Source organism: Dermacentor silvarum, chromosome 6 (genome assembly GCF_013339745.2).
Source record: "Dermacentor silvarum isolate Dsil-2018 chromosome 6, BIME_Dsil_1.4, whole genome shotgun sequence".
NCBI lineage: Eukaryota > Metazoa > Arthropoda > Arachnida > Ixodida > Ixodidae > Dermacentor > Dermacentor silvarum.
In genome coordinates, this window is record NC_051159.1 from 35,078,016 (window position 1) to 35,145,570 (window position 67,555).

The window sequence follows — 67,555 nt, forward strand, 5'->3', positions numbered from 1 at the left end:
GCATGACGTACGGCTTCAGGTCGCATTTGTCGACTCAAGACGATACTACTCCAATTGAAGTAAGAAGTACTGGACCATGTCACCACACATGTAAAATGCATACTCGCACTGGACCTTAAAGGCGCATTTGATAACGTAGCTCATGAGGCCATCCTAAAAAACTTATCGCAACTAAATTGCGGCGAACGAATCTACAACTACATTCGAGCATTCAAAATGGACCGCACGGCAACTTTAGGCGTGGATACCCTAAGAACGAAAGAGAAAAAGGTTCCAAATCGAGGCAGTCCTCAGGGACCAGTCTTATCGCCTTTTCTCTTCAACCTCGCCATGAAAAACTTCCCAGAGCATCTAGAGAAGATTCCGCACCTTCGTTGTCACGCAATATATGCGGATAATATTACCATTTGGACAACTCAAGGCTCGGATGGAGAACAGCAGGACGCCCTGCAAGCGGCAGCAGACGCTCCCCCCAAAAGTCCGAGCTCCTCGTTATTAAAAAAATTCATAAGAAAAAGCACAGAGAGAGAGGCCATAGAAATACACCTAAACCAAACATCTATACCCAGAGTTCAAAGACTCCGCATATTAGGTGTCTCCATGCAAAATAGTGGTCGCAAAAACTACGCTGTAAACGCACTAAAACAAGCTTCTTACGGCGTAGTTCGCATGATCAATAGAGTTGCTAGTCGCAGACATGGCTTGAAGGAAGAAGACCTACTACGCTTGACTCAGGCCCTTATCGTCAGTAGAGTCACGTACGCGACACCTTATTTGAACCTAACATCAACAGAAAAATCCCAAATAAATGTGTTACTGCGGAAAGCGTACACACAAGCCCTCGGCCTTCCTCCAGGCACCAGAACAACGAAAGTTCTATCCCTGGGCATCCACAACACCTTAGAAGAACTAATTGAAGCACACCGACATGCGCAAATCACGCGCCTCAACCTCACTAGAACAGGCAGAGCAACACTTCGAAGGTTGCAATACCCCGTGGCGACAACCAACAATCGAGAAGTACTCCGCAAGTCCCTACACGAGCAAATAATGGTGGCCCCTGTTGCTCGTAAAATGCACCCGGCATATCACTTGGGCAGGAGAAAAGCACGAGCGATAACAATAGAAAGGAGATACGGCACTCTCAGGCTCCACTGCTCGCTGGACAGATGCGGCCATGTACCCGTATGGAGCGGGCATGGTAACCAGCGCGGCTGGACACAGACAGCAGGAACTTCTTCTTCTTTTTTTTCTGGGGTTTTGCGTGGAGGAACTGGTATCCGCCTCCGTTCGTACGCAGAACGTCGCCGCAGCAGAAGAGGCCGCCATTGCCCTTGTCATCGACACAAAACGAAGAACTATATATTCTTACAGACTGTCAGTCAGCATGTCGAGCCTACGTGAACGGCCATCTTCATAAAATAGCCTGCGATATTCTTAATCGCCTCAACGAAATACCCCGCACCACGATAGTTTGGACACCGGGACACGAAGGCGTCAACGGAAACCATCGTGCACACACGAAAGCCCGAGCTCACTGCAACCCTGCACTGCAAGACCCAAGTCCAGAAATACTAAACACCTACTACAATATACTGCAGTACTACCGCCTTTCGAGAAGAACAATGCCGCCACCACACCTATCCCTCACTAGAGCTGAAGCCACGACCTGGAGGCAACTCCAGACCAACACCTATCCTCACCTCACGCTCCTTCACGCGATGTACCCCACCATTTATCAGCCCTTTGTCGTTTCTGTACAGAGCTAGCTACCCTCTACCGCACCACATGGGCATGCCAAAATATCCGCAATAACTCCCCAAATCAAAACGCAACGCACGAGCATTGGGAGATGGTGCTGACCAGCTCGGCACTGGAGGATGAGCGAAAGCTAATCGCCAGAGCCGAAAGTGCTGCCACCGCCGCTGGGGCCCTGGACTGAAGGCTCCCCCAACCACGGAGATCGACGCTTCTCCGTGCCTCATTAAAATAAACTTTTCTCTCTCTCTCTCTCTCTCTCTTTCCAAGTTTTTCAGAAGGAGAGAGAGAATGAATTCAGGATGATTTTTTTTCTCTACGAGGGCAACTTGCGCGAAAAATTTTGTGTCGACTTAGGAAATTAAATTATGGGGTTTTACGTGCCAAAGCCACCATCTGTTTATGAGGCACGCCGTAGTGGGGGACTCCGGATTAATTGTGCACTAACGCGTACCTAAATGTAAGTACACGGGTGTTTTCTGCATTTCGCCCCTATCGAAATGCGCCGCCGAGGCTGGGATTCGATCCCGCGACCTTGTGCTTAGCACCCCAACACCATAACCACTAAGCGACCACGGCGGGTTGTCGACATATGATAGGACATACCTACGGCATCAACACTTAATTGCTGGCCAGTAGTGAACTTCCCATCTGCTCTAAATGTGGAGAGACGTGGACCAACCTCCATTGCCTGGTGGAGGGCCGTTAACCAGTAGGTGAAAGAAAAAAAATTGCCCCCACCTCCCCGAAGGGAATCGTGAGGAAATGCGAATGCATTTCTTGCGCCGAGAGTACACGGCGTAGTAATTTTAATGGCGTCAATTAATGACGAGACGAGGATTTGTACCGTAACCATTTATTTACACATTCATCAGCACCTGTTTGTGTTGTCATTGTACCTGACGGCCATAATCACAGCCTTGTGGTCGCTAAAGTGTACAGTCAAAGGGTCTTTGGGAAAAAGTCTTTGCGTAAACTGCCGAGCGCGCGCCGCCGCTTGCGTGGCGCGATCGAGAGCGCGGGCGGCAGCGGGATCAGCCTGTCGTCGTTGCCGCTTGGACTCGGCCTCGCGCCGCTTCACTCGAGGATCGGCGGCTCGCCGTTGACGTTTCTCCGCCGCGTCTCGAACACGAACTTCAGCGTTCTCGGCTCGCCGTTGACATCTCACAGCGGCGTATCAAGCACACATTTCCGGATCTTCGGCTCGGCGTTGGCGTTTCGCAGCGGCTTCCCGAGCACGGAGTTCGGTATCGGCAGCTCGCTTCGCTCGCTTGCGTTCGGCATCACGCGCTCTTCGCTTCGCAGCCTTGTCTTCCGCTTCTTTTCCTCCGGTTGATGATGACGTTGAAGCTACCGCAGTGACGTCACCTCCAGCGAGAGGTGTAATGCTCGGGTTGGATTGTATTACACTTCTTGCTAGGGGTACCGCTGCCGTCAGACATTCGCCTTCACCGACTTCTGCCATCGCATTGAGAGGCGCCCAGCCAGCGAACGGTCGAGAGTGAGGCGCGCGCTTCACTCCATTTATATATACGTGCGAGCGAGCGAACGGGAGAGTGGGGCGCAGGGAGGAGAGAGAGCGAACGGCGAGAGAAGGAGCGGCGAAGCACTGCACCTACCCTCTCCTACACTCTCTCCACACACGCGGGAGCTCCGCCGAGATGATGATGATGATGATGATGATGATGATGATGATTTATTGGCATCCCCTTTGAAACGGGGCGGCGACAAATAGTCACCTAGCCTGCTTGATTTAATCAGGTATACTATACATGTTCTTTATCTAGCATTTTTGTATACCTCTAATTATTTTTCTTTTTCAAAAATGGTACCTTGTACCGCTGCCTATGATTTTACGAGATCAGGCCATATCCATCTTTTCCCTGCTTTTTTTCCACCAGTACTCTAATCGTCTCTTGCTGATCTCTACGGCTGATCTGTTTATGTTTCCTTCCACTTTAAACCCAAACCCAAGCGCTTCTGGGAGTTGCACGTTACCTACGGTTCTCGCTGGGTGGATCCCGTCGCATTCCATTAGAATGTGCTGAGTGGTTGCCGCGATGCGAGCGCCCTCACACGCCAGAGCGCGCTCCTCCTCTCCACTCACTCTCCGCTACTCCGCCCGGAGCACTAGCTCCGGTTGCTAGGGGCGAGGATAAGCGCGCGCGCGCCCGCCGCTGTTGCTATGGGAGAGGGAGTGAGAGCGGAGAGATAACACCTGCCGGCGCGCGGACACCGACAGACGCCTGACATGCCCCGACTAAGAAATGCATTCGCATTTAAAAAAGTGAGAAGCCTACGCAGCACACGCCAGCACAGTCACAGCGTAAGCTTGAGAATCGGCTCCATAGGAACTTAATTTTCTGCATCACGCACTACAAGGTCTTCGCGGCGAAGTGTCTTCGCGTCGTTTTCACGAGAACGATTTGAACTGTCCGCCCGGCGTCGACGACGGGCTGTGGCTTGCGCCTCAACACGTTGGGCTCTGCACAGCGGCCTGCTAAGCCCGACGTTGCATCGTTGCAGCCGCGCGGTAGCTCTATGATTCCATTCTTCTGCAGAGGTTCGTACCTTGCGAGGAGGCGCCATAACGTGTACCGAAAAGTAAACGTAGGCATCCAGACTACGCTGGCGCACATGTCGCATCCGTTGACCCGTTGCACGATGCGATAGTGTTAATGATGACGATGATGGTTTATTGGCATCCCCTTCGAAATGGGGTGGTGACAAATAGCCTCCTAGCCTACTTGAGTTGACTAGGTCGAGTTACATGCAGCATGCAACTGCTATAAGCAACTGCTACATGTCAGGACACCTGAAGGAATATAGCGCAATTGCAATTCAATGTTCGCACGTATCGTAGCTACGCGACGCGCATGTCACATCGCGTGAGAAATGGCACGATACGATGCTAATGATGGTGATGATGATCTAATGGCATTCCTTTTGAAACGGAAGGTAACAGTCACCAAGTTTGCTTAGTTTATTCAGGTATGCTACACGTATTTTCATTTTCCATTTTTTTCATACATCTCCTTAATCTTCTTTTTCTTCAAACCTTCTCTATCTACCTATGCAACTGATACATGGCGTGTCACCTGGTGTATTAATATGCAACTGCTATATAAAGTGGGCACGTAACAATGCTACGTGGCCTGCATTTCACATCACGTGACGAGTGGTACGCTACGATGCTAATGAAGGTGATAATGCTGATGATGAGGATTTATTGGCATCCCCTTTGAAACAAAGCTGTGATAAACGGTCAACTTGCCAGCTAATGATGATGATGATTGTAACGTCACCAAGCTGGAGTGTAGTAGATTGAGGGAGTGGGTCCAATGCGGGCTTTTTGCTGAGAATTTTTTATTGAAATCCAGGTGGCGCCACCGTCGCTTTCTCCCGAATGAGCAGGCCCCGCTCGCTGGCCGGACGCTTATCGCGTCGGAGACCCAACCGCAGCTTCATGGAGCTTTGACAGGCGGATACTCGGTGGTGGTAACACTGAGATTATTACCCACCGATCTATTGTAAATAAAATGGAAAAAGAGCAGCGGAAAGAACGCAAACGACGCAACAACGACGGTGCGTCGAGCAGACGACAGCTACTGAGCCGGCGAGCTCACCTCAGCCAATGAGCGCTGCCGAGCGCTGCCGTGCCAACGTTTATTGGCCGGAGATTCAGAATAAGGCAATGGCAGCGCCGCCACATTTTCCGCATTTTTTTCTTCACCCTCGGAGCTTGCTAAGGCGTCCGCTGGACCCACCCCCCCGTTCTCTAACCACTCTAACCAAGCATAGGTAGTCACATGGTCGCCATTACTGTTTATTCTCTCTTCTTCCTCCCCGACTTCTCAAAATCGTCATCTGGCGTCATCTTCTTTCTCGTCCCTCTTACACTTCGCCAGTTTTTCTTCACCCTTCCTGAGGTGATAGCAGAGAACACTGCTTACGGCAGCGAATTCTAGCTGTCCGTTATCGAGGTACCCGATAGTCTTAAGCACACCCTGTTGTACCGATCTATTGCAACCAGAAAAGATTGGGTCTTGCGAACTCCAGGACTCTTCTTGAGTTCAGCAAAGTCTTCGTGCACAACTTCACAGTGTTTACGGAATGATATGGCTAGACTAATTCGTCGGGTCGCGGCCGGTACTTGGCCTTGTTAACTTGGCACAAGTGGCACGAGTTGACGTAGCCTTCGATCTCCTTTTTTCACATTTCTCCATGTGAACCTCTGAAGAAACTTATTATACGCCTGCCAGAAGCCGCCATGGCCACCAGGTCTAGGGCTGTCATAATATAAGCGAAGTACATTTGGTATCAGCGTCTCTGGTACAACGAACCTTCCATCCTCGAAGTGCAGGCGTTCATACCTTTCCCATACTTTTGTCAAGTTGATCATGCCGCATGGGACCTCAACTGCCAATCGATACAGGGCACCTGCATTTGTAAGATGACTGGCTGCACGGTGAAATTCCTGAAAGTCGTATTGCTGGAGTTCATTAATCCAACGGGCCAGCTTCCTTCTGGGCTCTGATATAGTTAAAACATGGGTAAGTGCTTGGTGATCAGTGCACAGTTTGAACTTTCTTCCATCGATGTATGAACGCAAGTAACGCAGAGCCACTAATACCCTCTTCACACGGTCACCCTGAACAACCATCGAAATCAACGACAGTTGAACTTTCAAACTGGCATTGAAGCGAATGACTGTTAACTGCGCCTACACGGACTTTCGGGTTAAATTTTGCTATCACGTGAGCGCGCTGAATTGAGAGTAATATGCGATAAATTATTACTTATTTCCTCGCTACTTTTGCATGGTTATCTTTAAAATCTGTTTCATTTAATATTGCGCTATAACATTTCTCTTTCTTTGACTGCAAAACATACCTAGTGGAAAAAATTTTAATGCGAATCTAAGACGATCCAGTCGGAGCCGTTAGATTTTTTAGTTGGCGAGACACGTGTAGCAACGTGTCCGTCATGGACCTTGTCCACACGAAACGCTTTGCAGCATCGGCAGCTGCGGGTGGCACGTTTTCATCCACGGAGGCTGCCATCTTCCCGTCTCCGTTCAGGGACTGTCAACTGAGACCCTCGACCTCAGTTGAGGCCAACGAGTTGCCGTGTAAATTCGGTAAACTGCCATTGACGTCAACTGCCATCAGCTCAATGGCAGTTGAGAGTGCCCGTGTAAAAAGGGTATAAAACGGCTAGTGCCTCTTTCTCAGTTGTCGAATAATTCACCTGAGTAGGGTTGAATGTATAGGAGTAGTATGCTTTAACCGCAGCTGCTGAGTGGGACAAAATTTTATATCTGCTTGGTACAGAACTGGCCCTGTCCCATAATTTGATGCATCCGTGTTCATCTCAAAAGATAAATTATATTCCGGCAGGGTGACAACGCGGTCCGAGGATGTACGTTGTACCAGCACTTAGTAAGTCTCGCATTCCTTGCTCCAGAAAAAAGGTACATCCTTCTTTGTGAGCTCCGTCAAGCACTTCGTTATCTTTGCGAAATCTTTAATGAAGCTCCTGAAGCCACCTGCGAGTCCGAGGAAGACCCTGAGGCTGTGAATGTCGTGCGGCTTTGTAAGCTTCGTGATGGTTTGGACGGACTTCTGTTAAGTGCTCTTGGTAGCTCCGTTGAACACTCGTTTAAGCAAAACCACCGTTGACTTAAAGAACTCGCTTTTCTTCGCAATTATCTTGAGATCGGCGTCACATAGTGCTTCCAAAGTTTTCGCCAGGTGTTCGGAATGTTCCTCTCTTGAGCGTGAGTACACCAAAATGTCGTGAATGTAGAAGGTTGCAGAAGAGTCGTAAGTGTGGCTTCAAAACATCGTTCATCACCTTCTGAAACCAGGCTGGAGAATTTTTCCAGCCAAACGGGAGTCTATTGTATTCATAAACATCAAACGGTGTGATGTATACGCAGAAGTTCTTCGTCTCTTCTTGCAGAGGCACTTGCCAGAAGCCTTTGCAATGGTCGAGACGAGAAAAAGCTTTGCAGCCTCCTGTCTCATTAATTATTTCGTCTATATGTGGCATAGGAAACAACGGGAAGAGGTCGGTCTGTTTGTTTATTTGCCTGTAATCGGTACACATACGAAACGTTCCATCCTCTTTAGGTGATCGGAGAAGCAAAAGAAGATGTAGAGGGGTGTATGACACCAGCGTCCAGCATTTTATGCAGCTCTAGTTTCAGCCAAAGCTTCTTGTCTCTCGAGATGTTGTAGGCCTCCGCTTCACTACTGTCGTATTTCGTAGCTCGAACGGAATTTAAACTTTCACGTGACAAACAGTCACCTAGCCAGCTAATGATTATGACGATGACTTATTTATTGGCATCTCCTTTGAAACGCTACGGGGACATTAGTCACCTAGCCAGCTTGATTTTATCAGGGACACAATACAGAGTGTTTGTAGCATTCTTGTATATATCTCCTTAAACTTCCTTTCTTCCTTCAAACCGTCTACCTTGTAACATCAATGTGCATCAGCTACATGGCGTTCCACCTGGTGTACTAATATTCAAATGCAATGCAAACTATGCACGTAACGATGCTACGCGGTGCTCGTGTCACATCGCATGTTTCCTCGCACGCTAGGGCGCGTTCATAGGGCATTTTTCCGCTGCCAGGTAGCAAGCGTGAATGCTGGGATGCCATATTCCTGTGGGACATCCTGCAACGAACCTTTAAAAAAAGGACCTCCTGTCGTCACATCGAGGCATCCTGGTTTTTAACTTTTGCAAATTTTGGAAGCATACCCCTGAATATGGTCATGGTACTGGGCCTACGTAGTCTATGGCAAGTGCGTATGGCAGTCCGGAATGCCGACATAGATGCTCGCCCTGCGAGGCAGTACTTTACAGAGAGCATCTTATATATTAGAGATGCACTCAAAAGTCAAAGTGATCCCCCGGAAGTGGATCAGTACGATGGATGAACTTGCTAACTTGAGGCGATTTTAAAGAGCGCTCCACCCAATGTCTTCGGGTGCTTTGTTTAAACATTTCATGTGCAGTGTTCTTTCTTGTTTTTCGCCGAGCCGGCACTTAAAAAGAAATTGTAGAATAGCTGACTCCGGCGCATTGGGCCCGGGTTAGATTCCGCCGGAAAATGGGTATTTTTTTCTAATTCCCTGCCAAAGCGTCTAGGGACACCGGGCACCACCGGTGGCGGCGGACACCGTTGCCACCCGAAAAGTTTATTGAAATAAGCCCGCAAAAGCTTACGCTATAAAAAAGCACTTTCCTCTAGCTTACCGACAGAATATACATCTCCCTCCGGCAATGTTCCTTCATGTGGGCTCATTTTTCAGTGGTAAATCACGTCTAACCTGTTTTACACGATGTTGCGTCATTGCAAGTTATAAGCCCGAGGAACTCGTAGCATGACCTGTCAACAGAGTCTACTCCAGCCGCATATGAATGGCACGTGCCTCTAAAGCCTTGTATCCAAGATTTCTGATGAGGCAGCAGTGCTACTGGCTATTGGGGCAGGGCCCTGTCTTGCGCTGTGAGATTTTATATCAAGTACGGATCAGATTGTACAGTGCGCAAGGCCTTTCTTCTTGCAAGCCATTTTGTTGCGATAGTAACTATATGGACACTCCAAGCGCATTTATACCGTTGTAGTGGCCGTAGTCGTTGCTGTGAGGTTCTGTATAATGTTCAAGCACCGTAACATCGTCGCCGCGCGCCGTACGCTGTATGGGCGAGTGAAAGCTTGCGAGGGTCAGCCGACGATTGCGGCTTAATCTCGTGCGCGCGGGGGAGAAAGGCGGGGCAGACGCGCGCTTCTTCTGTTGCTTCATTGTAGTTTTGCCTCTGCCTTGAAAATGATTTGAATGTAGCACGCGGTTTGCAAGCAATATTTAATACCATTATTTGTGTTTGCGTACAAACGGTGTATATTGCGTCAATGTATACTTTAAACTAATTGCTTGGTTCTTGCAGCTTTCTGTAGTCTAATGGGTCTTCTAGAGAGGATGGGAGCGCCTGGTGGCCTACGAAAAACGGCAGGAACTGCAGCCAACATTTTGTGAACAGCGAGAGATCAAATGATCCGAGAAGTCTCGCTTACATTTCCAAGTATATTTCCAAATGTGTACAGAGGTACCAAGCCTGGCACTTCCAAGAGATATTCAGATTCAGGGCGCTACAACAGGCGATACAACATGCGCTTTAATTCTGCATTCGGGTGCGAAAGAATTATTGTAGCTTGCACTGGAGGCGCAATGCTAAAGATACAGCAGAGATGATGGGCACCAAGATAGTTCTGGCTTTTTGGCTAGGCTAAGCACAACCAAGTCATCCCTTGTATTCTCCGGAATTTATTGATAATTGATCGATTATCGATGAGCTATTTATTGGCTATCGATTGGCTATGGATGACTGACTAAGCTTAAGTAGTCCCAACCATGGTTATCTAGACTTAGCTAGGCTCAGCTTCGCGAGTTCATAGGGACATGTGGCATTGCGCTTGGACCTTTTCTGGACTACCGACAGATCGACCCACATTTTTCGATCGACGAGCACGGTTTTACGTATAGCTTAAACAGCTTGGCTGTTAAAATGATGGTGAAACTTAAAAAAACGCTTAACCTTGCGCTCTGCCGCGGAAAGCTTGAAACAGCGAAGCTGGGGCAATCGTAACCCAGCATTTTCCAGAAGTGCGCGCGTACTTTTCATCTTATTACTCATGATAATAATAATGTCTTTTCAGGCGTCTCGGACTTACGGTCGTCACTGCGCGTTGCTTAGCGCAGCTTGCAACTCCGACACCGCGTTTCAATGCCGACACCGCGTTCCACAGCGTTGCAAGGTCGACAACGCGTTCCAGCAGACCCGCTCCGTAAATGCGTCTCTCTATCTCTCTCTCGCTCTCATTTTCTTTATCTCTCTACCGACCATCTACTTTGTTTCTGCCCCGCCTTCTCTAAAGAAAGGGCTTTCTTTCTACGCCTCATTCCTACGCCTAGGACTCCCTACGGTCTCAGCATCCCACTGCTCTTTCCCGGCCGGCACCACGGCTGCGTCTTCAGGCGCCTTCTCACATTCCTGGAGGACACGGGGCCGTCGTGTAATTTGTGAATGCGCCGCCTGGCTACCCCTGACAGTCAAGGGCTGTGTAATCGCCTCGACCTTCTCTCTCTTTTCTTTCTCTTTTCTTTCTTCTTTACATCCCCGCTCCTTCCCCAACGCGCTGAGTCGTGCTCCCTGAAGAGCTGCAGAATAGCACCTCTTCCCTTTTCACAACCACAACCTATCTCTCCAGCATAGCGCGCAAAACCTCTTCTTCACCTCGCAGAGCATTGGTACACCACCTTTTGTTTTGATTGGCACGAGCGCGTGCGAACGCGCCAGCTGTGGACGAAGACGACGACGCTCGAACGCAATCATATGGTTCGCATAAATGTGTGTTCTGCAAGCATGGCGTGTTCTGCAGGCATGGCTGTATAGCCCTAGGCAATAAAGAAAGAAAAAAAAAAGCTGTATAGCCTAGTGGTTACGACGCTCGCCTTGGGACCGTGGGTAGGCGGGTTTGAATGCCGCCTCGGCAAGAAAGTTTATTTCCTTCTATTTCTTCATTGCTGATGATGATAATTTCTTGATACGAACCACAAGTTACGGCTGGCTTAAACAGCTTCGCTGTTAAAATATCATAAAATATAAAGGTAATATGCTCTTGCCTAACCAAGGAGGCCAATTTTCAGCTATGGTCTCTTCTGATATCTCACTCGCGTGCTTCCGTGCAATCATCGGAACGCACTGCTTGTTTAACGAAGGAACACGTGAAATCCATGCTGTGCCGAGGGTGGTAAGGCGCAAGAATAAAATGGATCAAGCCTTAATTATTGTAGGAGCCCTATATGTGCTATATTTCTCAAGCTCATCGTGCTGGTTTGCAAGCTTTGCCATCGCTGGCTCTTCACGTGGTCGCATTTGTAGAAACCATTCGCAGGCGCGACGGCACTCCATCAACCTACTATAAAAATACACGGCATGTAAACGAATCAAGTGTGTGCGTAAATTGGTTGACGCGTCAATAAATGAAGTCAACCCCTCCGCACAGTAAACTAAATAGATCTCAGGCCATTACGCTAAGGCTCTTAGCAAACGAGAACTTATCCGAACCCTTTATTAATCAACACGATCTATCCGGAGATCTCTACTCATACAACATGCGATACATGTAACGACACCATAGATCTAAGCCATGTGCTCTGGCGTTGCTCCGCGTTACGCAGCGACAAGGACAACACTGAAGAGCGGTGGGACGCAGCTGTACGCAGTATCACATTAGATGAACAGCTATGGGCAGTCCAACGGGCCCGCGAAGCGGCCGATAGGCTAGGCCTTTCGGTCCCAACGTGGGAGCGGGCCGCTTCGGGCTAGGAAACTAGCGCGACCCAACGGACCAAAATAAAGTTTTACTATCCATCCATCCATCCATTAGTGGCCGGGGCGCTATAATGAAAGCGGGATAATTAGGATGAGCTCTATACTTCGTAGGCAAGCTTGTTGGTGCTCATCTGCGGCAAACACTCGGCGCGCATGGAGACAATAATGTCGTCCCAGACAGCCGTGACGTCGGACACATGTCTACTATTATACAGTGCGATTCCCTTGTGCACACTGTTGCCACAGAAATAAATCTCCCGGACGCGCTCAAGCGGAAAATCGCACGCACACACTTCAGCCGTGCTTGCAGTGAAAGCAGGCGTCTCCATTACGAGGCCCGCCTGCGGTTGCAACGGCGCTGCACATGGCGTATAAACTGACGAGTCACAATTATGAACTTTGTTCGGCACCGCCTCCAAAACCATACCGATACCATACCATTGCTTCAATGCTAATCGCAACTAAAATAACTATTTTGCTTTACTCAATTATTGGAGTAGCACTGAAAGGCACACTCGAAATTGGAAATTCGCGTAAATGATTCGCGTCCTCTCTCTCACCTGGACTCTCCCATCGCAAAACAATGCTACTGTATCGCATATGGCTGGGCTTCGCACTTACAATTTCGTAGGAATGGCCTAAAGTGCGCCGTGCGATTTTCGGTGGGTGACGAGAGAGTAGAGCCCGTTCTGTGCCACATCCACATTCAACACTCTGCTCCGTGAGCTACTATTAGCCGCTTCGACGGCAGACCGGTCTTGGAGAAAAATATCCTGGGTACTTGACCTAAGCACTATTGAATGCACAAAGCCACAAAAGATTAACTGTGCTTCTTCAAAACGACTGCATTATGTGTACGAATGCTTGTGACTGTTAATGGTCATCCCTCTGCCGAGTGTGTTAACTTTCGCTAACTCTTCATTATATTTCGTTTGTTTAGTTTTCCTTGTGTCTCTGTTTTCTTCCCTTTATTGCGTAGTATTAAGAGTGTCAAAGTAGAAAAAAGTGTATGCGTGTGAAGTTTGGGAAACCGGTCACGTATATATATATATATATATATATATATATATATATATATGTGTGTGTGTGTGTGTGTGTGTGTGTGTGTGTGTGTGTGTGTGTGTGTGTGTGTGTGTGTGTGTGTGTGTGTGTGTGTGTGTGTGTCGAGGTAGCTCCTTTGGAATGGGGCGAACATGGTTCAACTCATGGATCTGGGATCTCAGAGAGGTGCGACGTACTGCCTGTTGCATTTCTCACGCATTTACCGCTAATTTACCATTAAATTTTCCCCTCCCCATGTGCAGGGTAGCCAACCGCGCACGTCTATATTAACATCTCTGCCTTTCCTTCTTCCATTCTCTGTCCTTTTGTCTATGATGTTGCGCTTCCTTTTTTCGGTGGCCTGCTTCATCTCTCCTAGGATGATGTACGAAGTGAAAGAAACCTAGCTGGGCTGGTCGCGGGCAGCTCTTTTCGTATTCGCGATGCGTCGATTTAAAATCCACGTTTGGTACCTAACCCTAAATGCCAGCGGTAAGGACGAGGTGAGTTACGGTAGCTGGTGGGTTTGGACTAACGACGCTCTTCACGCAGCGCTTTCGTCTGTTGCGTGGTTGGGAACCAGAGTAAAAGGCAGGTGGGAAACACGCTTTCCCGAAATGAAACATTCGGAATAACCCTTAGTTCGGTGGTTGGACATTTGTCGAGGGCCCGCGGTACGAACCACCCCCAAGTCGGTATCTGCTTGCAAAGGGGAACCCAGATGAAACTTTTTCAAGCGGATAGGCTTTTCATTATCGTAAGGATATTTTTACTCAATTTTCCTTCCCTGCCATTAAGTGAAAGCAGAATAATAAGCACATAAATCTTCCTTAATCCTAGTAACTACCACGTGCATCGACGCAGCTATCGTCTTTTCCGATTCTCAAGCGGCTGTCAGAAACCGTTAGCTAAGGATCACGCGTCGACAGAAGGACTCAAGATATTGAAGTGCCGAAGGACTCCGATCCCGCACACCTGCGTGACATGAGTTTCTGGGCACGAGGGGCTGGAGGGGAACGAAACGGCACACGCCGCGGCCCGCGATCACTCCTGCTGGGCCAACCCTTCCTGAAAGCCTTGGCGAGCAGCGCAAAAAACATGTACAAAGAATACACAAGGACACAGGACGGGTGCTTCTTTGTCCGTGTTTTTTGCGCCGCTCGTCAAGGTTTTCAGCTATGAACCAACTGTCCCAAACTAAAGTTTCATTGCAACACTCCCTACTGTCGAGACGCCCGGCCTGCGTCAGCGAGGGCAGAGACCGTACCCACCACCTATACTCAGTGATCCTTCAACATCACAGGGTGGAACGCAGGGTGTATCCACCACTCAGCCAAAGCTCAACACAGATCCACACTCAAAAGACTGCAGAGTAACACTTACACCCACGGAATACTCATGCATAGACTCTACCCAACGCTACAAGGATACCTCAGCCCAATGTGCGGCGTACCGGACACCTTAGCGCACCTGATCCTCGAGTGCCCATCGCATCTAGACGCATCGCCCCTCACCGAAAGACTGTAACACCAGACAAGAAAGCGAAGACCTCATCAAAACGTGGGATGCCAAACTCGTATCCGAGGGCCTAGAACAACAACGACCCTTCGTCACCAAGGCCAAGGAGGAAGTGAAGGCCAGAGGGTTCCTTGAATGAAGAGACAACCCACCTAGAGTAGAACCGTGGCTTGCCCGGGGATACTGTTTCAAAAATAAACGTTTATTCCTCCTCCTCCTTATTCTGGAGACCTCCTGTTAATGTCTGGGGTGCTGTCTTTTACAATCACTTAGATGAAAAGGTCAGTTGTGAATAACAAGATATTTTGTAAAAAGCGTAAACGCACACCCAACAAAAGACCTAGTACATTTCCCCGTATTCACTCAATGAAAATGTAGCACGTCTATACTATCACGTTGTAGTGATGTGAAGATCAAGGCAGTTCCAAGAGAGTGAGTCACGAATTTAATACCGGTGTCACACCTGCACTTCTGATCACGATCGGGGCCGATCCGGATGGAGCTTCAACCGGATCGACGTGTTGCTACACCGTCATTTGCGATCGCGATCTTGCGTAATCCGGATGCGGCCGATCGCAATCCGATAATCGCGATCGAGCCCCTTGATCGCGATCTCAGGCTGACATCTGCGCCCTATAGCGTAGTATTCTGATAAGGCTAAAAACAAAAGTGATGGCAGCGCATAAAAACGTTCAACAACCTTTTTATCAGCATTGAAAGCTGTAAAATATAAACATAGGCTACAAATCTGAATTTGTAGACGAGGCATGATGCAGTTCTGAGAGTTGTCGACAATCAGCAGACAATAATAACTCGAACCGGATCGTTGGACCGAGCAGCAGCGACCACTGTTGATCGCGATGAAGAAATATGATCCGTATCGGCCCCGATCGCGATTAGAAGTGTCCGTGTGGCACCGATATAATACCTCTGTCGCACGAGGACGCAAAAACTCTTTTGCGTAAGTGGTCTTTTACCAAGTTGAAAAACATTTTAATGAAGAGGTGTGTTGCGCAGCAGACACACGACACCGAAAGCGTGGCGCTAGCGTTCCAAACAAAATAGGCCAAGATAAACTGATGTATCTCGAAATATAAAGTGAAAACTTATTGGCTTACACGCTTTACAGCGAAGCTGTATACCTATACCATGGCATGGTATGGCGTGGCAAGAACTTTATTTTGGTCCAGAGAAACTAGTGCCCGAGGGCAAAAGCCCCCAGGCTAAGTCGGTGGCTCGAGCTACGTAGGCACCGGTAGGCCGCAGGCTTTCCCGATGTCGTGAGCTCTCCGGACGGCCAGGAGGTGATCTTGGAGGACTTGGCTGGATATGCGCCGACTCTAGTCCTGGAAAGAGACGCTCTTTCCTGACCTGACTTTTTTCCGTCCTTGGTTGCGTCTAAACACTACGGAATAAGATGAACCAACTAGCCCAGCAACAAGTCCTGATACGATACCATGGGTAGATCACGGAAAGTAAAGACGCCAGAAGAACAGCATGAATATAATGTGGTTGTGAAGTAATAAAGGGTGTGGTTAAGTACATTTCACGTGTCCCTGGTTTCACTCTTTCTAGATCCCCGTGTGGTGATTCAAGTGACGTCACAATGGGTCATCGTTGTGGGTGTCGTTTACAGCTTCGCTGTTCAACCACCTTCACAGCGTGGATTTTAGCCACAGTTTTTTTTTTCAGATAAATTTAACAACGCCAGATTAAGAAACGTTAATCTAAGGATCTACTGTAGTAGTTTAAAGAACCTTTGTGAGACATCACCGACCCGTTCGACCTGCTCACGAGAGTACAGAAGGAAATGAGCATTACTTTGTTTATTACACCTTTCTACGAGACATAATTTTTTATGATGAGCTTAGGCGACAGAAACGACATTTTCTTACTTTCTTTAATATATGATGATTACTGGCGTCCACTGGTTTCGAGGTTACTCCTTTCGGCCATAAAAGAGATCGACGAACTGCGCTTCCAGAAAAGACCGCTTCTGAAAAAGAGATCGCTCCCTGTCGTGTGTCTGCATGCGAAGCTCTTTTTCGGCAGAAATCTTCTTGCTCAAAAGACTTTCGAGTGTCCGTGTGACAGGTGCATAGCTGATTATTAGACGAGCATGCGTTGGAAACACCCACGGCCGCTGGATGAAAAAACTCGGCGCTAATGCAATGGTAAACCCGGTGGAAATGCAGTTTCACTAAACGTGAAAGCTGGGGAAGTGCAGTGGCAGTGATTCGGTGTTTCCGTTGTGTTTATCTTGTTTTATCCTGTGTTTATCATCTGTTGACAGCTGGCGAGCAGCTTGTGTTTGGGCCTTCAAGATGTTGGGATTAGCTTGCCTGCGCTGACGAGCAACTTCAGCTTCTCGGGCGCGCACTGCTTGCTCAGCCCCGCGTCGGCGCTGTCTTTCACGGGTGAGCGCCCGCTGTCGCTCCAAGCGTGCTTGCTGCTCGGCGTCCATGGCGCGAAAGAGCGTCACGGCGCGCGGGAACGGCTTTTCTAGGCGCGCTCCTCCTCTCCTGCTAGATGTCGCGCGCTGATTGGGCGCTGGAGTGGCGGCGCGGCGAGCGGAATACTTCCACTTGTGGGGTGGTGGCGGCCTCTCTTTTGCTGCGCCGATATCAGCCGGGCGTGTTAGAAGTGATTTTAACGAATTCTTGTTAGTTATTTCGATTAGTTCATGAGTATTCCTGTATTTTATATTGTCACGTAGTAGTGACGCTGAAGTAAACAGTCGTAAAACTGTGTATAACGAAACTGGTTGTTTATTGGGCGAACCTGTGCCCACATAAGCAAGCTACACTCAAAGCACAACGATAGCGGCGAACACAGTCGGCGATCGTCGGAAATCTGATCAGCGGCGAAACGCGTCGGCTTTTATACCTGAGTCATCGAAGGTTCCAGATGATCCCTGATGCCCGCGGGTCTTCCAGAAAGTTCTAGACAATTCGCCTCGGTCATACAATCAGATAACATAAGCGTCGGTGAAAACAGACCCCTAGAGTGCTTCGCACTTCAAAAAGGTGCGGCCTGCTACGTGCATCGAAAACGGTGTGATCCGCCGCGGCGCCACACTTCGGCGGCTGTTGTCTGAGATGGGCATAGAAAATGGGTCAGGAGTGCGCTTGGAACGCCGTCGCCCGTGGAAGCCGACGCGTTCCATCGGCGATGGGTAGAGCCGTTCAGCCCAGCCAAGCGGCCGAAAATGCAACTACAGCTGTCACGTTCGCTCTCATTGCAGCCCGCCTGACGCGGCAGGCCACACCTCTTTAACCGCGAAGCTGTTTAAGCAATCCGTAAAACCGTGCTCGTCGATCGAAAAATGTGGGCCGATCCTAGCGGTAGTGCAGAAAGGGTCCAAGCGCAATGGCACATACCCCTGTGAACTAGCGAAGCTGAGCCTGGCTAAGTCTAGCTAAGCATTCCTGGGACTACTTAAACTTAGTCACCGACAGCCAATCAATAGCTAATCGATAATCAATCAATTATCAATAAATTCCCGAAAATGGTGGGGATGACTTGGTAGTGCTTAGCCTAGCCCAAATACGTGGACAATCCTTGCGATAGGCAATCGATAGCCAATCAACATATAATCGATCAATAATAAATACATTTCTGAAAATGGTGGGCAGGACTTGGTAGTGCTTAGCCTAGCCCAAATTCGTGGCCAACACTTTGCGATAGCCAATCGGTAGCCAATCAATAGGTAATCAATTATCGACAAATAATCAATAAATTCCTGGAAATGCTGGGGATGACTTCGTAATACTTATACTAGCCCAAATACGTGGCGAATACCTTGCAACAGCCAATCGATAGCCAATCAATAGCTAATTCATAAACGATCAATAATCAATAAATTCCGGAAAATTCTGGGGGTAACTTGGTAATGCTTAGCCTAGCCCAGAAGCCAGGACTTGCTCGGTGCCCATCAGCTCCGCTGTCTCTTTAGCATTGCGTCTCCAGTGCAAGCTACGCAATTTTTTTTTTTATCCAGCGGCCGTGGCACAACGATGGCTGCGCGCAGAGTCGTCCTACTTCGAAATCCGACATACAGATCATCAGATTTGAATGCGTGTAGATTGCAGCGCAATCGCGGGCGCTCAAATGTGATAGAGAATGTACAGCTGCAGCGGAAAAAGATCAGCACAAGTGACCATTCACCCGATCAGATAAATTGCGGCTGGCGATGCTGTTGTGTCCTTGCACGTCGAAAACGAGAGTGCCAAGCACCCCCTCTTTGAAACATGAACCATGTGGCACTTTAGATACCAGTGTGCCTGGGAACAAGAGCAGCGCGTACAGTAATTTTCATGCTCCGGTCATAGGGCACTTATGCTAATCTTTTATCGCTGCAGCTGTATTTTATTTTATTTCGAAAGCTTGTCCTTAGACATTATGCAAAACATGTTAAAAATACACGAACAGACTTGACTCATGCAAAAAATCTAGACGTGAACGATGATATAGTCCATGAATCGAACGTTCCAAGTCGGGGGGGGGGGGGGGGGAGGTGGGGGGGTTGGCCAGGCCGACGGCCTGTTTGCCTGCTTAAGTGAAGTCCTGGGCCTGGGCCTGCTTGTCCTGGGCCTGCTTAAGTGAAGTCCTGGGCACGTCCATAATATGTGTGTCGCTCTCACATTTTGAATTGTAGTGTCACAAAATAGGCACGATGTATCGCAGGGACCGTGGTAGTGTTTTGGCCAGAGAGCGGTCACAGACTGCGAGAGTGCGACGCCGACACGCAGCCTCCGTAACGCAACCTCCTCTCGGCGGGTTAACCCACAAGGGAGGTATGACCCACACGCAGGTATAAGAGCTCGTGTGGTACGTCGGAGGTTTTTATTTTCCCGGAGCAGTTGGCCGCAGGTGTCTTCAGGACAATGCGGAAGTGAGTACGTTATGGTCTCTGGGTGGGTTGCCAAATCTGCGTCAAGTAGACCCGGCAGGGCTGCTCGAGGCACCCACCGGACGCGTATCACGATATTCGTAGTGGAAGCAAGACGGTGAATGCTATCGAGAGTAGAGAGGACCGAGATACCTTACGTATGTCCTGGATGGCTTGAGTAGAGTCCGTGCGAATGATGAGCTGATAATATCGAGCAGCTTGAACAAAAGGGAGCAACGCGGGAGAAAGTTATTCAAAAAGAGGGGACACTCGGCGAAAACTGGCAACAGGAAACACGTCACCCATGTATTGACGCCGTCCGATAGCTGCCGCGAGCACCAAAAAAAAAAAAAAATGCAATTAAGTTAAGACATTTTTTTTTATTTTTTAGAAGTCTTGCTGCGAAAAGTAAAATGTATGCTGGGTTCATGGGCTCCCGGCGTATTCTTGCGTTCATTCTGGTCTTAGACATGGCACCACTGCACTATTGGACTACGGCAAGGTGAGAAATTTTGTTTCACTGTCTCCGACGCAATTAGGCTTACGGCACGGGACCGAGTCTTACGACGCAGTTAGCGAAACACAGCTCGGCGGTTCTGGCGCTGGTAATTTGAGTTAATGAATCATGCTGGGACATGTTTCCGACGATTCCTAGATTATAACTTTTTTCGGTACTTATAAGGCCCACTGGCCGCACAGGGCGCTTTGAAGCAGTTAGCGATAAGCAGCTCGGCCGTGGTGACAAATTTAGTTTCACATGTCATGAATCTTAGTGGGACAAGTTTGTGACGTTTTTTTTTTTTTTTTGTGGCCCCGCAACAATATATACCTTCTTTCGGTACTCACGCTTGTCGAAAACGCGATGAGCGATTGCCAAGAGTGATAACATGGGAGTGTGTTGATTGCGCCGGCAGAACGCGCAAAAGATAACGCCGAGGAACATATCAGAAACTTGTAATTCAAAAATTATGTCTTCTAAAGAACTGAAAACAGGCTTTGCACCCACGCATTTGTCTTGGAAGGCTTAGGAGTGAGGATCAACGGCGAATATCTCAGCAACCTTCGGTTTGCAGATGACATTGTCCTATTCAGCAACAATGGAGACCAATTACAGCAAATGATTGAGGACCTTAATCGAGAAAGTGTGAGAATTGGGGTGAAGATGAATATGCAGAAGACAAAGATAATGTTGAATAGTCTGGCAAGGGAACAAGAATTCAGGATCGCCAGTCAGCCTCTAGAGTCTGTAAAGGAGTACGTTCATCTAGGTCAATTACTCACAGGGGACCCTGATCACGAGAAAGAAATTTACAGAAGAATAAAATTGAGTTGGACTGCATACGGCAGGCATTGCCAAATCCTGACTGCGAGCTTACCACTGTTGTTGAAAAGAGTACAATCATTGCATTCTATCGGGGCTAACATATGGGGCAGAAACTTGGAGGTTAACAAAGAAGCTCGAGAACAAGTTAAGGACCGCACAATGAGCGATGGAACGAAAAATCTTAGGAGTAACGTTAAGAGACAGGAAGAGAGCGGTGTGGATCAGACAACAAACGGGGATAGCCGATATTCTAGTTGACATTAAGCGGAAGAAATGGAGCTGGGCAGGCCATGTAATGCGTAGGATGGATAACCGGTGGACAATTAGGGTTACAGAATGGATACCAAGAGAAGGGAAGCGCAGTCGAGGTCGGCAGAAAACCAGATGGGATGATGAAGTTAGGAAATTTGCAGGCGCAAGTTGGAATACGCTAGCGCAAGACAAGGGCAATATTGCCTTCGTCCTGCAGTGAACATAAAATATAGGCTGATGATGATGATGATGATGATGATGATGATGATGATGATGATGATGGTGATTTTTCTTGGAGTGCGAATAGAAGTAATTCTGCGAGCGTCTAGCATTGTCCTACTGGGAGCCTCTGTTGCGTCCATCTGTCTACGTAGCGACCATCGCGTCATCTGAGGCCAAGTTTTGAAAACTCGAAGTCGCCCGTCGATATCTGCTACTAAATTGCAGGAAATAATGCCCGGGCTTGGGGGAATGCTTGAAAATAAGTTGTTTTCATATTTTATTGTGTTGTTTGGGATGAGTCGGATATTTTCTACGCCATGTATGTAAAAGCGAATTGCTTTTGTTTATAATGCCGCTCATTCGCCGCTTTCGCACGTTTCACCTCTACACGCAGTATTCCTATGTCTAAGTACGAAAATGACACATGCTTGTAATTTCCTTTTTTTTCAGCTGATACCGTCCGGTGGAGCTTCGTCCGGAAACTACTGCTTACCTGGGGCCGCAACTTTGGATGAATGCACAAGAAGCCCGGACCGAGTATTTATATAGATCAAAATAAACTTTTCCTCATTGGACAAGGCGTCTTGCGTCTACTTTGTGAAATTGCACGTGGCACGGTTTCGATGGGGCTTGTTAAGATCGTTCGCAATAATTTCTGCCAAATAATAAAGCGATTCCGTACCAATACGACGCGCGGTTGAGCAATAAAAAAATTAAAAAAAAGCCGATGGGTGCAGTCCGCGTAACGTGTGCAGTTCCGCGTAACGTGTGCCAGCTAGCGTTCAAAACGCGCGCGTTCGGAACCGGAAGTGTGGTTCAGGTATTGATAAGGACCGCTTGGCGCGCTGCAGTCAATTCGGCCACTGGGCTCTATGGGAGTGTCCGCTCTTGTTGAATTCCTTTCTCTGTATGGCGGCAAGCTCGGCCGCCTGCAGCTGTATATACGTCGTATTCGCTTCACGCGTGCAATCTGATCAGATAACGCTGTTTCGTTATTGAATCGGTGACAACATTCTCGATACTTCAAATAAGTGCAGGCGCGCCTTGAGCCAAGCGATAACTTTTGAACAGTGGTTAGGCGCTCAAGAAAGCTCACCCATAACGGAAATAAATATGCGCAGTGGCTTTAAATACTAGCTGACACATGGTGCACGTGGCAGAAGGGGCCCCAAGACTGCACAGCGGCACCGATATACGAAACATTCAAGAGCTGAACACTTTCCGATTACTGGTATTTATTAAACCAGTATTTGATGTGTCAGTGTAGCCCTGTAGCCTCAAGGCAAGTTCTACCATGGGAACTGTGTCGGAGCTCTTATTTCACGTGGCTGTACGTATGTCAGTAATAATTGTCACCAAATCGCGGTATTTTCTTCTTTAGGTCTCAAGATTAGACAAGCAAAATATATGCCGCAAGGCACTCATTCTAATACTTCAGTACATTTCATCCGAACAACCACGTCCGCGCTGCCCCATCTGTTACAAAGTACTGAAAAAAATTATCCAATGCTTCCCCCAGGCAGCTGCTTTTATTCCTAATGACGCCAGGAAACCAAGCCTGCTGCCACCGAGGCTCAGAAATCTAATTAATCGGGAGCGCAAGCAAGGTTCTCGCACAGCCTGTTGTACCGTAGCACTGAGGTGCTTGTTGAATAATGTAGGAGAATTGATTGTAAAGCCAGAAGTGCACGGATGGGCACATGCGTTTAAGCTCATTAACTTTATTTGCGCCAAGAAAACCTGTCCATGCTTTCACACTTGCTTTATAAGAAGCGTACTGCACCATCAATATGCTGGCTTTTTTTTAACTGCACCAAATAAAAATATTAAACCAATATAAATCACAATTACATCATTTCATCATTCGAGTGTTCAGATTGGTAACCTCTAGATACGGAGTAAGTTGAGCAGTTGTGTGCGCAATTAACGAAGTTACGTTAATCTTCAACATTTGATCTGATGTGGCTAAAGCAAAGGAGTATGGAGACCTATCCCGGCCACGGGGGCCGCATTCCGATGGGAGCGAAATGCAGACAACACTCGTGTGCTCAGATTTGGGTGCACGTTGAAGAACCCCAGGTGGTCCAAGTTAATCCGGAGTCCCCCACTACTGCGTGCCCTATAATCAGTTGGTGGTTCTGGCACGTAAAAGCCCTTCATTAAAAAAAGAAAGAAACGTTCGAAGCCCGTTCTCGAGATTATCTAGTCGAGCGAAGAAATGTTTATTAAAGATGCTTATGTATGAGCTACGCGAACAAATATTTGGCAATTAAACGTTCTTTGAAAGCGTAATTGATGCAGAAAAATAACCTATGTGGTCAGTAGTGGTTCCGTGAGCATTTTCCTTGCGGCCAGTCCACTTCTGATTTTTATTCACGTTATTCACGATAGCAATTATATGGACACTTCAACCGGATTTCTGCCGTCGGCGTCGCCGTCGCCGTGAGGTTCCGTATAGATAAAATCTTCGCCGCGCCCCGTATGCCCGAGCGGAAGCGTGCGGGGACGCGCGCTATCACGGGGAGCGAACGCACTTTATCTCCCACGGGCAAGCAAGGAAGCGGGAAGCCAGCGCCGGAGGGAGCGGGGGCGCACTTCTACTCTGCCAACAACCACGCTCGTCGCTCGCCCGCACCGTCTCTTATCTCCACACGGTATGCGCTGTGCATTCGCCGCTCAGTTTCCGTTGAAGCGATAGACCGCACGTACAGCGGTGAGCACTGTTAGGGTGAACACGCGAGCGCGTGGCCGACGGCACTATCAGCGCCGCGTAACAGCCATCGTTGGAAACATTGCACATGCGCAGCATGTGCTTTGCGAAACACTCTTTCCACCGCGCGCATCACGTCATCGATACGCTTGTTCGTCGTCTGCTAGCTGCATTTTTTGTTCGCTGAGCTGATACCTTCTGCATTTCAAGGTCCATCTGGATTGAAGATTGGCGCGTGAAGGAAAAAAGTGAGTGTAAGAGGGATAATTATTAAACTTTTTATTCAAGAAAATTGCACTTTTGCAATTCAAGTTAAACAAGACCATGAGAACAAATATAAAAACATGAGCAAATCTAATAGCGAGTCATGTGACCACTTACAGCAACGACTGCAGCTATTCTGGACGGTAACGAGTCGTAAAGTGATCGAACATATTCCCGATCGGCTTTCAGCCTTTCCCACTCGTTGCTGACTTGCGCCCACAACTGGTCCGAAGTCGCGGAATAAAGGGGCTTCCTTGCCAAAGAAGCTTTCAGACGGCCCCACACGTTTTCTATCACATTCAGGTCCGCTACTTTCGGAGGCCATTCCAGTAGCTGCATGTGCTGCTCCGCCTGGAACTCCTTGACAGCCCGCGCCGTGTGTATCGGTGACCGGTCCTGTTGGAACAGGTAATCACCGTCTGGGAATAAACTGCTCGCATATGGCAACAGCACATTGTTCAAAATGTTGCAGTATTGTTCCGACGATAAGTGTCCGCGTATACGTTGCAGGGCCCTAAACCATATCTTGAAACAGCCCCCCACACGTTCACACTCGATCTCCCACTGGCAGAAACACCTTGCACGTTGTCCGGGTCGTTCCTGCGTGGCATTGTGACGTTAACTAAAACAATTGCTTTTCAAAGCAGGAAGTTTGCCTCACCGTGTGCCTGGTAGTCTCCAAACACGCAATCTTTGGTCTTGTCGCGTCGAAAACGTCGACTCATCCGAAAAGATGACGCGACCCCACTCTTCTGATGTCCATGCTTCGTGCAGCTCAGCGAACTGCCGTCGTGCGTCCTTGTTTGCCGCCGTTAGTAGTGGCTTCTGCGCTGCGACGCTACTGCGAAGGCCCGCAGTAGGCAGGCGACGTCGAACAGTGGTGTCCGAAACGTCCAAATCCAAGTCCTCGCGTATTGCTGGGGCTGGCAAGAAAGGGTTACGAACAGCAGCTGCAACTATGAGGGCGTCTTCATCGTCTGTGGTAGCTTTAGGGCGGGGCGCGCGGGGTGCATCCTGAATGCGACCTTCATACTTGTAGGCTTGAATTATCCTGTTCACAGTCTTCAGGGGCCTATTAACTAAAGCGCCAATATACCGCTGGGAATAACCTTTCAGGGAAAGATCGACAATTGAGCGCCGTTCATCATCGGGAACCCTAGCCATAATACGATCTGGCGACAGAATGAACGGCTGCGAAAGATGTTTGGTTGTTTTATATACGGCGTTGCATGCACAACAACTTTGAAGGGAACGAATAGACACGCCCCCATAGATATACAAGTTTTTTTGTCTTGTTCTGTTCAAGCACAGATGTTTATAAAGAAATCTTAAAATGCAGGATGCATGGGCTTAGAAAACAGAAATGCGGCTAGCAGACGACGAACAAGTGCATTCATGACGTCATGCGCGCGGTGGAACAATTATTTCGCGGAAGGCGTGATGCGCATGCGCAATGTTTCCAGTGATGACCGTAACGGGGCGCTGACAGTGCCGTCGGCCACGCGCTCGCGTGTTCACCCTAACAGTGCTCACCGCTGTACCTCGCCCGCTGCGGCGTATACGCTTGCTGCCAGCGTTTTGACAGTCGTTGTCTGCAGTCATTCAGTGTGATCTATTCATGTTTGTTTGTGCGCGCTCACACCACGCTTGTTCATTCGGTTAGTAATAGTCGGGCCACGTTTTCCAAAGCACGCTACACATGCGATGCTGCCCAGATCAGCAGTGCAGCGCTACAGGTGTGTCCCTTCGCACGCGCTGCCCACGGGAAGCGCTTCTCATCAACACCACCGTTTCACACGCGCCTTCTCGTGGTCATCGAGTCTCTCTTCATGTTGGTCGACTTACGCCGCAGCACACCTGCTTACTTAATCAGCTCATGTTTACTACAATTCATATTGCTACCAAAGCCGCTCACCTCACTTCGTATGACATTGCTGTGTTGCTATCGCATTTTTCTGTGACATTTTTTTTTCAAAGGCAAGCACTTTAAAGCTTTAACGTGAATATAGCAGAGAACGTGTGCCGCCGAAAGATTGCTTGGTCAAAGAAACGATGCACAACGCAATGATGGTGCTGAGTTAGCGCGTCGCTGGCATCAACACAATGCGCTGCCGCTGAGGAAAGGTGCCATCGTAAAGAAATCTGGGATGGCGATCTGGAGGTCTCTGGCGCTTTCTTTTTTCGTTGGTTTCGCTTTCAGAAAGAGATAATACTATAAATGCAGTGTCATTCGCTCTTGTATCGTGGATTTAAATATGGTTTTACATAAACTCTATGTCCCATTCGTCCACGAGAGTAGGTGTAAGCTTGGTCGTTGACTGAGACGCCACACACACACACACACACACACACACACACACACACACACACACACACACACACACACACACACACACACACACACACACACACACACACACACACACACACACACACACACACACACACACACACACACACACACACACACACACCACACACACACACACACACACACACACACACACACACACACACACACACACACACACACACACACACACACACACACACACACACCACACACACACACACACACACACACACGCACGCACGCACGCACGCACGCACGCACGCACGCACGCACGCACGCACGCACACACACACACACACACACACACACACACACACACACACACACACACACACACACACACACACACACACACACACACGCACGCACGCACGCACGCACGCACGCACGCACGCACGCACGCACGCACGCACGCACGCACGCACGCACGCACGCACGCACGCACGCACGCACGCACGCACGCACGCACGCACGCACGCACGCACGCACGCACGCACGCACGCACGCACGCACGCACGCACGCACGCACGCACGCACGCACGCACGCACGCACGGCACGCACGCACGCACGCACGCACGCACACACACACACGCACGCACGCACGCACGCACGCACGCACGCACGCACGCACGCACGCACGCACGCACGCACGCACGCACGCACGCACCAATCCTTTGCGACAATATATCGCGCATTAAATACACCTAAAAAGCTGCGCTCGAAATTTGCATTAGGAGGTATCGTAATCATAGGTGAATTTTTTTGTGTGTGACAAGCATATGGCGCATGCCATATTTCAATCGCTAAACCTTATGAGCACATCTGCAGACACAAGTGGCAATCTCGCTGCCAATCACAATGTCAAATGATACCAGGCCCCAGTGTATCTTGTAATCACAGCAACCCCAGTTGAAACTCCACAGCGACTTCCACTACCCCTATAGTCTCCAACTTCATTGCAATGGCTGTCTATAAGACGGCCGGGCTCGACGCGGAGGTGTCGGCCGCGGTTGGTGCGCTGCCACACGCCTTCCTCCCCTTCTTTCTCCTGCGCTTCTATCCTCTCTCAGATAGGACATACAGCAGTTATCAATGTTAAGAGGGCACATACCTAGTGGCCCAATTAGTCTACATTGTCTGGCGAGCGAGAGCCGGCTCCATGCGACGTTGACGGCGTTCCTCGTCGAAGGCGATCTGTTCCGTCGCCGACCGAACAACGCGGGGCCTTCCCATCAGATTGTTGACTGTGCACGGTATATCTATTATTCTATCATTTCTAGTAAGTACATGTAATTTTACTTACGTTGTACTTGGTGTCTTTGGTTCTTATATGTATATTGCCGTGCGACGGGCCGCTCGAAGAACTTTGTGTACTCTCTTTGCGTATTCGCGGGCTTCTTTCACTCTCGGAAAAACACGTTTATGTAGCACGTGTTGAGCCGCAGAAAGGTGTATCGGGAGGTTTTTATGTTGCTGTACAATTTCGTGATTGAAACTTTTCATCTAATTATAATATTTGAGAGGCTCAATAATCAATTAAGACGAAATATGTAATTAGGCGGGATGCGAAATATAATCTGAGTTTCTCCAAGCGACGTCAAGCAACATTACCTTGGTTTTGTCCAGCTACGTGGTATTCGCATATTCTTAAACCTTGGTGCATGATAGCTGGGACACCCTATAATATACACCCGTGAGTGTGAACAGCGCAAAGCCATCGTTATTTTTAAAGCGAAGCTTTATATCTCTTGACGAAGTCGTATATGTCTAGGCGAAATTGTATATGGCTAGATGAAATCGCCTGTGTACAGAAAACTATCATCAGCATTGGCTAGAGCGTCGTCTTCTCCCGCAGCTGGCTCGTTGACGCCCCTCGGGTTGCGGTCGTGTTCGTAAGGGGTGTCGTAATGCTACCGCATTTTCTCGCATTTGCCACTGGATCGCCAGATATTTTTTTAAAGAAAAAGAAAAGAATAACAAACACAAAGTTCCAAGTAAGTAGCAACAATTACCTTTCTCTAGAAGAGAAACGCTTGATCGAAGCTTCCGCTGTGCGTCTCGTCGAGTTGTACCAGGGCCGCTGGATTAAAAAAAAAAAAAAAAAAAAAAAAAAAAAAAAAAAAAAAAAACAAGTTGCGGCCAGCTGCGTCGCCTCGTCGTGAATGGGCGAGCGTGTCTCGGCTAAGTTGACAGTTGCGGCCGCTGTTTTTGGTTGGTGAGGGCGCCACTGCTACGGTACGCAAGGCAGACGCCGGTTCGTGCTACAATTTTGTTGCCTCAGGATTTATGCGTGTTGATGTGCTTTTTCGTACGCATTCTCGTGTGCCTTTTTTGTGTGATCATGTGTGTGAGCAGCTTGCCTCATGTTTCTTGTGCTTGAGTACAGTTCTCTGGTGAGTGAGTAAAACTTTATTGAAAATAAATAAATAAAAGAAGGCACGCTGGTTGGGGCCCCTATTCCAGAGCTCCACTGGCACGAGCGGCTCGCTGGGCTTGGTCCAGAAGAGCCAATTGGCTCTCCCGGCCCTCGTCCGCAAGCCGTGCCTCCCACTGCCTATTTCTCATAAGTGGATGTTTCAGTATTATTGGGCTGTCTATGTGCGGAAGCCTCTTGGGACACTCCCATGTGATGTGTTTTAGTGTGGGTATTTCTGTGCACCACGGGAACTCGTCAATGAACCTCGTGGGGTGTATTCTGTGTAGGTGGTGCAGGTTGGGGTATGTATTCGTCTGCATACGACGCCAGTCCCTCTCCTGTTGGCTGTTCAAATTCGAGTGAGGATGTCCAAAACGTCTCCGCTCTCCGCTGTTGCCTTTGCTGTAAAAGAATGTCGCGAGGATTCGGTGGAATGTCGTCGCTCGGCCCTGCTGTTGCTCGGACGTTTAATCCTCGAGCAATACGGTCTGCCCTCGCGTTCCCTGCCAGTCCCTCGTGTGCTGGACACCATATGATAGTGTGGTGCCCTTCTAGTCGATTGCCCAAAATTTTGATTATTGACTGGGGTTCCGTCCCATTTAGAAACAGGCGGCAAGCTGCCTGTGAGTCAGATAAGATGACAGCCGAATTGGTTTGGCGCTCGGCGTCCTGAATGGCCAAGGCGATGGCTGCAGCCTCTGCCACGCATGCCGAGGAGGTATTGAAGGATGCCGTTGTAACGTTGTTCTGACACGTAGAGACTACGGTGAACGTGTCGGAGCTGGTTCGACTAGCAGTTCCGTGTAATACACTCCCGGTCCCATGCCGAAACGTTTGTGAAGAGTCTTTGCCCTTGCTCTGCGTCGTCCAGGATGGTACTCTGTGTGCACGTGTGTGGCAGACGGTTTTTTCAAGCGGTGTGATATCGCGAAGCTGTTGTTTGCCGCTGTGCAACTCGAACGCGTGAAGAGACGCTACTGTGAAGTACCGTGAATTACCCAGTGATCTACAGCGTCGGGAAGCGTGGCTTAAGACTATTTCTCGCCAAGGGCCGCCAGGGAAAGGAAGCAAGTGGGAGCCAAGCGACAGGCCGCTGGTATGGACATTACATTTTACTGAGAATGGCTATAAAGAGAACACGAAGATTAGACTTTTGCTTCCGACTGCGGTCCCGACTGTTATCCACCGTACATGCAAAAAAAAAAAAAAAAAAAAAAAAAAAGAACGCGCAGCTCGGGAAACCTTTTTTTTTTTCGAGCCCAGGAAATACAGCGGCCGCAACTGTCAACTCAGCCGAGACGCGCTTGCCCACTGGCGGCAACGTGACGCAGCAGGCCGCACCTGTTTTTATGTAGAAAGAGCCACGAATGAATTGGTCAACTGCGGGCTGTGCAGAAGGCCCACGATGCGGCGGTGAGGCTTGGCCTTCCCGTCCCAACATGGGAGCGGCCCGCAGTCTTGCCCCTATAAAAACGGGGTGAAGATTCTTCCGGACCTCAATAAATTTTACTACCTACCTACCTAGTGGCCGTGCCACTACCAGCGCAGAAAGAATATTGAAACGTGCGAGCGGAGTTCGGTTGAAGAGAAGAACGAAGCTGGGCTGGATCGGGTGCGGCGCCGTGGACTGTTTTCGCATTCATCCTTCATACCTTCGCATTCATCCTCTTGTAAATAAACGCGATCCATCGTTTTGAAGTCGTCTTGAAGAAACACATAAACCTACTCCCGATTATTCGTAATAGAGCACTTCTTTTCATTTCAGGTGAGCAGAGCGGGCAGCTTGCGTGGAGAACAATGAGGCTCACTCTACAAAAGATTGGCACTCCTAGCAGACTTTTCACATATGTGGGGTAATCGGCACTTCTAATAAGGACTTCAATATTCAACCTGTAATGTGCAACTATAAAACTCGCTATTTACTGCCTGATTAGAGTCAGTGTCGCGCCTACAAACGCGGCTGTGGAAACGCTTCTCCGTGAACGGCTGTACCTAGGGAGCCTACATGCAAGTTTGCATATAGGCTCCCTAGCTCTACCAGAGCAGTGGCGCCAGAGCGGGCACGAGGTGAACTAGGCCCGAGACGCCATTTCGGTGCCACGCAACGGGTCGCACCTTTTTTTTTTTAATCCAGCGGCCGTGATTGCAGTCTCGAAGAAGAAGAACAAGAAGAAGAAGAGAAGAACGTGCCGAAGGCGCGCGCATCATTGCACGGGCCTCGCGGATGGCTGGTTCCACAGCAGGCAAAGCGATGTCCGTTCGCGACGAACAGCCAGGGACCTCATCGCTCAGGTCCGCGGTGGACGTGAGCGACATCTTGGGCCAGGACTTCGTGGTGGAGAGCGTGTTCGAGTACCTGGGCATCGAGGAGCTCTTCGCGTGCGCCGAGGTGAACCGGCTGTGGCAGTCGGTTGCCCTGTCTCTGCTGAGGAAGAAGCTAATCTCCGTCTCCATCTGCTGTTCACCGGTGAGTCGGGGCTTTTGTGCTTGGGGCCGCATTCTTTAGGGTGACAACCACGGTCAGGCTGCTTCAGATAAATTCCTGCCAGAAGCTGCAAAAGCGCCCGTCTCCGGTACTTTGAGGGCAGGTTAGAGATCCTCTGGCGGTCAAAATTATTCCGGAGTACCCCACTACGATGTGCCTCATAATGAAATTGTGGTTTTGGCACGTAGAACCTCAGAATTCTTCTTCCTTACTCGATCATCTTCGAGTTGCACGGATAAGATGACGCTTCAGTGACGCATATATGCTTTGTCAAACGTTTCCAGGCTATAGTAGTTCTCGAAACACGATTTGTCATGGTGTTGTGTGGCCAGGTTCCTGTAAAACATGTGGTGATCTAAAGCTCACGTGAATGAGAAACGCGCCTGTCTGTCTGTGGGCCTTTGTAGCGGCGAATGTACTGGAAGGCCAGACTACAGGGTGTTTCACTTAAATTGGCCAAACTTTAAAAATATGCAAATGCTACGTAGCTGGATAGAACCAAGGTAATGTTGCTTGCAGTCGTTTGGAGATACTCAGATTATTTTTTGCATTCCGCCGAATTACATTAGTGTTAATTAACTAATATACTTCTCATTTATTATAATTAGATAAAGACTGTCAATGAGAAAATTGTAGAGCAACATGAACCACTCCCGATACAGCTTTCTGTTGCTCAATACATGCTCCATTAGTGTTTTTCCGAGCGTGAAAGAAGCCCGCGAATACACGCAATATTGCCGCACGACTGGCCGCTCGAGGCACTTTGCGTGTATTCGCGGGCTTCTTTCACGCTCGGAAAGGCACTTTTATGTCGCACGTATTGAGCAACAAAAATTGGTGTGGTTTAGCTTCGGTTAACCCTGGTTGATAGCGAAAGCTTTACTGCCCTGGCTAGGCCCATTGTCGAGCTATGGCCGAGGTGTGATTTCGCAATGGTATACAGACATGTTTGCAATAAATACAGCGTTTATTCGTCATTTTTATGCCTATGAAGACACTGCGGTGATCAGTAAAGTAGTGAGACTTCGTTGTAACTCGCAGCTGGGCCCAACTCTACTCGGGCAACGGCGGCAATGTCTCCTTTCAGGGCTCCGTAAAGGCCTAAATATAGTCCGACTTAGCGTGAACGCGCGCACACGCTATGTCACGTTGGCGAGAACAACAGCGGCTATAGTTCGACCGATGGTTCGACGTACAGGCGCCGCCAACGTAACTGGACGCACGGCCAATGCGCTCCGACGTGCCCGGCCTCTGATGACGCTCGCCCGCACACGCACGCACGCACGCACACACCGATAACGTCGTACTATAAATGCGCCTTAATGCTCTTTTCTGGTTTGACTTCTATAGCTCTCAAGGTGAAAACTGTTGAGTTGCCGACGGCTGCCCGAGGTAGCGTAATGAAGCTTTCGCTTCAAAAAGCTGTATCGGGAGTTTTGCATGTTGCTCTACAATTTTGTCATCGACACTTTTCCTCTAATGGTAATATTTGCTAAGTTCAATAATTAATGCAGACTAATTATGTAATTAGGCGGAATGCAAAAAGTAAGCTGAGCTGTCCAGCTATGTAGCATTTGTGTATTTTTAAAGTTTGGCCCGAGTTAAGTGAAACACCCTGTATAGCGAATCTCTCTGATTTGAATGTGCCTCATCCGTGATTTAATACCGAGCGAAGCCATTTTATGTATCAGCGCAGTGGTAGCAATGCTGTTCAGATGCGCGGGTGCATGAATAAAATCATGTGGCAGAGAACCCAAAGGCAAGTAATTCCTAACAATGGTCATTATTAACGTGTGGCAGAAAATCCGGCGTCGGCAACCGGCATGTGATCGCGGGTGACGGAGAAAATCACCCAACCACATCGACCGCGCCGACCTCCCACGTGGGGCAAAGTTTTGGTGAACAAAAGTTGAATTTCTCGTAGTGAAATCCGTCAGAAAAATTGTAAAGTACGACTTTACCAATTGGCGTCGGATTGTAATTCGAATGTACGAGAAAACGTAATTCTGCTACGAGGAAACGCAAACACAAACCCCTTTTCCAGCATTTCTACCAGACCTGCGCGCGTCATGGGCAATAGCAAACAATTAATAAAATAATACAAAAAGGTGCTAGGGCCTTCACATTTTAATATAAGACCACTTATATTGCCCCTGAAAAAATGTCTTTCCAGCAATGCATTTCAGTTTAAAAGTGAAGCTGACTTCAGGGGATCGGTGTAAGCTTGGTCTTTGTAAGCTGGCTTTCCCGCGTTCAAAGTTGCAGTGAATGAAGCTTACTTGCCGTATGCGAATGATGCGATGCGAACGGGTCCCGATAACGCCATTGCGTTCTACTCTTAAAGGCGAAGCTTAAGCGTCCTCCAATTTTTATATTTGCAGACTGTTGCCTTAGGCAATAGTCTGCAATACAGTGGAGGTCTTAAAAAATAAGAAAAAATTAAAAGCTGTGACCTGCCGCTGTGCCCGCGAGTGGAATGTTTAGAGCATGCACTTGTGGAGGCACCAGGAGTTCAAGTGAGCTGGCGCAGCCCAAAACTAACTTTTTCGTATTATCCTCACTGCTTTAGTGAATTCCATATAACGTATTCAAACGCATGTCAGGTGTCCTTTCTTGTATTCTGAACAGATTTTTAAAATTATCGCATGCAAAAGATATACAGCTATTTAGCCTTCACAGGGGGATTACCCGAACATACAGACATTACCTGCGGAAAAAAATCCTGAAAAGACAAACATTACCCACACCTTAGAATCGTAGTTTGCCATCTCGTAGCAATTAAAATATTCACTAATTAACTCTCCATAATTGCTCACTTTAACGCGCGTGTTGAGATTGCGAAATTGGAGCCTTGGTTAGTCAGCGTCTCGCTGTGCCTGATTAAGGGTATAACAGCGTGACTTTTTGAACGAGGACACAAAAAAAAAAATAAAGGAGCACAGACAAGGACAAGGGCTGCTTTCTGAGTCGCACAAGCGCTCTCCGCGTCGACGTTTCTGTTTGCCTTTCATCCGAAACGCAGCGACGTGCCAAGTGACCTGCTCACCGAAGGCTACCTCGGCTTATATTGGTCGCGAAAGGTAGCGAAAAACTGTTGCGTTTACTACGAGCGTGACTGGTGGCGTGCACCGACTCTTAGGAGTCACTCATTGCTGCCGGGCCGCATATATTGACAATCTAGAAGGCACAGCGCCTAAACAATCGCGGTTGAACGCGATTGGCTGAAACTCCGCCGGCGACGCCCTTTGCAACCGCCGTGAGGGTACGCCGCGTTACCTAACGCCTTTTACGCTAACCTAACCTATAACCTAACCTATCGTGGGCGTCACGCCAAGGCAATAATCCTCACGGTGTGACATCAGAGCGTCACCGGCGGCGTTTGAGCCAATCGCGTTCAACCGCAGTTGATTTTCACTATACGCTGCCGGGCCCGTCATATTCCTACGAGTGTGCGTTCGCGCGTGCAGGAATCGGAGCAGCCGGCCCAGGATCCCCCGCTGGACAGGCTACACGCATGCGTCGAGATCCTGTGCTCGAAGTTCGCTCGCTACCGCAACATCGCGCGCCTGGCCGGCATGCGTCCATCACTTGTGTTCCTGTCCTACCACGCCGACCTGAACGAGGACCGGAGGGGTAAGCACGCGCTGTGTACAGGACAGCAGGTCTCCGCGAAAGGCCACGAGAAAGTAACGCAGCATCTCGTTCGTGGCTTACTAAAGGGACATTAGAAAGCAACACTAAATCATTATGCAAACTCGTAAAGTATTCTTTCTAAATATAAAAAAAAAGTCGCAGTTTCGCCCGAAAGGCGAAGCATCGATTGCGATAGCAAATAAGTAGACAGCTATACGAAGTAAGGATATTAGTTTTATCGGCCATATTAAGTTGTAAATATTCGCTTACTAACTAAATAAACAAGCACGGTGTGTCAAGCGCGCACAGGTAAACATGAACACATCTTTCTCGATGACGGCGGGAGCTCGTGAAAACGCTGGAGTGAGAAATCGCGCAATCGGCAGCGAGCAAACTGACCTTCGCGCTGGCTCTCGCTTCAACGCGAACTAAACGTCGAAAGCGCAGCGCATACGAAGCTACCGGCACTCGGCGAATGCCCTTTGGCCATCGCAGATCGCTTTGAAAATGAGGCCGCCGCGGGCGCACACTTCAGCCGCGTCGCAGATCGTCTTCGAGATAGCTCCGTGAGCATTAGCCGCGTAAGCAGAACGCACCCTCCACCCTCCCCTCCCGTCTCCGTCACCTCCTCCCCGTTCGTCGCGCGTGAACGACGAGCGTGCGCTTCCGGCCGCCTTCCTCTGTCGCGTGCGCGAGATTAAGCTGCGGTTGCCGGCTCACCCTTGCACGCCTTCACTGGCACACACAACGCACGGCGCGCGGCGACAATTTTATCATCGTTGGACTTTATACGAAACATCACGGCGACGGCGACGACGACGGCAAAATGCGCTTGGAGTGTCCATATAATTGCTATCGCAATAAAGAAATGGTTAGAACCCAAATACACATTTCGCGCTCAAACCTCAGCGCCGTTAAGTCCACGTTACGGATCTCGATGTATCTTCTCATGTTTAGGCCGTTTTTGGCACAGGAAAAGTTATATCAGCTTGCAGGGTTTACCGCCGTATTCTCAAACGACACTCGACTTGACGCTCTTCCATTCCACAGGGAGTTGAGCACAGTGCCACCCCTCGACTAAAGAAGGCACTATGCTTTTTTTAAGAATTGCTGTGGACTGTCAATGAAGGGCCGTGACCACTTGTGTCGAGGGCCGGCGTGCCGCCCTGCACTTTCTTTAGCCGATGTGGAGCGTAGAGTCGAGAAACGTTCAAGAATATGGGGCTTTTGGGGCATCTTTACAATGCACTAACGTGACCCTCCTTATCCAGTAAACAAAACTAAACCCGAGAGCAGACGCTTTCAGAATCGATGTCATGGTGAGCTGATGCGAGGATGTTAAGGCCGGCGTTGCCCCCTGGCGTAATTGTTTCTGCGCCATTTCTGTTCCTACCATGCATAATCCGAGGGAAAGAGTGGCCGCATTGATATTGCAGAAAGCTAATATGCTAATACAGCTTAACTAAATATACCTCTTTAGTATCCATTTGAAGCGATGCCCAAACTGAGTGGCTACCATCAAGCCCAACTAGGACACCCCTCAATAATAGTGTCTCTCTCTCCAAGGTCGCGCTTAAAGGACCACTGGCAGCAAACGTTTTAATTTGACTTTGATGCTTGTATGAGTTGATCTGTGTCTGTTAACCACGGAATGAAACTGTAAATGCTGTAAATGTAAATATGCGACGAATATTGAATGATAACAACATTAATTATAATCATTTCGCAAGCAACTTGAAAAAGCACGCCAAGAACCGTAGCTAGCCTATAGCGCCGGTCGCACCACAGCGGTCCCGAAACTGGTCGAAAACGTGATCACGTGCACTCATAATCCAGGCGACGTTGAGGAGCGAGCTTGTTGAATTTCCAGTTGCAGAATTCGCCTGCTATTCGCGAACGTGTTACACTACGTCGTTGCCGTCAGAATGGTAGTTGTCGTCATACCTAAGTGAGGCCGACGGCGGTCTAAGTCGGAGTAGCTGCCATAGTGCATATGGCGAACTATTTTCAGTTTATTGCGTGCAGAGCAGCCGACCGGAAATTGGCAGCGCTGCAAGCAGCCATGACGGTGGATGTGAAAAAGTGCGCATTGGGCGATGGCACCGGCTACGAACCGGGCCGCTGCCGGTGCTGGCTCTGACAGTTGATTGTTCGTATGGCGCCCGATCCAATACCTGCATCCTGTTGGAACTTCTTCGAAGTCGAAGTCCGTTTGGTATGGTAGTTAGTACAAGTAGGGCGCCAGATCGCACCGTTTGTCTCTTCAGACACATGCAGACGGCCAGAATGACATGGAAGCGAGCAAGCAGTGTCTATCCCGTCGTGCTCCGCGCAAGTATCCATGGTATCCCAGTATCCATATGTATGACGTCGACAATACTCGCTGAGCCGGCAAAACTTTGCAGAGCGGCAGAGGAGCCGCTATACGCGTTATATTGATGACGATGTCAAGTTCTGCGGTTTTAGATCAGCCACTTGTGCTGACGTTAAAACCATAATAAAATGAGTTGATGGCAATGTTATCCACTAATATTCGGTCAGAGGTCCCAATGTATGCAGGTAAATCGAACAGAAACATCTAGAGTAGGAAATTTTCTGTCAGTAATTTTTAAAAAGCCAAAAATGAAAAAAAGCAAGCCACGTATTGGTGACCGCTCGTGGGCAGTAAAAGTTGATGGCGCCTTAACTCGTTTATGGGCCTCCTGTAACACAATGATCCATGTGCTGCAGGCTATACTGACGCTTTTCAGTACGATAGTGTTCCTGTATATGCCCTCTGCGAGCACACACGAGAACGCCAGTGTTGTGAGACGCCTGGTAAATGTCCGACCGATGTTTACGAAGCAACGATTACCTCGGGCGCTGCGTCGCGCCAACTTGTCGCACCGCGTGTAGTAGAACACCTGCGAACGAGATCGAGCGCACCACTAAACGTTGCTACCACTGCCAATACCTCCATGCAGGTATTGTGTCCGATTTGGCACGGGTTGTCGGTCAGCATAACAATGAATGATGATGCTGTAAATTATGATTCAGCGCGTGCAAAACACACTAGATGCTGTAAATTATGATTCAGCGCGTGCAAACACACTATGCGTGCCCATCTCCGCGTGCCCAGTGGTGGACTGCGTGCGCGAGCTGCTGCCCCTGGACTCTGTCATCGTGTATTTCAAGCTGGAGCTCATCCGAGTGGCAGACGACTCCGATGACAGCACACACGAGGGTGTGTTCGGCGAGTTCTTATTCCACGCCGAGCCAGCCGTGCAGCCTGCGCCAACCGACGACGACCAGCAGCAACCACCGCCGCTGGACAGCTCCGTCCCCGGGTGAGCACCAGACCACTCTGGTTGCTGTAGAGCGACCGCGATATCAGCCAGTGGGGACGGAGGACGCGCTGCCCCGACGGAGCTTCGTCGGGCTCTCTGGTCAAACTGCATGCACTACTGCACAGCACCTTTGCATCGCTAGAACGGTGCCACGAATGCGAAGGTTGAGTTTAGCCCAAGAACATGGTTTAAAGGGTATTCGTAGTCGTCTCAATAGGGGACGAAGGCCTTGTCGAAAGTTGGCCCCGGGCTGACGCTTCCTCGGGGTTCGGCCACTACAGATCACATCAGGTATTCTTATTTCTGTGACTACTGTGTCTTGGAGGACTGATATCTCTAAACTAGTGCTATAGCCTGTAGATAGGAGGGGAATACTCTGCATTGTCCGACCACGTGCAAGAGGGAAGGATAGTCTCAATAGAGTGGTCACTCAGGAGACAGAGGAAGTAAACACTTGCAATGATAGGAAAGGTGGGTAGGATGTCGGGGCTCACAGTGCCTCGTTCGCAGGACTGAGGAGAGGAGGGCCGCAGGTAGGAGTAGAAAAGAAGATAGTAGTGAAAGTGTCGGTTTGCAACTGCGCAACGACATCTGCTTGTCGACTAGAAGCGCAAGGGTGAGAACGGGGAAAGCGCTGTGGTGCGAGTCACCGGCTTTCGCCTGTGAAGCTTTCGCGGGCTTCCGTGTGGGCCCTGGTACATCTATCCTCAATTGCAATCGACACAGTCCATCGTCGTCGTCGGGGCCGAGCCAGGCGCAGAGGCGTCGTTCCGGGGCCGAGCCACCACCCGTTCCGGTTGCTGCTGCCCCAGCCGGTGGATCGCTGCCGGCGCTGCCTGCCGTCTGGCCACGTCCCCGAATTCCATCGATGGCCAGAGGCAGCGGCGCCGTCTTCCGTAACGTGCTGCCCGGCGTGCTCGTGTTCCAGGCACTGCACGTCATCGAAGGCACACTGGAGGCGGACGTCGCCAACTCCCGCTTCACGGAGGAGGCCACCGGCAGGATCGTACAGGTGTCAAATATGTGCCACTTGTATAGCTTTCCATTACCGAGGAACAGGGCCTTAGACCACTCTGCACCTTTTTACTCGGCTAGCTGGTTAGTTGCCGCCGATTTTTTGTTGTCCCATGTTTTATATCTTATAACTAGTATGGCCGCCTTTTTACAACGATAGCAATTATGGGCTCACTGTCATATTCGTTTTAATGTCCACTGGTCTCCATTACAGTATTTTCAAATCCCTTTGCGAGATTTTATCAGAAAATAAAAAAAGCAGAAAGAAATATGCAGTTTTCTGCGTTGATCTGAACTCCAGTCCACAGAGTGGCAATCATAGGTGTTTTTTTAATGATTATTACCAATGGGAAAAATACGAGCCCAGCAAAACAGTTTCAGGGGCTTCTCTGAACGGTATTCGCAAGCCCACCCTAACATTAGTATATGCCTAATAATGCCTCAACTCTAGGGAGCTGTTCAAGCTCTTTCTTGGTTTTTAAACTAGTACAGTGCCACATATCTACTTATGCTTGGCACGAAAATATATCCTGATCGGCTTCGTCTACGTCAGCGTTCCGAACTGCCATCTTAGATAACCACAGGCTGTGGCGGCCTAGCAGTATAATTGGGTGAAATGAAAGACGGTATTTTCAACTGGCAAAAAAATGTTATACCGAAATCTTTCAATCACTCTGCCGATACTACACTGACATGCCGCTAGCTTCTGTGATCGCCTGATGCCGCGTTCTGCAGCTTATCTCAGCAGAACGTGGCATCACGTTAGCTGAAATGAATTAAACAAAGCTAGGAGTAAAATCTGAAAGACTGTGCAGGAAAGAGAAGGAACAAGTAGCCGTGTTCCCCCCCGCTGCACCAGTGGGAAGCGCTACCTCCACAATGAACGAAGTTTACTTCTTCACATGACTGGCTGACGGCAAAATATTGCTGATGACTGGCAGAACTATGCCTAGCTGACGCCATGCTCTGCAGCTGATCTATAAACTAGTAGCGAATTAAAAAAAAGAATGAAGCCAGCGCTAAGAATTGAAAGGCTGGCTAGAAAAGATAAGTAAAAACAAACCGCATGTGTCATTACACTTTTTCACCGCCATGGAATACTACCTCCACAAACGATGACTCAATTGAAGTATCCGAGTCGACGCTGAAGAAAAGCAGATTGCTTGATGGCATCTGCGAGTATTGTAAACACTGATAACTATACGAAATAGAACTATGCAAGGCTGCTATGCATCCTACTGCGCCAGCTATCGCGTTACTGCTTCACGGTATGGGTGAAACTGCACCTTTCTTGCTTTCCCCTTCCGTATCACAGTAATGTGCCCTTGTATGTCTTTTAAAAATCAACTTTGATTCTTGGAATTTTCGAGCTGGAATTGGAGCTGAGAAACGCAACAGTCCAAATCCTCTCGTGCCACAACAAACACTAATTCAGATTTTATTACTGTAAAACAATAATGAATTTCCCTCAACTTAGCGTGCCGTGGTTAGAACGTAGACCCCGGGGGGAAAAGCTAGTGGCTTTAATACGAAACGAACGCCGACTCAGGACCTTTTCCGCAAGCGCATGCAAACCGCGCAACGTTGCCCTGGTATGCGAAACTACTAGACAGCCCGTGCTGGTTTGAACACTGCGAGTCTTTCGACGAACAATCAGGCTCTCGCAAGCCTCGGTAGACCCACAAATCAGCCGGCGGCAAGTTAAAACCGCTCGTACCGCACGCAACATACAGCTTGGCGCTGACCTAACCGAAGGGCAGTCCGAGGACGCTGCCGGCTGCTGCATTCTTTCCTCAGCTAACAAATCCGCCAGACCCGAAACTCTACACATCTATGCTCCCCTTAAGCGACAATGGCCAAGACTGGTCATTCAAAATCGAAGAACCCCGGAAGCTGTCAATACGCTGAGCACTCTAGGCAAGGATAGCTATGAATGGGCGAGCGAGTCGCGACCTCGACGAGTCGGAGAAGCTGGCACTACTTCAAGATCAATCACATCTAGCGCATTGGCGAACTTCCGTAGGAACGGAAACATTCTGAGATCTACTTGATTCCCAAGCCTTCAATGGCGCCGAACGCAATCAGCAACCTTCGAGCCATTTCGCTGACGTCGTCGTTGCGAAAACTTCGCGAGCAGCGAGCGCAGAATTCTTTTAGACCCTGCCCAGACCAGTCTCCGACCTCGCAGGTTGCACAACTCTCTCACGAAACTTCATCTAACAGTATCTAAGCAAAGCGACAGAGAGAGAGAGAAAAAAAGTGGGCAGCTTGCACTAGTGATGCAAGGCCGGAGTAAACAGCGGAGCTGGTGATCGACCTATAGCTTCTTCCCGGTTTTACTAGGCTTGGCTAAGTTTTGCTAGAAACCAATCGTTCAGGCTCCTCATGCCACCGCTTCTAGGCACACAGAGTGACTTGATAATGAACAGAAACTTACACTTTTGAACATAAATGCTCGAGGTTTGCTTAACAAGGTTCAAGATTTCAATTGGTTAGCAGAATGTCACAATCCGTCAGTAATTTGCGTAACTGAAACATGGCTAAGCAACTCCATATCGGATTCTGAAATTTTCCCTCCAGCTTATTCGGTCGTAATAAACGACAGGCAACTTAGTAATGGTGGGGGTGTAGCTCTCTTTATTAAAAAAGGCATTGAATTTTTAGTACTCCCAGTACTTCCGAATGCTGAGTCTGTTTGGGGCCGCATAAAGGTTTCTGGTATTGTGACAGTAGTGGGCGCTCTTTATCGACCGCCTGGTTCTGAAAATGTATTTTCCCATATTACACAATACATAGCCAAAAACAGACTTCATAATTATAAAATGATCATCACAGGTGATTTCAATACTCCCTGTATTGATTGGGCCTTATTAACCTCAAGAGGTCGTGAAAAGGCAGTTTGTGACTCCCTGATTAATATGGCCGTTTCATTTGATTTGACACAAGTGGTTGAACGTCCCACCAGAGTAAACTCTGTTCTTAACCTTGTTTTTATTAATCAACTGATACAGTACGGTTTTGAGTGTGACATGGTTGATGGTTTATCTGATCACAAAAGTGTTTTGGTACAAATTAACGTGGTCTGCGAACCTTGTAACCCGAAATTCAACGTTGTTACCGACTTCGCCCATGCTAATGATCGTGATATTGTTGAACTGTTAGAATCTTCCTTTGGTGATTTCGTGGCAAGCAGTGAAACCTGCAATGTTGATGCTTTATTAGAACAGTTTTATAGTATAGTGCGTACCTGTGTGCCACAAAAGTGTGTAAACATAACCCGAAGCATCCATGTTACACACGTGACATAATCCAGCTCATACGACGCATTAAACGCATGCGCAAGCGTAACCGCCCACGCAGTGAAAGTCACGATGCACTCCTTTTCTCGCTCAAGTCTGAACTAAAGACAAATATGATAGAAGCTAAAAACTTTTACTTTAACACGACATTAACAAAGTTCATGAAAGAAAACCCATCGAAATTTTGGAAAACAATACTTCCCTCTTCTCATGACTCTGTAGCAATCATTATCAACGATAAGATTTACACTGATCCTATCACCATCTCTGAAGGCTTTAATAACTATTTTCATTCTGTCTTTCATCAAGATAATGGTTCCTACCCTCACTTCGTTCATAGTTTCGTACATGAACTGCCCAGTCTCGAAGTAACTTACGCAGGGGTTCATAATCTGTTGCTGAAAATTGACGCAACTAAGAGCGCGGGGCCTGACGCCATACCTAATATGTTCTTAAAGAGGTACTCGGAATGGAATGTCCGGTATCTTACAGTAATTTTCAACAAATCGCTGGACACGTCACCTGTTCCCCGAGCTTGGAAAATTGCTAGTGTCATCCCAGTGTTTAAAGCTGGCGATAAACAACTAATAGCTAACTACAGACCGATATATCTTATTTCCACTTGCTGCAAGCTTCTTGAGCACATTATTCATAAACACATAGTTCAGTATCTAACCTGTCACAATCTGCTTTCCGAAAACCAGCACGGCTTTCGAACCGGTTTTTCTACTGTCACGCAGCTCAATCAATTTACGCACGACGTAGCTTCTGCACTCAACAATCGCGATCAAATGGACGCAATTTTTATTGACTATTCGAAGGATTTTGACCTAGTCTGCCATAAAAAGCTTCTGTGTAAACTGCATGCAATATTCTATGGGTCTAAATTACTAGACTGGATTACTGACTACTTACAATTAAGAACTCAATTCATCATCAGTCACAGTCACGTCAGGCGTGCCTCAGGGTTCGGTGGTTGGACCTCTGTTATTTGTAATTTACATTAATGATGTAGTAAATGTTACTAGTAATACCGCCGTCAAGTTTCGTCTGTATGCTGATGACTGCGTCCTATACCGCACTGTTACCAATGCTAATGATCAACAGGAATTAAACAATGTTTTTTCATTGTTCTGCAAATGGAGTAACACTTGGCAAATGAAAATTAATTTCACTAAAACAGTCGCAATTACCTTTGGTAACAAAAAGAAGCCGCTACATTTCTCTTACAATGCTAATGGTAGTTACTTGTCCCAGGTTAATGACTTCAAATACCTGTGTGTGATCTTTTCATTTAACTTATAATGGCACGCTCACATTATTCACATCTCTGGAAAAGCACTTCGAAAACTCGGATACCTTAAACGAACTTTAAAAAATGCAACAAAGGAATGTAAACTAACTGCTTACAAATCGCTAGTTCCCCCGATGCTGGAATACGCGTCAACAGTTTGGTCCCCTCACTGTGCTTGTGACATTGACCTTTTGGAATCAGTTCCGAAAAAAAAAAACATTCATCTATGCTCGTTATGATCGAAACTTTTCACCCTCATCACATGCTCGCATCTTATCATTGCAGACTTTGAAACATAGGCGCAGACGTGAAAGAATCATCTTGCTTCACAAGATTATTCACACGTCATCCGGTATTCAGGCTCCCTTCTCTTTTAAATCTCCTAGCGCACGAGCAACCCGTCATAGCCACGCACTACACATTGTTCCTTTCAGGACAGATATTGACTGTTTTAAATTTTCTTTTTTTCCGCACACAGTTGAAATATGGAACAACTTGGATGGTTCGATATACGCGCATTGCCTTTTGAAGAGTTCATTGACCAATTACCTAACCATATCGCCTGTTAGTCTGTTTGTATAATCTTAGTGTTTGTTCGTTTGTTGTTCTAAAATCTTGTACCCACTCCTGCTATGTGTCGAAATAGAGACAGCAGTATTTGTAAATAAAAATAAAATAAATAAAATGCTGCTAGGCACGGTATTCCGAATCCGCTCGCCGCCGACGCGCAGATTCTCGCTTGACCGCGCGACGCGCTTCAAGATGAGCGGTTCTTCGGGTGTCCGGATCTTAGTCGTCCCATGTAAAGGCTATATGTACTCGCCACAGAGTCAATGGGAGAAGGAGGAAACAAATTTATTCAAAATTTAAGACAGATCTGAAGGCCTTGGCCTCTAGGTGACCTCGATTAAGGCGACCTCCAGAGCCCAGGTCGTCAGATTTTCTTGGATGGTCTTGTCTTCTGACCTTAAGAGGGCCTCCCAGGCTTCCGTCGAGGGAGCTGGCAGTAGTTCTTTCGTAGGGGGCTTGGCAGAGCATCCCAATAAGATATGATATTGGGTGGCCAGTCGGTTCTGACCGCAATTTAGGCAAATTGGTCCACGTGTCCACACGTAATATGCTCCAATCTGTGTGTGCAGGAGAAAGTCAGTTTGTATCTGACGTAAAATCGTGGCCTGTTCCCTGGATAGCTTCTTATTAGGAACTGGATAGGTTTTCCTAACCTCGTTGAAAAATCTGGCAAGTTCATTAAATGTGGTAGCTGGCTCACTCCAGAAGTCCACCGAGCCTGAGGAGCACCCCGCTTGGTTAGTTAAGCCTCGTGCTGTTTGGTGCGCTGCCTCTCTCCCTGCATTGCCCGAGGAGCAGGGACCCATACTTGTTCTGTGGTGCGGTCGGTTTGGAGATAGTTGATAATACTATTCGAAGGTTTGCCTACGTATCCCCTTAGCGTAATTAGTGACGGCACGCTTGGAATCACTTAGCATTTTTTTTTCGGTTTGAGAGAGTGTGCTAGCGCTATGACCGCCTCCTCTGCTTCTAGGGTAGACGGGAATTTTACGGACGCCGCAGTTTGGACGGTCCCGTCTCTAGTTATCGCACAGATGACGTAGAGACAACGAGAGTTCCGCCGCCGTCGCGCCGGCTCCGAGCTTTATCTCCCCGGTGCCGTCAGGGCCAAGCTGCGCCTCCACACTTGCAGGGGCGTGGCTTGTCGAAACGTGCCAAGCCACCGCCAGAGGCGCCTGCTGCAGTCACGGACACCGCGCGCGTTCAGCAGGGAAACGCGGACGGCGTCGGCAGCAGCTCTGCGCGTTGCCTCATTGGTGCTAGTACTATTTCTCTCTTTCTCTCTCGCTCTCACTTTCTCTTTCTCTCTCCCGAGCATAGCGCGCACCGCGAGCAAGCTCTCCTTCCCTCTCCTTAAGGTCCCATGTCAAGGCAACATGTGCGCGGTACGGAGAGGAGGCGAAGCACACGCCGCTCCACGAGGTGGTTGCTCGGCAACGCGCGGTGACGTTATCGTCAGGAGCAGTTTTTGTTCGCGACACACGGACTCTGACGGTCGGCTTAAACAGCTCGGCTGTTAAAAAAAGACACGAACGATCCGGGGATGATTGTCTAAAAGTCAAGCGATAGCCTCCTGGAGTAAACGCGTCGCGATGGGTACCACGACAGGTAGCGCGAAATCCTATTTTGTTTTATGCACGGTGCCCTTTTTGTTTGCTCTGTACCTTGCGGTGCAGTAATTGCACTCTGACTAAATCGCTGTTCTCGTTTGTGCATATATAGCGTGGAGGCGAGCGCGTTGAGCAGGCGCTGTCTCCACTCCGCTGTGACGTGGAAAGTGGAACCACATAGGGAGCGTCTGCTTCTAGACGCCAGCCGCTACGTTGCGCGTCGTGTGGACACAGAATTTTGGCCGATTGTAGCGAATATTTTAACAGCGAAACTGTTTAGGCCAGCCGTAATTTGTGGTTCGTATCAAGAAACTATCAAGAAATAGAAGAGAATAAGCTTTCTTGCCGAGGAGGGTCGGTGTTGCAAGCTGCGCGATGTAACGTGCTATGACGGCCGTAAGTCCGAGACACGCGATAAGAAATTATCATCGTCATGAGTAGTAAGAAGAAAAGTTTGTGCGCACTTCCGGAAAATGCTGGGATACGATCGCCCAGCTTCGCTGTTTCAAGCGTTGCGCGGCCGAGTGCAAGGTTAAGTTTTTTTTTTTTTTACACGAGAGGGTATTTTGTTTTGATTCGGTTGTATTGTACACTGTATGAGGAAATCCTGTGGTTTTCCGTGTAATTTTGCCAAACATTGCTGTGTATACTGAGAGCACATACTCTGCGGAAATTGATGGACGCGCTAGCTTCTCCGGAACGCCAGTGCTCGTTAAGAAATCGCGCGACCACGGGACATGGCCAGTAGAAGTGGTGAATTCGGATTCCGGAATGAATTTATGCTTTAGAAATCTGCTCGGAAAACGATGGCAACACGCCGCAGAATGGATGTTGTATGAACACGGCGCTGCGTGTGTCCTTCTCGTGTAACCGTCGTTTTCTGCGAATATTGAAAGTATGAATTCAATCCAACTATGGCTTCACTTTCTGGCCTATGGGAAACAGCCACGCAGCTCTCACGTTCGTGGTTACTGCGCGCACTATCGCAACACATCGAACAAATCTTCAGTGCTTTGCTGGCTCGAACACGAAAGATAATTCTCCCGACGATGTTAAATAGCTCTTTGCTGGTGTGATTCTTCTTTGGCCACATGAGCACACCTCTGTTGCTTCATTGGTCTAGTCAGGTCATCGTATTTGCCCGTTCACTCGAAAGGGACCAAACAGCGCCAAAGACGGGACAGGGCCGTAATGAAAAACTATAGGCACAGTGTGTGGTCTCCGATTTCCTCCCATATTTTGCGCTGTTTGACCTCCTTAGACACCAACCAACCCATTTCACTGAAGCACACTTCCGCCCATGTGCTGGTGCATGCTTTTTGATATCTGCATAGCTTACGATGCAAGCATCTAGCGTCTTTATATTTAACCCTTAGCCGGAACGTGATTTGCCGGAAAATGTTGGGATGGGCAATAGTGTAAATACATTTTAAACTTTTTGGCCAAGCCTACACAGTGCAAAATTCTCTTCGCTTCAGCGTGAGTGTCTCATTCATTTCTTGTAAATTGGTAGCAGACAGCGTCGGTAAATCGTGTTTGGCTGTTTCTGAGCACTGAGGGACACAGAGGACAAGACTCAATATAGTTTTCGGCTTCGAGCACAGCGAAAGTCAAGAATGGAAGTAAAATGTCGCAAAACCATGATGGTTACGTAGTGGTCATGTTTTCGCATAATGCCATAGAAATGTCCTAATATTATGTAGTGTTGGTACCATGTTGTCGTCAGGATTCCTTGTTACATTCACCAATAATAAAAATTCGGCAGAGAAACTTAAGACTGCTTACGTGTGGGAATCCAAAAGCGTTATAGCGTTCCTTGACCTCGGAACGTCATGAACGAGCTCATTTTATACACTCATGACGTGGTGGCACCTCCTCCCCATTGACTGCGCCGTCACGTGTGCACAATGACGCCCTCACTATAGGCCACATCTTTAGTCAGCCAGCTGGCTGTGACGTGACGTGTGCAATGACGCACGCACTAGGCAGACCTTTAGTCAGCCAGAACCGCGGAGCCGCCGTGGCGTCGGGGTAGCGTGCTCGTCTCGCGCCCTGAAGACCTGGTTTCGGTTCCCACCCAGACTGAAATGTACTAAATTTTATTTTCAAAGCCATTATTCACTTTATTAACAGGGAGCTCTTTGAGAAATGTGACGTCAATCCGATCATTTTTACGTGTTTTCACTCTTTTTGCTGTCGGCCATATTTGGTACCATCTTTCGATGACGCCGACTACGACGAATTTGTGCGTAATGGGGCATATAATGCTTCGCATTAAATGTAAGAAATAATGCTTGTTACAGGACGTTCATCGTTCCCAAAAGCAAACCCCATCAAGGACGTTGCAGCCCGCGTGACGTGAATGCGCATCTTTCACAAAATGTTAACGTGCGACGCCGCCACTACGCTCTCCCATCGGTGTGCAGTCATTAAACAACAACAAAAAGCCGCGGCTACGGTATAACGTGGCACATTCAGGACTGCAAACATCGAAATTGGGCAGTTGTCATTAGCGCAGCGCAGTGTCCTTTTTCCGCACGTAGTATGCAAACACCGACCAAAACAAGCGCGCATCTTGGGATCAATTGCCTACTCCAGACGATCCTGGATGAGCCCTTCAGTATTATTAAAGGAAACGTTTCGAGGATTCCAAAGTAAATTTTCTTTCGCTGTTAAAACGATTATCACCAATTGACGACGACAAGGGAGAAAATTCCTGGACAAAGCATTGGCTCAACTCTTGTAAACCTAGTTATCACGAGCGAAAGGTCTGTTTTGCTTGGTTTTGCAGGGACTATGCGCACAGTGCTTCATTAATGCAAGCTTCCGCGCTTGGTAAGCTTGTCTACAACGTGCGAATCTGGCCTCCCTTGCAGCCAATTTTGCCTGTGCTTGAAATTTCGCAGCCTGCCGTCTAGCTATATCTACTGGACGATTGGATTCAGCCTGTCGCTTGCGCTGAAGCTCACGCACAGATGGCCCAGCCGGCGCGCCATTCATGGCGACACTGAGTGACCAAGCGCCGGCGAATCAGCCATTAAAGCTTCGCCTAGTCACGTGGTACCGCGTCGGCGAGGCTCCGAGCGAGCGCAGCTGCGACGCCTTTCCGCAGCGGATCACGTGGCGCGACGTCACACCGTCCGCACTTGCGCTCCGGCGGCTCGCGCTCCGGCGGCGCCAGGTCTGCGACGCGACGAATGATCTTGCGAGACATGGCGTAGTAGAGCTTTCGCTCTAAAATACGAAAACACGCCTCCTAAACCGCGCGAAAACACGGCTCACTGCAAGCTGTGCAAGCGCTACGGAGACGAAGCATCGTACCGTGATCCAGCATTCGACACAAAAATAACAGCAGCGCCAGCGCTTCCAGTGGTGGCGCTGACGCTTCATAGCGCGCACGTGTCTTGTGACCTAGACAGAGCGTGACTTCAGCACTTGCACCAACCAATCTAAGCGCTCCCGTGTGTCTGGATATCTCCCACGTCTTTCGTTCTCCGTCTATATCCCGCCAGAAACCCAGGATAGACAGGTACTGCTTGCGAAATTGAGGGTAAAGTAGGCAAAGCTATCGGTTTAAAATTGAGAAAAGGATTCTTCGTGGGGGCAGCATGCTGAAGAGCTCTGGGGTGGGGTCTCACGCTGCAGGTGACGTCGGTGGCCATCTTCAGCGCGATGCAGAGCAGCCGCCTGGACCCGTTCATGCGCAGCCTGGGCGAGGGCTTCGGCCCCACGACCGACACCATCGCGGTGGCGTTCCCGCGCAACCAGGACGAAGCGCGACTCGAGCTCGAGGCCTTCGAGCGCACCTTTCCACGAGTGCCGGCGCTGGCCAATCAGGCCACAGAATTCAACGTGGACGGCCAGTTCGCGCCCATTGGCCGCCTGAAGCTTATATTGCTGCTTATCAAGCTGCTCGACTAAGAAGGTATGTGCAGGCGATCACCTGACCTTCTCTGTAGAGCAGGGTTTCTCAAACGCGAAAGGGGGTCGGAAGCTGTTCTGTGGAATGGGCGAGTGAGGCTCGCAATGAGAACAGGAAACTTGCCCGTCGCCGAGACTTAGTTCTCAGAATGATAGTGCATCCTTTCGATGCTGAAAGTTCATATACAATGAGTGGCTGAAGCCGGGAAATCGGGCTGCAGTATACAGGTCTTAGCCGAACATACTGGGCCCTAACTTGGATTTGAAGCGTCCAAGCTGCACTCTCGTTTCGACAAACTGCGCTCTAACAAACAGTCAAGTAGGAACATTCCCTCCTGCTGACATGCTTTGTTTTAAATGGCTTGTAACTGATGTAGCGTATTTGGTGAGGACTTGTGTCCCGTTCCTTGCATATTGAAAGTGGCCATAGCCATACGGGGAGTCGATGCCTGGTATGTCATATATAGTCGGGTAGCACGAATGAACAGTTTGAAAGGTACCGCCGTAAACCACTCTCGTGAGGTCACTGAGAAACAGCGAAAAAAAAAAAACTACACCGTTTTTTATTTATTGTTTTTTTTTACTATAGCCAATGGTATATGTTAAACGAGCTCTTGATTTTAATGGGTATAGTTTAATGCCAACATGCTTGCCAAATCTTCATTTAAGACATCGATTCCCACTTCAATATCGTTTGCCTTCTGTGGAACGGCTGATTAACCGGCTCCAAATTCAATCGTCAGCTTCAATCAGTAGCAACCTACAGGAAAGAAAATAACGCCGCAGCTTGACTAGCCCTTGACTATAACCCCTGAGCCTCATAATGTGTGGCAGTGGCTGCACCAATGAGAAAAAAGAAAGCGATGCGGTTTCATTTACTGGCACGAAGCAAGGAATCGATGCAATATAAGACGGGGCAGAGCAACAAACTAGTTGGGTATGCACCATGCTTTTTTTTCCCCGTATGAACTTCATATCATTTCATTCTGGGGCTTTTTGTACCGAAACCACAATCTGATTGAGTCACGCCGTAGTGGGGTACTGCGGATTTATTTTGTCCACCTGGGGTTCTTTAACGTGAACCCAATGCTCGGTACAGGGGCCTTCTTGCATTTCGCCCCATCGAAATGTGGCCGCCGAGGCCGGGATTTGAGCCCGCGACTTTGTATAGCCACCGAGTCACCGATGCGGGTAGAGATTTCAGAAGTCTTCTCTGGCACTTTGTTTATGCTAGTTATATAGACACTAAAAGAATCATACTCTCTTGCGGACTAGTTGATTCATAGAGGGTTGCCGATTGCGGATTGCATTGTACATCATGAGGGGGATGTGGGCTCATTTCAAGTTGCTCTTAGGGGCAGCTTTTTCAAGCGAAGCTTGTTATAAGGCACACATTTCGGTGGCGTCCGTGTGCGCAAAAACTATCATCATCAGCATTGGCTCGAGCATCGTCGTCTTCTTCTGCAGCTAGTGTTGGGACTCGGGGTGGCGTTTAGGCAGAAGATGGATGAGTACGTCCGGGAGTAGGAGCGAAAGAAAAAGGGTCTATTCTACATATTTACAGCGGCAACAGACAGGGAAATCCACTCCATGTAGGAGCACTTTGACTGTCTGCCTCAGTACATGTCTCCGTACACATAAGAACATGTGAGGACGCAGCCACTGGACCAAATGTATCCGCTTATGAAGCAGTCGTCTGCCCTAGTTCCCTATAGACAAGGGAATTCGATGGCCTTGATCCGGCCAATCAGAGGGCTCGTATTGTCCACAGAACTCCGCCTCTGATATCCAACCTTCGAAACAAGGACGAGGCAAATCTGGAAACAGGGGGTCCACACTATTTCCACGAAAGTCATTGACTTGGTTTCTTCTTACCTTAGACCATATGGGCGCTCAGCGCAAATAAGGCAGGGACGGGGTCAAGGGGAGCGCCGAACTTTCGACTGTTTATTCATTTCTTTTTTCACCAAATATATATGCGCAGACATGCTCAGCATACCGAAAAAAACAGCATACACGCATCGCGCAAATCGCAACCATTTATCAAACATTTTGTTTTACGCCTGCAAGAGCGGAAATGACGTATCACTGATACATGATGGCCCACGTGCCTTAGTATGAAAGGCCTCTAACAACTCACGTGCCGTGGCGTCCTTGCTTTTACCCATATTGGTTTCTTCTCTCCGTGACGGTCATCTTGCCAGGGTCGGGAGAGTGACCTTCGTGCTGGTCCCCGCTTCCACGAAGGGTGGTGGTTGCGGTCAATTCTAAGTGAGCTTCTTTGTCATCGCGTCACAACCGGTGTCGGGCCACGTCGCCAGGAAGGCGGCCGCTGATGAGGGGATGGCATCGGGGGAAGCACCCAAAGGATGCGATTTGGGGCGCTTGTTTGCCCGTCACCGTCGTTGTCGGGCACTGTCACCGTCTGGGCGACGCTGATGAAAGGGGCTGCCTCGATGGAAACAACCAAAGAATGCGCCCTGCCGATTCGGGACGCAACACTGGCTCGTTGGCGCCCCTCGGTTTGCGCTTGTGCTCGTGCTCAGCACGCGCTCGTGCCACTGCTCCCGCGTTCGTCGTCGTCGTCTGCTTCCACAGCTGGCTGCGTTGTCGCTAATCATTCCAGCGTAGAATTTCACTTCGCTTCTGTCGTCGTAAGCAGTAGGCCGCGTTTATGGGGGTATGAGCCATTGCTTAAGGGGGTATGATCCATTCATTGTCTTACGTGACGGAGAGATCTACTTTTGAAGCATTTTAATTTCGAAGAATCGCAAGCGTCAATGGACCGGGCGAATGCTGCTAACCATGCTGCCGAGCGAACTCGAGACACCGAACGCAAGCGACAATGGCGGACTGCGGGCGTACTGTCAGTGACGTCATTCTCTCCGTCGCAGCCTTCGCATCATGGTTAGTTTAGGTCACCCAAGGACAAGCTTTGCTTACCCCCATTTTCCGGTAGGGGAGGGGTTGGTTACATTGTTTCCACAGCCTCTTTCATCTTTTTGATGGAAATAAAATTGTATTGTAGTGTATTGTTTGCGCTGCGCGAAATGCAGCGAGGAAGGCAACAAAGAGATAGGAGAGTGCACAGAACCCCCCCTAAAATAGAAGAAAAATAAGAAGGCGAATGCTGCGCATAAACACGTTGGATCGGTGGCGGAGCTTTCTTTCATGTTTAATGAAATTTCTTCACTTCTCCTTCTTCGTTGCAATGCTCTTCGCTCGCTCAATGCACGTCCTGCTCCCACTTTGTTCTCCACACTCGGCTCCCCCTATTGCCGACTTCATTTCTCGTATTTGTTCTGCGTGTTTATTCTGGCGCTTACCCAGTGGTAAATGCCAATTTCGGAGGATTGGCCAAGAATGATCGCATAACCAGTGACCCAAGTTGTCTATTCGGGCACATACCCTGTGGCACATGCCAAGTTGCACATACTCAGTGACACAAGTTGTCGTATACTTGGCAAGACAGCAGCCAACAGTCAACGGCTAGCGGCGAGCACTCGCCAAAGTGGAGTGATAAGGCAAAGAAAGCCTCGCTTAAAAAAAAAAAAAAGCACGATCTGTTTCATCCGTTTGTCTTTTTTCTCTTCGCATTTCCGCAGTACACAGCTTGTTACGTGCGTAGTGTAACTAGCCTGTCAAATCTTCGTTGGGAACACTGCTAAAAAATTGAATTTCCCTCCGTCTATTCGCTTCATATTGTCTTTGCGTGCGCGATTTTATTAAGTCTAGGAATGAGCAGACTATGTACATTAGCATACCGAAAAAACAGGGAGGCGATGTGATTGAACAATGCTGATGTGGCACGTTCAGTGTTCTCATGTAAACCGTAGACTTCCATTAGTTTAAGGTTTTCCCAAATTGGGCTTTAACCAAAATAAAAAATACGTCGCATGCAAAAAAAAAAAGAAAAGCACTGGCTTCAATTTTCGAGAAACTTGCAAACTTGAAATTTCATCAAACGGAAAGAACTGCAGTTTACGACAACTTTGAATTTTTTAAAGCACTATAAGCATCAAAATTCAAAACTCAGGCACAGTTGCGCTTGGTCCAGGAAAAATGTACAGTCATGAGCAAAAGTCTAGAGACCATAGGTGCCGGGAGAAATCTTTTTCTTCGCAGTTTAGGCATGCAGGTTCAAATCAAGTGGTAAACCTTACGTCAAGTCTTTGTTTGAGTCAAATCCATGTATTGAGAAGATTCCGGTTGCACAGAAGTAATTTAAATTTTCGCTAAGGTGATGCCATGGTCTCTAGAAATTTTCTCGACTTTACAGTACAGTATTACTGTATAATCCCAAAACAATAATTTCTACACTAATTTTATATATTTCTGCGAATTTCATGGTATGTACTTGTAAATAGGTCAAAGTGAACTTTTTCGTACATATTCAGCAATGATGAATGTGTGTTGCAATCGTTGTTTGCCTGCATTTCAGCGGAGAATAGGTGTTTATCACGGTTCACCACACTTTGTTAAACATAATGTTCTTTTTCCCGTACCTCGATCAGATTACGTAGTATGTTACTTGCATTGTTTTAGGTTTATATATTCATATTCACGATCACACAGGCTATGGACGTTGGTAATTGTTTTTACTAAAGAAATCAAAAGTTAGTGCTCTAGAGAGCGTATTAAATATAACGCGAATAAATTTCATTTCTAGGAGGAGAATGCGTCCAGGACTCAACTGCATACGACGCCGTTATGCTCACTAATCGTAGTTTAGGTGTGAATAAATTTCGCGATAAAATTAACTTCGTTTCCTTTGACAGTGTATAATGTTTGCTTTTTGTCTTTCCTCCTTTCCCCAAGGTTCGAGCAAAGGACTTGAGCTTGGCGGCGAGGCACACCGTCAGACGACGGCCGGGCCGTGTTTATATCTTTATGTCGAGAAACAAGAAAAAAAAAAGCGTGACCACAAAGTCTGTGATTTATCTTCAGCATATCGTCCTTAATATTTTCTAGTTATTCATTTTTTTATATTAGAGCTACAGCGTGGTCTCGCCGCACAAATACACGATTCCACCACGGCACGTATGCTGCACGTGGCAATAATTCAACGCTACCCGTATAGACCATCCCGAGACCTGACGACAACAGCGAACCACAGAGATTAACGTATGAAACGTGCTGCCGGGCTGTTCTTTAAAAAATGAACTACGTAATATTCCGTGATTCATTGCCATGGTGATGCGGCATCCTTGATCCTCAGTCATCTCTCATTATTCGAACGATACTTCGCAGTTAACTTTTCGTTGTTGACGACACAACCGTTTAGATGAAATCAGCATCAATTTTCTAGGGAAGTTGACGGCAAGTATAAGAGTTCCGCGAACATTCCCCCTCGTGTTTGTCTTTGTACGCGTGACGTCATGCTTGGTAATTTTATTAGCGAATGATTACTGCTATTTGCACGGCCAATAAAACTACGAACATTACTTGAATTGAATTTTATTTCTCGTTCATTCAAACGAGGGTAGGCTGAGACTAAAGGCATAAAGCCTGACAAAGGTCTCGGCCCCCACATACGACTAGTTTGACAGCAGATTGCACACATAAGCACAATTATGCACTTTACAACAGCGTTGATTACAGTGAAAATTGATAATGTCCATTGTCATTAGATTCTTCAATGTACAGCAACGGCTAAGTACAACTAAACGTTTCAGATTCTAAGGGTGTGCTAAAATTATACAATTATACATGAAATAAACGTCGCGAATTTATAGAGAATTATGCAGAACATACGCAGAATAAAAACATTCTCATTGTGTGCTAAAATAAGACAAAATAATAAACTAGAAACAGGGCATGGATGCTCTAATATAAAAATATGAGTACAAAAACGCAAAAACAAACATATTAAATGAAATATTATGTGAATCTTGAAAGAAAATATGTAATTCATAGCAGAATCATTTTTAATAATCCCATTTATTCAATTTTAAAGTATATAGCTTCCCTATCTGAACAATCTTCCATTTCTTTTTTAAACGTCTTTAAAGAAGTATTTAAGGATACACATCCACTGCATCTATTCATTATTTGTGTGGACAGATAGGAGAAATGCTTTTGGTTTGTGTTTTGTGTTGTGTCGCAAGAAGTATCCGGAGAGGTTACGGTCACTGCATTGTGCGCCTTTGTTTCTCTTTCTAGAAGAATTTACCTGTATATCCTGTCCGCACGCAGCATATCGTTTTTGACAAGTATTAGACATGAAGTTGTCTAATACTTTTCTATCGCTATCATTGCTTCGCCATTCCGACGAAATTATGCTTTTCTTTTTTTTTCCTGACGAGTGTAAAAACATCTACGCTTCCCCACGTATTATTTATTTGAAGAATGAATTACCTGTTTTAAACGACGTTGTGGTCTTATTTACAAGTATTCCCCTCCCACTCACCCCTCTAAATGAATAAGTTTTCACCCACCTAGGGCAACACTCACCTGGTTGTCAGAATAATATTTATTCAGTCCCCTCCACCAGTGTCAATTGACATGTAAAGGAGTGAATATGAAATATACCGGTATCACGCGTCTGGATGCGTACTCACAAAAAAAAAGCTCTTACGTCAGACTTGTTTGTAAAAGCAAATACCGGCCAATTCTCGGAGTTAGTGTTCGTCACGCTGCTCTCAACTCATGGGAGTGACTGTTTCACGGAACATAACTTTTTCAATTTGAATAACAACGTGTGATTATTCATTGGTCCAACAATGGCCCGACATAACTTTTATGCAACAGATCACGATAACGCTTCGAGGATAGTTTAAGTCTCCCGACGTACAATTCCTTGTACGTCGGGAGACTGCTCTCACAGCGTTCGCTTTAAGGGCTTCCAGGCGCTTTTGGATTTATGTTTTGCGTGTTTTACTTCATGTGTTATGCGCTGCACCTAGTTTGCATAAGTCGTCTTGCGAAACACCACAATCTTTGGTACTGGCTGGTTCCTGATACGAGAACGCGCGACACAAGGATCAGCAGCGTGTTCGGTGGGCCACAAGGCCTACACCTACATTCGGGACTTTCTCTCTAAGCGCACTGCCAAAATCACCCTCGGGGATCTTCGATCAGAAAATATGGAGTTGGGAAGTAGAGGTACACCACAGGGCTCGGTCTTGTCCCCTTTTCTGTTTAACGTAGCAATGATCGGCTTGCCAAAAATTCTAAGTAAGATCAGGGGCCTCAATCACGCTCTCTATGCCGACGACGTCACTCTTTGGGTGACGGGCGGCAGCGAGGCGGAGATTGAGGACACATTACAACACGCAGTGAGGGCAGTCGAGAGCTATGCTACAGAGAGGGGACTTAACTGCTCGCCGCAGAAGTCTGAGCTACTGCTGGTGTACCCCACCACAAAAAAAAAAAAAAGAACCAGTACGGAGGACAACCCAACATAACACTCACGGCGAACGGGGGCCCGATACCCGTAGTGGAGCAACTCAAAGTACTCGGACTCTGGGTGCATGTGGAGGGGAGGAATACGGAGACCCTCAAAACTCCATAGAGATCAGAACACACCAAACAATACGATTGATTAAGAGAATAGCCAATAGACGGTATGGCATGAGGGAGGCCAACCTGGTTCGCCTGGTGCAGGCCTTCGTCATTAGCCGTATCGTCTATGTGGCACCTTACCTAACATTTGGAGCCGCAGAAAAGAAGCTTGAAGCCCTCATTAGGAGGGCGTATAAGCAAGCGATCGGCGTGCCCCTCACTACACCAACTGATAAACTGTTAGAGCTAGGTATACATAACACTTTAGACGAATTAATAGAGGCGCACACAATATCTCAATATAACAGGCTGACACTAAGTCCAACGGGACGACACATACTTAGCAAACTACACATACACTATAAAGAACAGCACGGAACTGAAAAAGACATCCCTAAGCAAATAAGGAAGGATCTCCGTGTCCCCCTTATACCAAAAAACATGCACCCGGAGCATCACAGAGAGCGCCGGGAGGCTAGGGCTCGTTATGTTGAGCACAAGTATCAGGCCGTGGAGGACGCGGTCTATGTGGACGCCGTAGAATATAGGAATCAGGTGGGTATGTCTGTGGTGGTGGTAGACACGGAAGGGGAGCCCCTCGTCAGCGGGCCCGTCACCACAGACAACCCTGAAACAGCAGAGGAGGCAGCGATCGCATTGACAATTGCATCGACAAAATCAAAATTCATTATCTGTGACTCAAAGATCTCTGTCTTCAACTTCGCCAGGGGCCGCATCTCCATGGAGGCGCTCAAAATTTTAAAATCATATAGTGACCAGCAACGGCGCGGGACGATCCATGTCATTTGGGCACCCGCGCACTGCTCGCTTCCTGGTAACGAGGCGGCTCACACAGTAGCTCGAGGACTTACTCGCCGAGCAAGTGAGCCAGCCCCGCCAGGGTCCAGAGGAGATCGAATGGTCACATATAAAGAAATTACCTATCACTGTCGGCTGAGCCGGGCCCGGTATCCCCCGGCTCACCCTAAATTAACTAAGAAACAGGCAGTTGTGTGGAGGCTCCTCCAGACCAACATGTATCCAAGCCCAGTGTCCTGCAGCCGACTTTATCCAGGAAATTATACAGAATTATGTAAAATATGTAATAATAGAGCGGACCTGCCACACATCTTGTGGGCATGTCCCTAGGCAGAACCATTCGAGGGCCGCCAAATAAAAGATCGAGGGCAATGGGCAGCCCTGCTGCTCAGCTCAGACCACCACGAGCAAGATTGGGCGACCCGACTGGCCGAGAGAGCCGCGGAGATACAAGATATCTCAACCGTCTCCTAGGTGACGGGGGCAGGAGCGTCTTCGACCCCCCCCCCCCCCCCCCCCCCTCTTTCTTCTTCTTTGTAAAACGGGTCGAATAAAGTTCTTTTCTCTCTCTCGCATCGGTAACCAACCAGTACCGAAAATTGTGGTGTTTTGCAAGACGACTTATTCATTTTCGGTGCAACGCATAACACTTTCGTATGGTGTTCAACTTTTGAGCCAATGAGACCTAACAATATTTTTAGGCCACTTAGTGTGGGCTTGCTTGGCTTAGTGAAACTTTACGTCCGGCTAATAATGTCTCGTTTCTTCTTTTAAATGCGAAGCATTTCTTGGCGAACATTTGCTACTTTGACCGTATCTATCTATCTAGCCGCCTACGACTTTGTGCTCTCATGGTCGTTTCGTTAACTTGGTATGTACCAAAATTGGCATACTATGACAAGAATATACAACGAACATAAATGATATGTTACGACGTGAATGTCCTGACATACGTGTCATGTAGGTCATGAAACAGCCGCCTACGTCTTGGTGACCTCATGATCCTTTCGTTAACTTGGTAGGTACCAAAATTGGCATAGTATGACAGGAGTCTATGGCGAACATAAGTGATAGGTCATGAATGTCATGACATGCGTGTCATGTAGTTCATGGTAATGACCCAGCGAAAACGATTAACACTCAAAACCACTGGAATGGGTTCGAACGTGGGTATAAGTGAAGGAAACACTGCAGGAGGCTGGTAGAAGTCGTAGTCATGAGCATGACTCAGCAAGAACGACATTGTCTCAGCGAAAAAAGATTAACACTCAAAAATCACTGGAATGTGTTCGGACGTGAACACTAAGTGAAACACTAAATCATGATAGTAGAAGTCATAGTCATGAGCATGACTGAGGAAAAATGACAATGACTCAGCGAAAAATCTTGAACACTCAAAAACACTGAAATGGGCTCGGACGTGGTTACTAAGTGAAGGAAACACTAAATGATTGTGGTAGAAGTCATAGTCACGAGTATGACTAAGGCTGGCCCTTTTTCATTCGATCACTCCAGAGGCTTTTAGCTCTACTTGCCCCGACTGTGCGGCTGTTAGCAATCTAGAACACATGCTCTGGTGATGCCCCTCGTTACAGGGACCCAATCGCATCATGGAAGAAGAATGGAGCTCTGCCATCCAGAGCTCAGAACTTTCACGACAAACTTGGGCTGTCCAGAGAGCCCACGATGCGGCGGTTAGGCTCGGCCTACCCGTCCCCACGTGGAAGCGGCCCGCAGCTCTGCCCTAGGGCAGGGCTTCTCAGGACCTAGTTAATAAAGTTCTTTGTCTGTCTGTCTGTTTCGCCCTGAGGTCTCTTAGGTGTAGCTAAAGAGACTCCTGAGGACTCATGACATGAATGTCATGACATGCGTGTCATGTAGGTCATGAAAGAGCCGCCTACGTCTTGGTGCTCTCCTGGTTGTTTCGTTAATTTGGTAGCCCCATTTTGGTGCCCCATTTTGGTGGCGTGCTTATCATTACCACCCTTCTAAAGAGGAGCGTGCATTTCTACCTAAAGTATTAACAGTGCTTGTGGTTGTGCCTCTCTGTGCGTAAGAGACATTGTGCCAGCCATTCTGTGATTATGTACAACTTTTGAATGGTTTATGGTGTTACGTGCTACTGTAAAAATTGGAAGTCACTTTAGCAAACGACAAAGAGGGTGAAGGTGAAAGCCTGCGCGCTGAAGAGACATTCATTAAATTACTTGACATTCTCATTCGAATGCGTTACTTCTTAGTACTCGTTTTTTTCCGACCAAAGATAGTGGGTCCGAGTGGCTTAATTCAAGGTACCTTAATTAACCTCATCCTAATAAACACCGAAGGTCGTGGGTTCAGTTGTTTAAATAACTTTGTATCAATTAACTGTGCCTTAATTAACTTCGCCTTAACGCCAAAGGTGGTGGGTTCGACTCCCACATAAGCTGGAGGGCTCGACTCCCAACGAAGGTCGTGGGTTCGAGTGCCTGAATTAACTCTATCCTAATTAACACGATGACGACGGTGACCCGCGGACCATCAGAATTGTTGCGCGAGCGTTGCACTTACGGCCGTCACTGCGCGTTGCATAGCGCAGCTTGCAACACCGATACGGCGTTGCAATGCCGACACCGCGTTCCGGCAGACACGCTCCGTGAATGCGTATCTCTCTCTCTCGCTCTAATTTTCTTTATTTCTCTCGCGAGCATAGCGGGCACAACCTCTTCTTCACCTCGCAGAGCATTGGCACGAGCGCGTGCGAACGCGCCAGCTGTTGACGAAGACGACGATCATCATATGGTTCTCATAAATGCATGTTCTACAAGCGTGGCTGTATAGCCTAGTCGTTACGACACTCGCCTTAGGACCGTGGGTACGCGGGTTCCAATTCCGCCACGGCAGAAAGTTTACTTTCTTTTATTTATTTCTTCATTGCTGAGGACAGTTTCTTGATACGAACCACAAATTACGGCTGGCTTAAACAGCTTCGCTGTTAAAACGTATTGCGTGCATGGTGTAGCGGTCACAACACTGCGCTCGTGAGTCGGACGCCCGTAGTTCAGATGGCGTGTTCGACCACTTATTCTTTTAATCTGGATCTGCATGAAGCGCAGTCGCGGACGCCAGAAAACTAGGTGGGGAAATTGGAGGTCGCAGGAAGAGAGGCCTTCGTTCTGTAGTGGACATAAATATAGGCTCATGATTGATTATATATCATTTCTCCTTTTCACTTCTACAATAATTCTTCTTTGCCTATGCTTCACCCCCAGGTCTGACACAGAGGGTTTCTGCCAAGGGGGAGGAGGGGTTGAAGTGAAGAAGAGACACTTCTGCAGCCCTAACGGGAGCACAGCTCAGTGCCTGTGGAGAGAGGGAATAGGGAAGAAAGAGGATATAGGAAGACGAAAGGGTTAGAGATGTGGCGTCCCATGGACGGGACTGCAGTGGGCGACAGCAGAACCCTAGAGTGTGCTGGACCTCAGGGTGTCCTCCAGGAAGTCTAGGACTGCCTTAAAGACATCGCTTTGGCAGCGGGAGGGAAAAATCAGGTCCGCCATGCTGCAGGCAGGGAGACACTGCTGGCGGAGGGTAGCAGCCAGTTTTGCCCGTTGCCTTACGTAGAGGCCCGGGCTGGCCCGAAAGCCCAGTCCCAGCCCGGCCCCTGGGCCAGGCTCAGGCCGGGTAAGCAATAGTTTACTCGGGCTTGGGCCAGGCTCGGGCGAGTCCCGGGTGTCATTGAGGTGCGGATTAGGCCCGGGCATGCTATTTGCACCGAACCCCGTACCAGGACGAGCTTTTCCGCAACTGCGAAGCTTGCTTTCAAGGAAACCCGTATGGGCTTCCTTTGTAGCTTGGTGCGGCGTTCGGTTGAATGACAGTTATCCCTGTCAAGAACGTTCCCTCACCTTGCGGGATTCCGCAGAACTGATTTGCCAATAACAAACTCTGTTCAACATTGTTCCCAGGTTGTTAAGACCTTGGATTTCTAGAGGTAATCGTGCACGGGCGAGAGGCGGTGTACCCGAAGTTCGAATGGAAGTCGCGCGGCGAGTTGGACAGCAGCCCCTCCTGCAAACAAGTTGGAGAGCATTAGGGTGGTTGGGGATGGCGGCTAAGGACGAATTTAAGAATGGCAAGACACCACAGAGTCGGATCGAAATTACGAAGAGTTATTCGAATGGTGGGAGACTCGCTGCAAAAAAAAAAGAAAGAAACAAAAAACAATTCTCAGACTTCATTCAGTTGTCCATATTATACTTCGTATTGCAGCCACAAGAGAAATTATTGAAAGTAGTTTTATTACAGCTAGTTACATTTTTCCTGAGCAGAAGACGTGCCTGAAGCACAGTCGTTTATAATATTTTGTTTCTTCACAAAAGTATGTATATTTTCAGCCGGAGCCATTGATATGCCGCTTGGCAGTGCCTTGTGCATGATCAGTTCAATAGAGAAACATAAATGAAATAAATTATAAACAAGTTCTGAGAGTATTGAAATAAAATGGTTCTGGAATATTCATCAACAAATAATATGGGTGTTAAGGGGGGATGCGGGGCTGTAAATTTACTTTTGACCCATTGAACGGATACTAAAACTTTATAGATGTATTTGTTTTCTTGGTTGAAGTATATATTCTAAATTTCATTAATATATATCAAATATAAATAAGTTAGGACTGTCATACGAACCGATCGAGCATGTCACCTCGGGAAAACGATCATTTCGAGAATAATGAAGGCACATTGATTGTTTTTGTTAGATACCTTCTGGGGGTTTTTAGTGCAGAATAAGGCCAGTCACGCGTTTTCATCACATTTCTGTAATAATGTGATCACTTTGAGGCTAAGTTTATTTTTTTCGTTTTCATTATATGTCAGATATGTAGAAACATGTGTCAATGAAAATTTAGAAACATAAAAAATACCTCGTTTTGTTCCTGCCTAAACCAGCCCGGGAACTACTTTGAAAGCAAGTTATGGCGAAGGAGTTTGAAGATGATGGTATTCGGAAAGATTTTATTAGACCAAAAAGTGCAAACTATTAAAAATATGAGCTCAAAGATCCGACAAATAATACCGTGACCCTCTCGTCGAGATGGCACGCCGCCCTGCGCAGCTCCCAACTCGACGACCAACTCTGGGCTACCCAGCAAGCCTGCGAGGTGGCGAAGAGGCAAGACCTCGATGTCCCCACGTGGGAGGCCTAGGCCCAGCCAACTAAACTGCTGGTTTAAATAAAAGTTTGTTCCTCCTGCTCCTCAAAGATTTGAGGACACGCTAGTTTATTTTAAGACCAAAAATAATTTATGAAAATGCAGTGCTCCATAGGTTGGTTCCTCCTCTTTAATTCGAACCTGCTCTACGGCAATTGCTTCAAGTCATCCTCGTTTTTTTGAGCTTTCGAGCAGACCCGCGCCCTTATCTGCGCTCGCAGACAAGGGCGCCGCAGACAGAATTGTGCTTCTCTTTTTCAGTTCTAACTTTGCGGTCTGTCACACTCTCAATGGAACGTCTCCCATAATTAAAACGGGCAAAAAACAAACTTTCTAACGTGAGCTTCCCCTGCTTGTTTTGGTTCTTGCCCGTTCTGCGGCCGCGTCTTGAATACAACGTTTATTTATTTATTTATTTCATATCCTCACAGGCTCCAGAAGGAGTATTGCGTGAGGGGGGCAGTACAGATAACAAATAACACTTGTGGAGCAAGAACATCTTATACGGTTACATAAATAAGAACACAACGAGAATCAAATAATAAACAAAGAACGCAAAATAAAAATAAAAACAAAAAGAAAGGAAGGTGAACTAACAGCTGTTAGCTATCCTGTATGCAGTAAAGCAAACAATCTTAGCACAAATGCTTACATAAATACACAACAATGAAGTTAAGAACAACAAAACTAAAACCGACACTGATTTTTAGTGAAGTACTAGCCAAATATTGCACTGATTTTTTGTCTGAAGATTACTGGGTCATTAATGTCAGCGATGTTATCAGGAAGACCATTCCACAGCGCAATGGCACGTGGCAAAGCTGAGCAGTTGAATGCATTGGTGTGACCGAAGATGCGTTGGAAACTGAGATGATTATGCAGACGTCTAGATGTGCGAGAGGGACGGACGAGCGGTAAAGTAGATGGATGTACATTATGCATGATTTTGTGCAGAAGACAAAGCAACGCTATATTCCTGCGTGATTCCAAAGATGAAAGTGACAACGACAACTTGATGTTAGTTACGCTCGAAAATGGGCTATAATCTCTGGCAATGAAACGTGCAGCGCGGTTTTGAATCGACTCGAGAGAGTGGATTAGATATGCCTGATGAGGTGACCATATAGAAGCTGCGAATTCGAGCTGGGGTTGCACTAATGTTTGGTAGGCTATCTTTCTGGTGAGGGAAGGAGCGCTGCGAAGGTTACGTTTTAGATATGCGAGAGTGCGCGATGCTTTAGCCATTATTTTTTCAATGTGGGATGACCATGAAAGGCTCGGTGTTAGAAGGATGCCAAGGTACTTGTATGAAGATGTGCGTGCGACGATACTATTGCCAAGTGAGTAACTAAAATTAGAGTAGGATTTTTTGCGAGTAAATGTCATTAGATTGCATTTGTTAGTGTTCAGGGTCATTTGCCAATCCAAACACCAGTTAGTGACACATTGAAGGTCATGTTGAAGAGCGATATGATCAGCGGGGGAGCGGATTTGACGGTAGATAACGCAGTCATCTGCGAATAGTCGAACACTGGATGTAATGTTAGATGGCAAATCATTGATATAAATTAGGAAGAGTAAGGGTCCTAGGACACTTCCCTGAGGTACGCCTGATGTTACGTTACTGAAAGGGGAAGAGTACTGATCAATGACAGTGGACTGCTTTCGAAAAGACAAAAAGTTTCTTATCCAAGAAATTGTTAGCTCGTCAAGGTTTAAGCATGAGAGTTTAGAAATGAGGCGACAGTGAGGAACGCGATCAAATGCTTTAGAAAAGTCTATGAAGATTGAGTCAGTCTGGGCATTGTCATCCATATTTTGAAAAAGATCCGTAGTAAATTCGATTAGTTGTGTCTCACATGAAAAGCCTTTTCTGAACCCATGCTGATGTTTAAAAAAGAAGTTATTACATTCTAAGTGGTGAACGACATTAGTAAATAAATAAATAAATAAATAAATAAATAATAAATAAATAAATAAATAAATAAATAAATAAATAAATAATAAATAATAATAAATAAATAATAATAAATAAATAAATAAATAAATAAATAAATAAATAATGCCGCGCAACTAGGTGCAAAGTCTAGTATGGTCGTTCATATCACACTTTAAAACACGAGCATGGCGATCAAAGGCTTTACCTTTTTTATTTAGCCGCAACTTTAACGGAGCGCTTAGGGCATTAAAATCTGCCTCTTGCAAATAATCTTCAACTTCTTTTATAATATTGTCCTTCCTAAAGAGTAAGCAGCAATTGTTCCACTCTTGGTGGTAGTTGCCAGCCTGATCCCTTCTTATTAAGGCGAAAGCCTTATATGTCTCATCGTTACTCGACCTTCGAAGTCCTTGAGCGAAAACGCGTCGACTACACCAAAGGTACAAAAAGGAGTCGCACCTTCGACCTTTGGTGTTAAGGCGAAGTTTATTAAGGCTCAGGTAATCAATATATTGTTACAACACGAAGGAGGAGGAGGGAAAACTTTATTTTCGTCCGATGTAGAGTTATTTGAATTACTGGGTTCCTTCTTCTGCTAGGCGGCGTGAGGTGTCCGTAAAGGTTGGCAAATGAGCCAGTCTGCAACTGTCTCCAGGTCGCCTGTTGCAGTTTATCCAGTGATTTATGTGGAGGGGTTATTTTGGTCTACCTTCGCGGTAGTGCATAGTAATTTCGTGGAACGTCATCATGCGAACCCTCGCTGAACCCAGGTCGAGGCCTCCCACCATTCGGCTGACGAAACCTCGGGCGTAATTGTGGTCAGCCTCATTTCCTTGGTTTGAGGAATGTGCCGGGACCTAGATGATTTGAATCTGGCGATCAGGTGGTGAATATTTGTTCAGGATTTGCATGACTGGTTTATGGATTTTTTCACTGGCGAAGTTTCTAATTGTCGTTTTGGAATCGCTAAAAATGATTTCCGCGGTGGTGCAATTTATAGCCAGAGCAATAGCTGCCTCTTCTGCTTCCTCTGCTTGCATTAAACTAATTGTTGCTGCGTAGTGGGCCTGACCTTGATTGTTGACTATGCCTATAGAGAAGGCATCTCGACTTGGGTATTCAGCAACGTCGGCGTGGACTATATATCCTGCAGGCCCGAGTAGCATTTATGTAGAGCTTTAGCTCTCCCTCTGTCCTTGTGATGTTGAGGATGCATGTTTTTGGTATAGGGTCTATCCTTAAAGGTTACATATTCAGGTGTATGTGTGTCGATCCATATCGGATCCCCAGATCCTCCATTATGTCTCTTCCTACTTCAGTTTTGGATAGCCTCTCCAGCTGGGCTAACCTGTGTGCCTCGACCAGCTCCTCCAGGGTATTGGGAATTCCCAATTCTAGGAGCTTCTCATTAGCCGTGTATCTAGGGAGGTGAAGGGCTGATTTGTATGATTGTCTAATTAAGCAATCAATTTTCTTCTTTTCAGCCGGGTAGAAGTGCAGGTAAGGAAGGGAATATGCTATGCGGCTCAGGACGAAGGCTTGGACAAGTTGACTGAGATACGCTTTCTTTATGCCTTTATGCTTGTTTGCTACTCGCTTAAGAAACAGGGTTCGTTGAACAGGCTTTCTTGTTTTGTCCACTGACACTTCTTCGTCTTTCACTCATGCGGCTACATTTGCTGTATTATTTCTCCCCTCCTAGACGAAGCCCGTTGGGTGATTCAGTTAAGTTCTCGGAGTGAGGGGCTTCAGACGAGCGACGTGCACAACCCTCGTCTTGGCGG

The 67,555-nt window shown here is 47.8% G+C and overlaps 1 protein-coding gene and 1 long non-coding RNA gene across 2 annotated transcripts; both read left to right on the forward strand.

The window, feature by feature from the left end:
- Positions 1-31,379: 31,379 nt before the first annotated feature.
- LOC119455426 (uncharacterized) lies at positions 31,380-46,576 on the forward strand. The gene is made up of 5 exons (XM_049668978.1): positions 31,380-31,631; positions 35,117-35,282; positions 38,401-38,608; positions 39,335-39,614; positions 46,508-46,576. Exons 1-5 carry the CDS (start codon positions 31,389-31,391, stop codon positions 46,574-46,576), a joined length of 966 nt encoding a protein of 321 aa, XP_049524935.1. The 5' UTR covers positions 31,380-31,388.
- A 3,270-nt stretch (positions 46,577-49,846) lies between these two features.
- Positions 49,847-55,612, forward strand: LOC125946113 (uncharacterized). The gene is made up of 3 exons (XR_007467411.1): positions 49,847-49,924; positions 50,041-50,320; positions 55,135-55,612. It is a non-coding gene; the product is annotated as an uncharacterized LOC125946113 (long non-coding RNA).
- Positions 55,613-67,555: the final 11,943 nt, after the last annotated feature.

Excerpts from the sequence above, each read along its gene's own strand:
- LOC119455426 (XM_049668978.1), top strand. The coding sequence starts at position 31,389 with ATGGCTGGTTCCACAGCAGGCAAAGCGATGTCCGTTCGCGACGAACAG. Across the intron at positions 38,609-39,334 it reads CTGGACAGCTCCGTCCCCGG|TCCATCGTCGTCGTCGGGGC; the intron begins GTGAGCACCAGA and ends CAATCGACACAG. Across the intron at positions 39,615-46,507 it reads AGGAGGCCACCGGCAGGATC|CGTGGAGGCGAGCGCGTTGA; the intron begins GTACAGGTGTCA and ends GTGCATATATAG.